The 72089-nt window shown below is 41.6% G+C and overlaps 1 protein-coding gene across 1 annotated transcript; it reads right to left on the reverse strand.

Moving 5' to 3' along the window:
* Window positions 1-8558: 8558 nt before the first annotated feature.
* On the reverse strand, window positions 8559-32461 carry apln (apelin). Its single transcript, XM_022214568.2, has 3 exons — window positions 32111-32461; window positions 17000-17172; window positions 8559-12771 (listed from the first exon to the last, which is right to left on the reverse strand). Exons 1-2 carry the CDS (start codon window positions 32175-32177, stop codon window positions 17006-17008), a joined length of 234 nt encoding a protein of 77 aa, XP_022070260.1. The 5' UTR covers window positions 32178-32461; the 3' UTR covers window positions 8559-12771; window positions 17000-17005.
* Window positions 32462-72089: the final 39628 nt, after the last annotated feature.

The following is a 72089-nucleotide window of genomic DNA, read 5'->3' on the forward strand; positions in this document are numbered from 1 at the left end:
AGTGGTGCAGCCAGTGGGCATCTGACAGTGATTTGCTGATCCTGTGCAATTGCATGATGGCTCTCATCCTCTACGGCCACAGGGTCTGAGGAACCAGCCAATCACTGACCATCAGCACTCTGCTGTTGGCAATTATAGGTCAGCGTGTGTCACGACATCATTGTCTTCCCGTTGAATGGCTCAGTACCAGCGAACACTGCAATCAGTTCTGTTTTTCTCATTGTCATTTAAAGTGGAGCAGAAATCCAGTTCATTCCAACAACATGACCACTGTTTGCAGAATTATTGTCGTTGGAGTTGTTTTGGAAAAACATTTCCGCACAGACAAAATCACACATTCTTTTAGCTTCAAGCCTCCAGGATTGGCCATACAGATCTTCATCTTGATTAAGTTTTTTGTGGGTAAAGAGAAATATAAACTTGTAACCTGTCGCTTTATCTGAACAAAATTCTGAATATAGGTTGGATTGTAAAGTTAATACTAGCCGATATGTTTGATTTAATTTCATGCATTTTGAGGCACTGCATTAGAAGAAGGTTAGCAAAAAAAAAAAAAAGAAAATTGTAAATAATTTCACAAAAAATGTTTCTGCTCAATTGAGGTGGTTTGATTGATCAGTTTCTACTTCTTTTTTTTGTTGTTGTCATCGTCACTGGACAGCATTAATAATGACCAATGTCAGCTGACCTTTAAAGAATAACTGCAAGTTTCCTATTTGAAAACAATTCTTGACAACTTTGCTCCACTTTTCTCTTGTACATTTTACAAGTTTTGTTTGTTTCTTCTTCTTTAAATGTTTTTTACAGCTTTTTTCTGCTGTGTTTATGGCCTTTACCGCCACCTTCAGGCAACACCAGCAGTCTCATTTTCTCCCTCCACAGTAGTTAATAGAAGCAAGTCTTTGCATTTTGATTTTTCATATTTATTGGCAACATTTCAAAGTTTGTGTTAAATATCTTGTTAGTTCTAAGGATATCCACTATAATTTTACTCAGCTGAAGGTAATCAAAGCATCACCTCACAACATGTGAGTGAAAACCATGACTATACACAGTACAATAGATTTTACAGCACAATGAGTTTCATTGGCACCACCTAGTATGTGATACTGCACTTGTTTGTCTGTTAAGTCAGTACATCAACAATTATTTACCAGTAGTTTCAGGTTTTTTTTTTAATAAGAGCAGGGTGTCAACAAAGTTGACGGTTCAATCCGTGGTTCTTCCATGTGCTGAAGGGTTCTTGTGCAAATCCCTGAGAAACATATAAAACGCTTTGTAGAACGTAGCTCAGGTTAAATGGTGTTAGAATAATGCAGATTGTTTACCATCATACATAAAAATGTCCGTTCTAAACACCAAAAGCAAGTTTGTGCATGTAGTTAAGGACTGCAGTTCCTATCTAAAACAAAAAAAATATGCAAGAAAAGCACAATCAAACCACACTTACTTATACTTTTGACTAATTCACAGTAACGCCATAAAAGTGCTTGTCAATGTCATTATTATTGTAAACAGATATTGTCACCAAAGTAACATGTATTAAGTTATAGCATAGTGTAACTCCATTGCTATATTCAGACTAAACTATAGTTGAACTTTTAAACCACTGATGCAAAAACCTGTCATCACGTCTCTATTAATAAATGCAGCCTCATAATATTTACATGAACATTAAATTGGTAAGAATAATTTTGACCACTTAATAGTAGATTTCTAAATACTGTCAGTAGACTCTGACAAAAGCATTCAGCGTCTCCTCTCAGCAGACTTTTGAGCCTGTTGACAGATCTGGGAAGTACCTGGAGGCCAGTGAAGTGACTTGTGTTGCTGTCCGCCTTTGAGACGATGTTTGTCTTCTTCAGTGTCCATGTGGCACAGAGTTTTGGACCGTTAACGCTTCTGTGGTCCGTTGGCAACAAAGCGACGCCTTCCTGACAGGCTCGGCCTCTTAACTGGCCCTAACTAGATAATAACACGGAACGGATCACTGATCAGCAGCAAATTGTTTCTTTAAATGCTTTGGGTAAAGGGGGGAGAGGAGTGGGCTTGACTGACGTGACCTTCAGAGGAATTCATCTCTAGTTCAAGATGTTATCAGGTAATCTCTACCATGCACACAGCTGATAAACATGTCGTTTTAGGTGACACCCGTATGATCTGCTCAGCCACATCCCGACTGTGTGCAAACGTGTACGAGGTGTGGATGAAGATAGGGTTAACGTCCAAAAATCTCAAGGACGACTGGATGCCTTAGATTTTTGTTTAAAGCTGTTTACATCCGATGCTGTTAAAAATATAACCCGTAGGAAGGCATGAGGAAGTTTCAGCGTTACAAGCATCCAAACAATAGAAAACATTCCTGTATAAAGTCATTGCTCAGTGAAAAGTTGTAGCCTCTTTTTTCTTAACCATTGCAGCACAGCAACACAATGGCTTTGCACAGCTTTAGAATGTCACATAAATTCCTTCAGGGTTTCTTGTTTGCCACCTCAAAATGACTGTAAAGATTTCACTGGTGTTCCCATACCTTTGCACGGACACCTTCATGCTCGTGTGGCCGTTAAGAGAGAAAGACAGTGAGACCAGAGCCAATGTTTCTCTTGCAAAGGGAAAGGAAATGTCCTCTTGGCCCCAAAAGGAGAACACTTGAGGGCTTAAGGAAGCCAACAGTTTATACCCCAAGTCTATCCATCATCAATGTGTAATGTTCTAATGATGGGAAAGTTATGACCCTGATTATATTAGCCTATGGAATGGTGCACTCGCTTTGTTCCCGGCTTGTGAGCTAAAGCTAATGTGGCTAAGCTGCGCAGCATATAGAATAATCCCGGGGGAAATCTTGGCTCATTGACAAGAGACTGAAGTTAAAAGAAAGGTGCAAATTCACTGCAAACCTTTGTCGTGTTTTCCTATTGAGGTTTTAAAGGAGCAGGGAAAGTTAAAAATGACAGTAAATCCCAAACACGTGTACAGTGGAGAGGAAACTCTTGGCAGCTCATGCAGCCACTAGTTCCGTTCACTATATGTCACCCCCATCCTAGTTTTGCATTTCTCTGCCAGCTGCCCCCCAGCCCTGTGTTTGTGCTCGCTTTGTTTTTATGACCACTTCAGTGATCCGTCGCGCTGCAGAGCTGCTGGTGTTAACACAGCTGAGGTGCATTACACAGACTGTTGTTCCTGCCTCTTACCTGGCTCCAGGCTCTGTTCCAGCGCAGGAAGTTTCTTCACAAGTAGATGCAGAAGTGTGCAGGGACTTTCACATGAACAGGGGTTTTAACCACAACACAATGTTGCCACAGTGACACGTGTGTCCTGTAGCTGCAGCTTGTTGGTCTATTGAAGAGAAATGCCATTTTAGTGTTTTAAAAAGTCGATTGGTTTTACTAAACTAACAGAATGACCAAGAATCAGGTAGCACTGCATGTTATTTACTTGTCAGGTACAGCTGATAGACAGCAGCTAAGCACTAGTCAGTGGTAGCTGATAGTAAATAATAGTCCCATAGTTATACTTTAGAGCACATCGCTTCAGTATCTTAATCACCTTAAGAGGGTTCTCTGGAGATTCAGAGCTGAGAAGCAGCCTGTGCTTCCAGTCTGTAAAATAATAACATTTGCTAACATAACATGAACTCAGCTGCTAAACGGAAGATTTAGAGCTGTATGGAGATTCATTTTGGTCATTTCTGTCTTCTGTTCTCTGTTTTTCTATGTCTTCTATGCTAGAAAAATAAACATCTTTGGGGTTTTGACTGTTAGCTGAGAAAATACAAGAGACTTTGACTTCCCTTTAGATCTCTGACCTTGTGGTAAATGGATTAATTGAGAATAATTGGTAATTGGTTTGGAATAATCATTAGATACAGCGCTGACTAAAATACTGGTTAAATCTTTGTCAATGCGAAGGCATTTATTGAAAAAAGAGGGTTCTTTCTGGTTGTGCTCTTCTTCATTGACACTATCTTGGAATTTCCAAATAATTCTCATATTTTTAAAAAATATTTGTAGCAGTTGACTGGTTTGTAGTTTTCACCGCGTTGTTTTTTATCTGCCGTGGAAATAGTTTGAAAAGTATACTCCCAGAAAATGTTGGCACAGCGCTGCACACACACCCTTTGAATCATCTACTTATTGCTTCATAACGACAGACTAACATTTATTAAAATAATAAAAATGTAATCAGAACTTTTGTAACACCTGCTTGTTACATGTGTGCTCAATTTGCAATCACAGCCTGCAGACTCTATAATTTGAGTCCGCCGAGTCCAGGTGGTTGAGCGACGGCAGTGAGCTGGGTAATATCCATCAGTGTGGGTTTGTCAGCGGTTCTGTGGGCTTTGTTGGTGGTACTGAGGGAGAGCCAACTGCAATAAAGGTTTTTATGATGTGGCAGAAGTTGATTCTGGGACTCTGTGCCAAGAGCAATCCAGATGTTACTCAAACAGTGTGTTGCAGCGGTAACGTACGGCGTGAACATTCGACGGGACGGCTCAGAACATCACATATTTCCGATGTGTAAGTTTCACTGTTTTTCTTCTCACTTTAGCTGAGAGGATGTTGTTGACAATTTTAAGAACCTCCTGAGAGTTTGCAGCAATGTCTGACACTCATTATCCACAGTGCCTCACTCATCATGCTGACAGTTTTTCTTTCTTTTATTTTAAGCACACAGTATCTAATGTCTAATATCTAATGTGTTACTGAGCCTCCCTCTCCCAGCAGTGATCTGGTGGCTGGCAGGCAGTGACACACATTTCAGCACTGGAGCCACTCTTATAGATGGACCTTGAACTCTTTAAAGGGACGTCTGGCCTCTCAGTAATGCCCCACCGGCAGCCCTTGCTGCCCGGCTACAAACTGTAACTCTATAGCCTCATTGTCACGCTCCATATCCTCCCGATGACCCCGAGCCCAATTATACAGCTGACCCAGGCTTGATGATATAACCTTGGGCGTCTTTTGGGGTCTGCTGGGACTCAGAGCTGCACCTCTTGTCTGTCATGGCGTGTCAGCTCTGTGCGTTAACCAGACACTTCCCTGAGTGGTCCCAGTGGGGGTTATGGAGGAAGAGTGGCTCCCATGCAAGGCCCAGTGCATTTCACCACGTATACCTCACTGAGGCTCTTTTAAAAGATAAACAATGCAGCAGCAGAGTGTGTATGAGGTTGTCATATATGTAATTGAGTAGCTCATGTAAAATGTTCCCATAAAAATTAAGCATGCATGTCATATATAATCGCTAAAGGTAAACACAGCAATCTGTACATATTTAACCTTCTGAACCCTAAAACCCACTGAAAGTATGTTCTCTTTAAAAAAACAAAACAAAACAAAACAACAAAGCTGCATGATTTATCAGACCTAGAAACTGTAGCAACAGAGAGAAACACTGGATGTTCAACTTTACGAGGATCTTGAACTAACCATATGTGATGTCTGGTCTATTAGAAACTCAACCAAGAAGCTTAAAATCACTTCATCCTACATGTGTTGCTTAGAAATTCACCAAAAATAAAGCATTTCCAATTTCTGTAAAAAAAAAAAACATAAACAAAAATCTAGAGCTTCTTGGTGCAACTGTGAAGCCATTAATGACTCAGCTTTGACCAATAGTTGTATTACAAAAATTCTAGGGCTTTATAGTTGAACTGGATTGAACTTCAGGCTGTGTTAGCATAGAAAAATGTCAGCAGAAATCAGTTAGTATCAATAGTGTGAAGAGTAACCATTTCCCCCCAGTATTAGTAAGACATGGGGACACTTGGCAAAATTGTATAGGTGTTTCCAGTTTTTGTCTTTTTTTGTGTAAAACTGAATAATCAGAGAAATGTAAGTTTTGTATTTATTTTTTATGCCTTTTCCTAAATATAACTGCACTGAAGACATTCTTCAGTTCTCTCTCCATTTAGCCATGGTTGTGCTATGTCTACAGAGGTGCAGAATTTTTTATTGCAGTGAAAAATGATCCGAGAAGTGAATAAAAATGTGACAGCAAAAATGCCCAAACACTGCTTGGGGTTTAGAAGGTTAATAAAAAACTTTCTTTTAACAGTAAGGCTCCCAAAAAAAACCCTCCAGAGGTTAAAATGTTTGGACCTTGTGCATGAACTGCTGAATTTGTGATTCTGATGGTCCAGCGTTGTTGGCTGGAGGATCCTACTTTGTATGTAGATGTGACGTGTATGCACACTGAATCTCATTGCATTCAGACATATCCGCAGTCTGCATGCATGCTCAGCAGCTGTGATGCATTAATGTGCAGCATGCTTAGTATGCACTATAAACTCTGGAAAGGCTTCCTGTCACTGTTGAAGTGTTCCTTAATGGATGAAGAGTTGATTTACATTTCCAAAGGCCGACTGCAGCGAATGAATTTCTACACAAGATTCAACTGAAGGTAAAGGTTAACAGTCACAGCTGTCAGCTAAACATGTTGCAGTTTTTGCCTTTATACAGTTTTCAGACCGGTTTTAGCTACACCAAGCAAAATACACAAACAACTGGACTAAAAAATGGTGTCAATTCTCATCAGGACTTCTGCTAAATCCCCAGAAGGCTTTTTGACATCGGAACATCTCTTGAATTATACAACTGTGAGTAATCTTGTTGAGGTTCAGGTTGTGTCACTCCCTGCTCTGAACAGAGGGGTTGACAACTGTTTCTGCCAAGACCAGTTTTACTATTAACTGTAAATTTTACTTCATTGTAGTGGTAATACTTTGTATCTGTTGGTTAGCATCTTGACAGAGAGCAATGAGCTACAAAGCAAATAAGAAAAGCACTCAGAGCACGCAGTACTCCACCAAGGCTGTTCAGTTGTTGTATAACTTTCGACTGATAAGTCTCAATAAGACTGCAGGAGTGCATTTGTAGTTGAATCGCGATCATGTGATTGTCAGCAGGCAGCCTACGTAGTGTTCACTTGTCATAGTTACAGTGACGCCATGCCGTTATCTTGCAATGACACAGAAATCTTTAAAAAATACGTGGATCCAGACTAGAAGCCACATCACTGCCAAAATCTAATCAGGTGGTCCTTGTGTCATTTCTGACCTTTCTTGAAAATATCATCCGAATCCATTATTCCTTTTTTGAGTAATGTTGCACACGGACAGACAGATTCACAGATTAACAGACAAACATACGTTGATCGTCACATAACTCTGCTACATTCCTTGATGGGGTAAGAAACATGCATTTTATGGCTCTGTGGATTATAAAGTTGGTTGATGGTCAGTCAGTGGACCAACAACCTTTATCTAGACTGACATATCTTCACTGAATTCACATATTGAATGGATTAATGTGAAATTTTGTACAGATCCTGGTAGATGAACTTGTCCTCTGAGTTTTCCTCTAGCACCACAGAAGGTTGACATTTTAGTTTTTCTGTGAAATGTCTGCACAACAATTTAACCATTTTCAGATGTGGGATTATAATATTGCAGCTTCACTGATCTGTTAAAGTGACGACATTCTGTCATTCAGACATAAATAACTTTTACGTAAATGTAATCCATGATTTCAGTCAGACATACCCACCACAGTGATGAAGAGAGCCATGAAATGTGCCATGTTTGCCATACATGAGAGATTAGACTATACATCAAGCATTAGAATAGCATGTGTAACAATGTGCTATTGATTCTTGTGGGTGAATTAGATTAGATTAGATTAGTATCATTACTGTAACCTTTTTATGCAAAAGAGAACTTTATGTAAAATTGTCTGGAGTACTCATTTAGATGTGAAGCCAGTACATACAACTGTCATCAAGAGAAAGGACTACGTGTCTGAAGGGGCCTTTGGAATGATTTCCATTAACTTTGAGAAAATATTCATGATATCCAGAGCATGAATCCTGATGACTGCAATTTTATCCAGCAGTAATAGCAACACCCAACATTTAAGTATCCTTTAAAATATCCTCACTTCTATGACACTGTTTGACTGGAAAAATTGTACAAATGTTTCCTAAAGAATAAATCTTAAAATTGTTGGTGACCCACCGACTGTTCCTTCAACACAGCTATGAGTTTGAAATTTGTTGTTTTTATTGAAATGTCTCTGTAAGATTGATTGCAGTGAAATGTGGTACAGATATTCATGCCCCTTCCGGATATACCATAATAACTTTGGTGATTTTTTTTAACCATTATCAGCACCACCATCAAATCTATGCAGTAATTAGCAAATGTTAGCATGCAGCCAGTCACAGCCACCGTGATAAATATCAACTTGTCAACATGGTCACAGACATTAGCATTTAGCTTTGAGGACCACCGTGTCATGGCGCATGGCTCTTTCTCCTATCGAATGCCAAAAAAAGACAGAACACAATTTTTTCTTAAAATAAGATTTTTAATATTACTTATTATCATAAAGATATATTTACACACTTTACAGAAATAGAAAATAAAAACACAAAGCTACGCATGAAAGGAAAAAATAAAATAAGTACTCCAAGAGCTAAAGCTTATCTTTTATAAATTAGAAACCAAAAGTTCAAATATGTACACAGTATTTCAACCATTTCTGATACACTTGTTTTATTTATTATTTATTTATGTCATTTATTTTTGCCCAGTTCAACATCAAAACAGAGACAGGGACTGTACATTTGGCCTGGTGAGTAATATGAGCACACACCATAAACAGAATATAAGTTTCAGGAGTAATACATTGTCTTTCAGATGGGATCTGCTTGAGACCTAGTAACACTGTTGCGATGGCGTGTAAGCCTACAGACTGCATTTCTCCTACTATTGTTCTGAATGTAGCTGATCTCGGACACAGCGGTTACAGAGATGGAGAATGTGTCGCAATCAAGACAGGAGGGGCCTGTGCTATTCTGGGTGTAGGAAGTCTCATTTTGAGGCTCTAAGATAATGACAGATCATCGTCATTTCCCACGGGAGATAAAATCTAGTTATCCTTTGGATTGCCCAGCCAGTGGAAAAGTGTGAATGCATTGTATTGAATGTCAGCCACTTGATCCTGCAGACACCCACTCTGAAGGCCAACATGATACAGTTTGATGGGCTTAAAGATTCACAAGGTAAAATCATGGAATGTGTTGCAACTCTATTTCCATTTTCACAATGAGTGAAATGTTTGGTTCAGTGTCCAAGGAAACTCATCTGGTAGAGAACTGAGTATAGAATGACAATAGGATTAAACTTAAAAAATAAAAACCTTGTGTTTTCTGTGATCTTTTTGTGCGGGGGGTTGTGTCTATATCTATTAGGAAACGGAGATCAATGGCTAAGCTAATATTTCAAAACCTGCTGCTTGCTTGTTCTCGTCTCCACCAGTAACACACATCTATCTCTCTGCTAATCCCCACTTCTTACACACTCCCAGCCAAATGCATTTGGACAAAAAGAATTAAACACAGAGGGGGCAAGGTCTCAGAACAAACATTTTTTTCTACCAGGAAAACATGCTAACAAGTGCATAGGAACATTACTCAGGCCTTGTGATGGTCACAGAGAAGAGGAACTGGGGAGGAAACATTGAGGGGATAGGAATCGTTTCTCTTGTGTAAGCCTTGCTGGAAAAGACCATTAAGGAAAATGGTTTTGCTCCCCGAGCATAATGTATTGGTTTACCATTTCAGTTTGAGCCTGGACGCGCTTGTCCTTCCACACCACAAGGCCCATTAACCTGATGTGCAGGGGAGGGCTGTGGGCTATGATCTACAAGAAAAGAATGCCTGAAAGCTTTCACGTGTCCACGACATATTGTGCTGCAGACTACTTTTCTATTTTGTTACATCCACAAAAGATACAGCTTTTCACACTGTATTCAAAAAGTAAGCTTTGGACAACCAGCTAGACAAGAATCAGACAAAAAAAATTGTCACAATACACTGGAAAACCATTCCATACCAAGAGACTCTTGTTTTCAGGGTGTATTTTTCCAGCAGCATAATGGAATTGCAAAAAGTGCAGCCTTGCGAACCCATACAGAGAAGTCTCGGAGCAAAGCCACGTCTATTTGTTGGGAGTAGTTGACACCGGAGGCTTTGGATCAGTGGGATATTTGGTTTTTGATTTTTTTGGATTCAACTGATAACCAGACCAAGATTAGAAAGGGTACTTTACATAAACATTGGTTTGCTCTGGTCTCTGAAAGGGCAGCATGGCTGGTGCAGATGGTGAGGATACATTCATGAAGAACAGTGCGGATACAGACGTTGCTCGGCTCCGTAACAATAACTTCTGAGATGGGGAAATATTGATTTGAACCCCTTGTCATGACCCAGTCTACTTCCAGCATCCCAACTCCTGCGGCTTTGAACTTTCATCCCCAGCTCATATCTTCCTACTATCTTCCCCAATAATACATGAGACATCCTGAGCAAAGCTGTCTCACTCCCAAGGAGCATTAATGAAATCTACATCTCTGTCTGAGAGGGTATGAAAAAATAATGGTGGAACTGAAATTATTACTCTTCACAGTGCCCTAGGATTTAATACATTTTTAATCAAGGTGAGCTTGGCTGGGTGGATTACCACTGTGATTTTAGATGCTCTCTTAATAAAAGCTTCTCATGCTGCGACTGAGAAGACTGCATTTTATTATAATATTTGCATGAGACATGGCGAGAGGGAAAAAAAAGGGTTGGAAAACTAGGTTAACCAGTTGCCAGTTGTTTATGTGGTCAAAACTGCCTTGAAATGAAGGAGTTTGCTGATTGAATTGCAGCGGATTGAAATCACCTAACATAGAAACGAAAAAAAAACACACAATTAGGAAGTTGCTCTGCACACCTAATACACAACAGACGATTGCAAGGTGGCTGCTCTACAGGTCACAGTCCTAATATGTTACATGGTTACACACTGAATCAGCAGGGGTTTGGAGATTGCAAAGGGGGAAGGGTGTGGTTTCAGTTTAAGCCAATTTAACAATGAGCTCAGACTAAGTGGCCCCGTCCAGCCTTGGGGAGATCCATCTGAGAAAGATTAACTCTGGGATTTAATGAGCGTAATGATCAAAGCCACGACCACCTGTGCTGTGGAAGGGCAGACTAGAAAGGCAACTGTACCCAACATAACGTAGGGAAAGGAACGTGACTAGAAATGACTGAATGTGGATAACTCATGGCTATATTGGTGTATACATAGAGGGAGAGTAAAGATACAGTATACGAAAATATGCTCATATAAGTTTTAAATGTACTGTATGTTCATGTTTTGTTAAATGCACAAAATAGACTGCTCTAGTACAAGCTTCTATCACAGCACCCTGAGAAAAAAGAAAACTATAACACAGAAATAAACATAAACAGTAATATATTCCAGTATGATGGAAAGGCATAGCATTTCGTCAGTGAAAGATATCGGTCAGAGGGCCAAACCAGCCATATGCTGAATATTAAAACAGCCAGAGCACTAGTGGTAGGCTGATCATGGTGGCATATTAACTGAGCTGATGTTTGCTTTGAAACTTTTTTCCTCTTTTTTTCTCTTTTTCCTTTATGGTCTAATTGAACGTGTCCTCCTCGCTAACGTTGTCTCACGTGGGATTTCTGTTTGCAGAAATTTAGAATGCATAATGTGTCAGTGTATCAAGACTTCAAACAAGAGGTAATGTGTTTCTCCCTAACCTTTCATTCCTTCGTTCCTGGCAGCATTGTGGAGAAGGTTATTATTTGGCACTTCATTAAAAGGCACGGCGACCTGTCGGTGGAGCAGACCGCCGCTGCCAGTTAACAGTCGTGTAGAGCAGCTGCGCAGGGCAGCGGTGTGGTGAGAAGGCTGGGGATTGGGGACAGGATTGGGATTTGGGGTCAAAGGACTCATCCAAGGTGGGACATGTTACAGTAACCTTGAGCACGTCAGTAAACCCCCACCCCCACCCCCAAGGTGTTAATGAGTTCAGAAACACCAGAATAGCTTTGGATTAAAGAATCTCCTCAATGAAGGAAATATTCTGTCACTTAAATCGATTGTTTTGACAACATGTGCTCTCTTTCAGTCCAGCTTTACTTTGCATGTGGACGCACTGTCATTAGGAGGTACGAAGCACCATTAATAACGATAATTACGCAATGATTAGAATGTCATTTAGATGTGACGCTTATGCTCGTCCATTTTCAGCACAAAACCTTTTATCCTTTTTGCAGCAGACGTCCAGAATATCATACGTGAACCTAAGGTTTGCTTATGTCAACTGTTAAAACTGATGAAACTGCATGATCAGCGCCCTCGCCCTCTAGGAAAGCCGTTAAGTAGCTACACAGCAAAGAAATCAGCGGCTGCAGTAACCTTGGATCTGAGACATGGAAAAACCACATCGCGGCGAAGTGACAGATGCTTTAAGACTCAGATTGTTTTGACCGGGCTCCCTCTCCACCACATGTCATGCAAAGTGTGTGAGACACTCAGGGAGATCGCTATGATTGGGCTCTATTAAGCAAATAATAGGAAAACTGGAGAAAAAAAAAACACTTGGGAGAAGACAGAGATAGATAAGTAGTGAGGGAGTAAGAGAAAGAGAGAGAGAGAGAGACAGAGAAATAGAGTCTGATAGCTCGGGCTCAACACCCCCCACCCCCCTTCCCTGCCCCCGATTCCTCCTAGAGCTGAGGGTGAGCGGCTTGTCCTGATTTTTTTTGTGGACAGAGTTGCTTGAAGAACCAGCAGGTGCTATGGACATCACTCTTCAGGCTGGGCAAGCGTAGGCCCTTCATTGCAAGGCCCCCCAAGGCAAAGGAAGAGCATAGAAATCAGAACCTGGGGGAGGGCGCTCAAAGCAGTGCCTGCAAGAAAAAGCAAAAAGAACACAGAGAGCATCATTAGTGTGTGTTGGTTTCTTTTTCCCTCAGAAATTATTCAGGCAAGGCTTCATCTGTTTTTATGTATTGTAATAAATATGATCCCAACGTTTTACATAGGTATATATAAAAGTATTTATAACACAAATCAATCAATAAAAGGAATTATTTTGTTTTGAAAGGATAAGTCACTGTGAATAAAGTTAAATGCTGTGGTAACTGTTGAACTGATTTATTTTTTTCTCGTTTTCATCTATAAAGACACAGTTATACCTCCCCTGTTTCACAATAGTCAATGCTTACCACATGAAATAACAACAGATTAGACTGGCTTTTATAGGAAAAAAATATATTATCCAAAAAGTAAGGTGTCCTCTTTTGTTTTAGCACAGACAGGTCTGGCAGAAAATATAATCTTTTGTTTTTTCTTGCTACAATGCAGCATATTTACTCGGTCTGGCTTTAGTTGGAAGCATTGCATGAAGACAGTTCCCTGCTGCAGATTCCATATTTCTATGTAACCGTCAAGAATTTTTGAAGCAAACTTTTAAAATGTTACAAAAAATGTAAATGAAATGGAATAAGAAAATGTAAGTTGTTTCCAATAATTGATTTAGAGTGAATAAACTCGGCTGTGTCGTGTCATCAGAAGGTGGCACTATAAACGGTGTTACACGTAGCTTTAATAAACTCTTTTTATTAAGACTTACAGACTGTTTCAAGCAAGTATAGAAACTTTATTGGCAAAACTGGGTAAGTGTTTTAGAATTTTGATGATGTGACACTTTAAAATAAACAAAAATACAATCCAGCTCAAGAAGTATTTGTAGGCTACCTCGGACAACAGTTGTTTGACATCTCTTTCTTTGTCTTTTTCCATTGTTCATGTAGCAAATACCACACAGAACCTTGTCTGTGTTAGTTGTCTCATCTATATTATCAGAGCTGAACTCCAAATGTTCCCAAACACAGTCCCATATCCCCATCTTTCTCAGCTCATCTGTCAGCCTGCTCTGCATCACAACTAATCTCTGGCGGCACTTGTGCATTACTATATGTTATAAGAGCAAAAGGGGACAGAAAAAGGAGCATATGTTCTAGACAGCTTTGGAGATCATCATTGTGGTATCCTTTAATACTGTGTTCCTGCCAGAGTCTTATGCAGACCTTTCAATTTCCTCTCCAATAAGCGTGGCCCTTCAGGCAGTTTCTACTCAAGCTGTCTCTATGTTATACCCTATGTTATCTTGCACTTGAACAACTGAAAGAAAAGGCAACCCTAGACATGTTCCAACCAGATTTCACGGTCTTTGATTGGAAAGTGCAGCAGGCAAGCAGGGAGTAAGAAAAACAATTGTATATCTCACGGTGGAACACAAGCCCAACATTATACAGTGCTCGGCTCAGGGCACTGGATCACTTCTTGACAATGACGAAATCTTTTATCTTCCCAAGTCTTTTATCTTCCTCTGAAGATTCAGACAACAGGGTTCACTCGTTGATAAGAGCCTGCTCTTGTTTCAAGATGGCATTTTTCTGTGGTCGTGTAATGCTTCCAGAACTGATGTATGGTAAATCTAATCTCCACTGAGTTGTGTTGTTGTTTGTTGTTGTCCTTTGTGCTTTTGGGTCCCACGGTATGATCTCATTGCAGCAGCCCCCTTGAAGTCATACTACATCACATCATGAGTGTATGAGAGGAGATGCAGACCTGCTCCACGTTGTTTTGATGAGAAGCTCTTTAAAAGACTCATTCACTGAGCTTTCTCACACTCAGGGCCACTAGAGGCTTCCCCAAATTGCCTCTGGCTTTAAATCTGTAATATCCTGCCGTCTTTTAGACTGTCACTGACATGGCTTATATCCAAGAGTTGTAATAGCAATGGTTTGATCTGAGCCTCCTCAGATGCTCAAAGAGGATGACCCAGGTCTCCATCTTTCTTCTCGGAGTTGCTCACATCTGGAACGTGTAATGATGAAAAGTCCGTTTCCCTCAGGTGCCATAGAGAATAAAAGATGAGCTGCTTTTGACACTGAAATGGGGTGATATCGCTAAATAGCATAGAGCTTTAAGATGGACAACGTCAAAGCAATTATTGTTCTTAATCTTTATATAAACATTGTAGTAATTATGTCGAGGCCAATGATGACATCTCCACACACAGTCAGCCGGTGCTCCAGCCCTCTACTGGATGTGTCCATTGAACTCTAGCTTTGATGAAGCAAACTGCAACTCCAGCTGCTTCCAGAGGTGGTTTTCCCATCATCAGCACAAACTGAAGAAGAAAGCAGGGCACATGAGGAAGTACTGAGCCTTTCAAGCTGATTTGTTGGAAGAACGACTTCTGGGAAGGATTGGTGCTAGATGTTGGTCCTTGTGAAGACTTAATATCTTCAGTCAGTCTGTGAACATGCACAGTCCAGGTTTATAGTTCAGGCTGTCTTTGGATCATTTACTAGGTGAAAGTTGGTACCACTATCACTGAAATGCTGTCAATGGACAGCCAGATTCCCAGTATGGTCCAGTTGGGGTAAATTGGCACGGTAAGTGGAGAGAAACCCTTCAGTGAGGTGAACTATGAACTTACCAAGACTGAGGGGAGCCAAAGAGGGAAGTGAACAGAAAAGGGAAATCTTCAACACGTTGTGGTTTGAGTGGTGTTTGTGGAGACAGCATTGTGACTCAGTGAGCCGTTCACTTTTATAGAGCTTCACAACTTCCTGAAGCTCCCCTTTTTATTCTGGCACTCAACACAAGCTCTGACGACTCAACTCGTGGACAGGATTCTCACATTTTATTGGCAAAGTGAGCCAAGTTGTAAGACCCACGTTGTTCTTCAAGTGCAGACTCCCCTGGCTTGGTTCTTGCTCATTGTTTTCACCTTTGTTGTGAGCCTCAAGAGCCTCGTATTCAAAGCAGGAAGGCATTTAAAAGAGGTCTAACCCAGTCCAGAAACATACAATAAACAATAATCGACCATAATTCACTCTACATTGTAAAACCTGTCCTGCTGATTTTGAGAACTGAACTTCCAAACTTCTATGGCTTTGATCCCTTTTCCTTAAAACTGATTAACCATGCCCTGACACTCTGTGGCTACAGCCTCCTCTCGCTACAGATTTAATTTATGGCAGACCTCTGCAGGTCAGTGTTGTATAGTCGGCACCTCCTGCAGAGATATTGTGTCTTATTGGGTTTCTCTGTCTCCTACAGCGTCTGGAAGAGACATGTGGATGTTCCGCTGCTACCTTCTATTGACAGTGACATGGTGACATTAGGGAGTTTAAACCTGTATATTCTGTAAATGTGATCATGTTATTTAATTGGCTGCAGCGTATTTTAGTTTCTCAATGAAGCTTTATCTGTTTTTATTGGAATACTGAGAATTTATTTAGGTTCAGAATAGAAAACCAAACTGTGAAAAGGTGATAAGTAAAATATTATCTCTGATTCTGGATGAAAGCATTTTCACACAAAGTCTTGTTTTACTTGACAGCAAGTTAAACATTCCCTCGCAAGAAAATCGACGCCGGCCAAGAAATCGAACTCTACAAGGTATTATCTTTGGAAAAAGGGGCTTTAATTGAGTTAATCAGGAGGAGAGTAAAGATTTATTCCAGCTGAATTAACTCAAAGGTTAGGTTTCTAAGTGTAACTGTCTACCGTCTGAGAAAATAAATGACGTATTCTTGAAAACAACCTTTGTCGAGTTAGGCATGCAAGCTGGTAGGCTAAGTCCAGTAATCTGCTAAGATATGCACTTTTTTTTTAGCGCCAACAATAACATCCTTGTGTAGGAGTTTAGTCTGGCTGCAATCGTTTTTTACCAGAATTTCTAGTGTTCCTGTAAGAGTTAAAGTTTCTCACTCCTCATCAAAAACGCCCAAACTGATTCTGCCAACAAAGTATTCAGGACTTTTTCTCTCAGAAATTCCTCTATCAAGTTGTGTTTCCTCACCAGTCAGCAGTTATGATTTAATATATCGGTAAGTGCTTTTGCTCGTGTTCTCTTGAGAAATGTGCAGCTCTGACTTCATAGGATATTGGTCCAATGGGCAAACACAGCAGAGACAGACATTCATTTCACTGCAATCCTCGGAGGGCAGAAGCCTTTTACTGCATGACCATGACTGTTTTACTACAAATTTGCTGGAACATTTTGTCAACAAAACCCAATGAGGGTCTTTTCTCCCCTGACTGTGAGAAACTTACCTTGCTCTAGAACGGCATGGGCCCCTTGTGGGAAAGACGGGGCCGAGGGCGTCTTCTCTTCCAGCCAGCTGGTCTGTGGGTCTGACTGCCCCTCGCTGGGTTTTGCTGGACCATTTTTCTCACTGTGGCCCCCTCTTCCAGCTCTCTGCCATGCTCCGTGGAGGCCATGGGACCTGGAAGACACAAAGAGGAGAGGCCCATTAGACACCTTAAAAGAGTGTAATCTTCAGGAGATGGTGTTTCACAACCTCTTCTCACCCGGGGTATCACATTTTGATTATGAGCCAAGTCCATCAGTGCTTGAGGAAAGTATGTTGCAAGATCCGAAGAGGGATCACACTGGTAATGGATGGGGAAACGAGAGACATGTATAGATAAGTGTGTGTGGGCCTGTCGAAGCCCACCCAGCATTGTAGTTTATCAAGTTGGGCCAAGGCAAAGCCCAAAAGATACATGCAGTCCTGGCAGAAGCGAGAAACTCAAACCCTCGTGTCTCATGTCTCCGTCACTCTCCCTCTCTCTCCAAACACCACACAGCTCCAAACCTGATGGAGGTGCATCCTGTTGCTCTGTTTGATCCGAGCTTAGTGATGAGTTTAATAGGAGTGTGTCCTGCAGAGAGTGTGTGAATATGTGTGTGTTTGAGAGTGATCCCAGATGTTTTCAGTCATCTCTCAATAAGTGTGGCCTGATCCCCTTAAGCCCCTCTTTTCCAAATGGCTTGGTCCACCCCAAGTGCCTCTCTGACCTTTTAACCTTTCGCAAACTGACAGACCTCCTCGTGGAGATGTTTTTTTTCTCCGAATGTTTTGCAGCATATCTTTACTTGTAATAGGATATTTACCATGGGTGATCTTTCACACGACACTCAGCTCTCAAATCCAGTAAAAATCGGAGTATTCGCAACAGCGCACATGAGATTAAAGGTATATTCCAGTGATTTATTAATTCAGTTCTGGAAAGTTCAGAGGATTTGCAAAAAAACAGAGTTAAAAAAATCTAAATTGAATCTAATTGAAGGTCAAGATATTGTGACCTTTTAGTCCACAGACTCCAAAAACACTGGGTCCCACGGTCCTCATAAGACAACTCACTCGTGTCTGTGACCCTCTTTGCTGCCAAAATAACCACTTCGTTCAAACTCCACACCTACAGTTCATAATATCAGCTTCAATATAGTCCCAACTCCAAGCCAGCGAACCCTGAAGACATCACCGGGGGATTTTTTGAACTTTAGAAAGACTCTTAACCCCTTAGTCCCTACAGCCCCCGCTGGCGGGGGCTGTAGGGACTAAGAGTAGGTGCCTCAAAAACAGGGCTCAGGGACTAAGGGGTTAAACAGCACACCTTCTTATTTTATTAAAATCCTATTTTCAGGAAACCTCTCTGCTTACAAGACAAAGATTCCTTCAGAGCCAAACCGGCAACTTTGGTCCTTTCTTTGGGGTATCACCCATCAAGCAGCTGATTGACATTATTCACACGAGGTCATGACATTCCTGTTTACTCTCACCACACAAACTGGTACCATTTTTAGAATTCCCCAGGGAGTGACCTTCCTTTGCTTTACGAGAACTTTGGTGAGGACGCAGCTTAGGATAAGTCACCCAGTCGACTGCAGAGGCTTGTAAAAGCAGAAAGTCTACTGAGGACAGCAGTTGAGCAGCTTAGAGGAGCCGTGATGATGCTGGGTTAATGCTTCCTAAGATTCTTTTCATGAGTTAGTGTGTTTAGTTGAGGCAGAGCTGTGATATTAAATGCTGTTATGTGAACAAGGCACAGCTGCGACCCTAAAAAATGTCACCCGATTGAAAAACTTTAAAAGAGTGTCTGCTGCATTCAGAACTTTCAAGTTTTCTCGAATAGCTAAGATCAATTTGTTGAATAGAGGGCAACTTTATTCAAGAGCAGAATTCAAAACACCATTAGAAGAAAGCCAAGGTCTCTCTGCAGCTTTTTTTAAATTAATGACCTTCAGCTGTTGCTTCATGAGGGCATTTTTAAAAGAACAACTTCCACTGAAAAGGAGGCAACTGAGAAGGGTTTCTAGCTTTCAGGTTGAAGTAATGGTGAACTGCGTGAGTGATCTAGACAGCTTGTTGAATGTTTTCAGTGTATATCCCCTGAAACGCCAGACATCTCAAGTTCCATTTCCACACTAATCTTCTTCCGCAAGCACATTACACAGTATATTTGTGGGCTAACAGTGGGCTAATTCATTTGCAGCAGGGAAAATCTTGGTTGCATATTTCCGCATCTAAAGCACATCTTTGCCCCTAGAAGCACTAATCTGCGCATTATCCTTTTGTTATTGTTCCAGATACACAGTGAATGAGGGACGTTCTAACATTCTGAAGGCATTCAGCTCATTTCTTTCAAATCCAGGGGCTTGAATGTTAATACTCTCTGTGTTAGAGTAGATTTCGAGGCTAACACAAGTATTATAGGGAGGTTCTGTTCCACCACTTTCGCCCCTGAAACACCCTCTGATGCAGAACACACAGAAACACAAGTATGTAGTCTTAACAATATTATGTGTCAGTGCTTGAAATTAAGTAGACTGTACCATAATTTATCTGACAGGAAGAAGATGTTTTCACTGATTCGAATCGTCACAATTAGAGCTGGATATTAACTGTTTTGTACATACTCTATAAAAAGAGCTTGTGGGTGAATTTAAAGACCCCTACTGTGAAAATCAAGTTTTTTTCTTTGTTAACAAACCAAAGGAACCAATCCTGACAGTTTACAGGTTTGTGGATCAATATTTCTATCTAGAATGAGTTTGAACAATGCATGGGTGAATTACTCCAAATTTACATTTTGCCACTGTGTAGTTCAGAGTAGTTTTACAGTGTTTGATCACAGTTGTAGGTGAGCTGGTGTGCTGAGCTGCAGCGAATGGATATGGGTGGATGCAGAGAGACGTGGGAAACTTTCTAGATCTGCACATTCTGAAGGAAGCAGCAGTGTAGAGTTACATCTGGACCATTTTAAGACAGGAAGAGATTATTTTCATGGAAAAAAAATCTAAATATGTAACTTTGATACACAGATATGAGTTTATAAGGGTTACATCAACAACCTCGGCCGGCTTTTTGGCCTCTGCACAACCGCCTGATGGCTCCATGTAGTGAGCGAGATTGAAAGTTGCATAAATTGTTGGATGTAACCCTCCAATCTCAACTCAGCAAAGCAATTTGGCTAACGCTTACTGACACCTTGTAAGTCTCACGGTGATACTTGCAGTAAATACAGTCCTACACAACGGCCAACTGCAGCTGATGCTTGAGTGATAGGTCAGTTTAACAAGTGCCGCAAACACACACAAAAAGTCACACTTAGTCAGCGTGCATGCATACACACACTGCAGTGCAAGAGGGTAAAGTAATTGTACCTCGGCTCACACAACTCATCTGCCGTTGCTCTCTGGGTGGCTCAGCCTGTCATAACGCTGGTCCATAATGAGACAATTTAGATGTCTCCTGCCATGGCAAGCTGTCAGCCACTACTCGGCACTAGGGCTTGAAGGGAGAACATCTCGTGATTCTCCTGACAAATCTCAACCCATCCAATCTGGCTACAGGATAGAAAAGTGTAATGAAAGCTGCTAAAAATAAGCCGGGCCCCAGTGATAACACTGGCAGTATAGATTAACTCTTTCAGCCTGTAGGGAAAGCATCTCACTGTGACAGATACAACATACATCAACAGCTAGCCTTGTGTCTCAACCCATCCATGGTGTAATACGTACAGGAGGAAAGTGGCAGCATCTGTTGCTCCTGGATAAGATCTTTTGATTGTTTCCATGGCAGATTTATCATTGGATAATGCACATTTCATCTCCATAAACAAAGATATCTCGGCTATCTTATTGCTCTGAAATTGGATCCAGTCTCTATAGTATCACATTTCGTCTTTTCCCATGAGGGATTTCCGTGTTTGTGTTCAGCTGGTAAAACAGTAAAACAGCAGGACCACATATGTCTCATGCTAGTAGGCGTCTTATCTCTACTTCAGATGACCTTGGAGCCCCCAGTTTTGCCCTCTTTCCACTAAATCTCAACATTTCTTCCCTCGCATGGTAATTCCCTAATTTAAAGTTTCATAAAGGAGGAATTTCAGGAATGTCTCGTTGCTGCTCCTGCTGCTTGTGTAGGAAGAGTAGGTAGAGGAGGATTGGTAGAAATGGTCAAGAGGAGAAGATCGTAGTTGACAGTGTCACAAACTGGCCAAGCTCCAGACTAATGATGAATATCTGCTCTGCTGCTCCCTGTTTCCCCGCCCCAGTTTCTCCACCTCCTAAGGTGATATCTGTTATGTTGTCTTTTTCAAATGGCCGGCTCTCTGTCTTGTTATGGCCCAGCGGGAATTGTAATGCTGACAGTTTATCCCTGTTGATTCTGCAACAGTCCATCAGTGGAGCCTGGAGAGATATACATCTTCCTGTACTTGTCCATCCAGTCAGAGGAGACAAGAGAAATGGCTGTCCTCTGGTTTAATGCCAAGTTCATCAGCTGCCCTCATGGCTGGCAAGAGCAAACTATGTATATATCAAAGCGCTGTGTCAATGCAGGCACGCAGCAAGGCAAATGGGCCAGTACTGCTTATTAATAGTTGTAAAGCTGATTTGTGTGCATCGACTGCCAAAACGACCACATAACAAATGTCTGCACTTGTAAATGCAGCCACAGCATAATGCCTTTTCTGCCACTAGGACGTAAGAGATTAAACTCCAGCAGCCTGTGAGTCTAAGTACAGCAACAAGTACACAGGGCCGCATTCATCACAAACTGTTGCATCAAATGTAAACATGCACAGTGAAGAATGGCACGAAAATTTAATCCTAGCTGTGTTTAATTTCTTTGTCACCGCAAATTGATTTGCCGTTCTCTTATCTGTTTGTTACTCTTCTTGCTCATCACTCACAGTCACACTGATTATGAATCAATTGTGTGCAGTCTCATAGATGCATTTTCACAGTTGGCTGGGCTTTCAAATTTAATCTCTCCTCTCTTGTTTTTTTACTGTCCGACACCACTTATCGACACCTCTGCGTCTTGCTCGCTGCAGTTTGTATGGATGTGTCTTGAGGTGTAAACAAAGAGCCGGAAGAATGGCTCTCTGGCTCCATTAGATTCTACTTTGTCGCAGGACAGCAAAACATCTGAAATGACAAAAGCTGGAAAATGGATTTTTGAAGTCCATCTGCCATGAAGGCAATGTCAGCTGGTCCACTATTGGAATATGCCAACAACCATGGACATATTTTTATGAACTACTGTACCCATAAATGCTCTATAACTACTTTATGATTGCCCTTTTAAGGATGAACTGTAATAATTTTGGTCATCAGTAATTTTCCATGTACCATCATTATCAGGTTAAATACTTTAATTTATGACCAAGTACCTGCAAAATGAAGGACATTTCCATCAGTCATCAGCTGTATATCATGTTAAAGTCTCTCTATAGTCATCTCTGCAAATCAAATGGACATGTTTAGAAGGTTTATCCATAAAAAATAATCCCTTCTTGCATATCTACTACAAATACAAATATGCAACTATCGCAACTGTCCAAAATCAGCATAGTTGCAGCCTCTCCCTTCACTTAACTGTCCCCATACATGGAAGCTCGAGCACACTAGCTCACCTTTTAACTCTGCTCACATGCTATAAACTTACTGAACTTACTGAACTACACAACGGCAAGATGTGATATTAGAGTAATTCAGTCATACCTGTTCAAACTGGAAATTAACAGGACTGGATCCTTTGGTTTGTTACATATGAGACTCCATCTTTTTGAAACTGTCTTCTGTACAGTGTACATTTCCAAGCTGGAAATGGTCAATCATAACTTGAACCGCTTATTTCACTCACGATGCGTCCTCTAGCTAATAAAAAACATCAGGTAAGCATGTTATCAGGATAAGAAACTTGATCATTAGAGGGGTCTTTAAGGGCTAATTAGCAAGTGTTAGAACGCTGACAGGGTAAAGTAAGATAATGACCATGGTAAACATTATGCCTGCTGAATAGCAGCAGGTTAGCATTGTCATTGTGAGCATGTGAGAATGCTGATGGTAGGATTTTGCTCAAAGCACCGCTGTGTCAAAGTACAGCCTCAGTGAACCGCAGCTTTGTCTTGTTTCTACCATTGTTATAATTTCCTCCCTGTTGCAGCATGAAATAAGAGACACGGTTTAAGCTCTTGTCCTCTTTCATAATTACCGATGAAATGAACTCATCCGTCACACTGGTAATATAACATTGTTTATCACAGTGTGAAGGTAATAAATCCTTATTCCTTTACAGGATCTTCTGGTTTAATAGTAGATTGGATTTTTACTACAAAAACTACCATTACAGTGTTTCCTAGTATGCATAGTCATATAGAGACAATATCATTATTTGTTGTCCATATGTAAGATAACTGTAGCTTATTATGTGTATGTACAATCCTTATGGGTAACAGAACAATATTTTGTGTTAGTGGGAGAGAGGAAGAATAAATACCCTGGTGTGTGTAGCCATGGTTATTACCATGACGTTGAGGAGCAGGCCTGCTGTCTCCATCGTGTGCCTCCCTCCTTCATTCACTAAAAGGAGAGGAGTAGCTTTAGCTAATGAATCCCTGCAATAGCATGCCATTACCACAGACATACTAAACCACACAGCCAGACATGTCATGGGCAGAGATGCTCCCACTGCATAAGCACATTAGGGATCAGTGTTATTAAGCCCAAGGATGAAATGTGTAATTGTGCCAGATACAAGCCAAACATTCTTTTAACCTAGAATAAGCCCCGGCGCTGCTACAGCATCGTACAATGGAATTTGCTAGCTGCCTGACAGCCTCCTCACACATTCATCCTGCACATATGGATCGGGCCCCTAACGAAGGAGGCTGTCCTCTCGCAATCCAACGTTTAGTGTCGGAAATGCTGCTTATTGCAAGCATACCAGTAAGTCTGGGCCTTGGCAGAAACTGGTACCAATGCTTGCCGACTTTCAGGCCACGTTACCATGGCAGCCACCATGAAAGGCGCTCAGTTTGGAACAAAAGAATGACATTGTCAGCTGAATTCGACCAGTGTTCTCATTTTACAAATTCTCACTGCTCAGAGTCTGAATCCATAATCAGCCTCTGACTGTGGTCCGTGATGTTTGAGCTCCTCTATGGGCCATCGCACTTGGCCTCTGAGTGTCCCTCTCATGGGGGTTGGAGGGTGGTTTGTTTTGGTCATGAGCACTTTCTTTTATTTCTGTCGGGGACTGTTTGATATGCAGCATTGTTGCACAGTGATAATGCTCGGCTTGTGGCTGAGCTGAAGGCTGGCTTTGTCTACACAAACTCCAGTGAGGAAACCAAAGTGCATAAAAAGTTGCTCCTATTACTGCTGCTTTTAAAACTTAACCCCTTGTCCTCCCACTCTGAGAGTTACCCCCCACTCTCGCTGAAGGTTCAGATCTAATTAAAAACAAACTGTGCAGCCCTCTGGCTTCTGGCTTTCTGCAGATGTCCCTTTGAGTGAGTCAGTCGCCTGTGAAGTGCGGTGCTATATATGCTCCTGAATTAGAGAGTGTATGAAATGATGAGGTGTGAGACTGCGTACTCTGCTATGATCAGAGCGCTGCGAGTTCAAAGGGCCGGCAGCAGCATTGAGCCAGCTAATGAAGCCACTGACTCCCCTCACCACTTGACTGCCTGTTGGTTTATTCACAATCCCACTCTAACTGAAGAGGTGAATTTGTGGCTACAAGGTTACTGCAGGTTGTAACTTACTGAACACGATCAGTTAGAGAAGCAAACATAGAATAACTCCGAGGGGAGATTTCTCTTCACAACTTTCCACTCGTTGTGCTGAGGGTGGGAGCAGGAGAGATGCTGGTGTGGCTGTTTCCGTTGTCAGCAGCGGGGTAAATCTCTGCGCATGGCAGGTACAGTAGGTAGGTAAGGATACCAACCGTTGCCCTAATCTCCAGAGATTGCATGTCAAGGGCAAAGGGATCCTCCAACCCATCCGTTTCCATGGGCACACTAATCAGATGTGAAACACAGCCCTCCCTCTCTGTGTCATCACTCCCCCCCTCATGCTGTGAACCTGCGTGCCTTCTCCCATTTGAGATGTGGGAGAATGAGAGAAACAGAAAGAGGGAGAGAAACATCACTGCGCAGGGTTCACTGCAGCTTTTAAAAGCCTGAGGAGGACCATCGCTTCTCCCCATAGGATATACAGCACCTATTAAAGGAAAACAGCACCAACATTGCATCAGACAGTGTTACCTCCTAACCATGCTATGGAACACAAGCAATACCTCAGAAACTTAAAGCTCAACCGGCTAGATTAACACTCACCAAGGCAGTTTGTCTCCAATTGCTATTTGAGATACTGATTTGTGTAGACATGTGGCAAATCAGGCGTACAATTACCTAATTGATCCTTACTGCAATAAACTTTGCTCCACTGTTTCATTACAACACACAAAATCCTTAAAATATGTAAAACTGTAATCCTAATGACCAAATCAACACAATGCACTGATTTATTGCACAGCACTTGCCTGTAACAAGCTCTTTAGTAGGTAATACTGCTGCTACAGAGATTTTGTAGCATAAATATACCGTAGCTCATGGAATAAAATACATAGAATATTAGTAATAGGTGATGCAGCTATTTCTTTAATAAAAGGGGGGCGTAATTCTTGCCGTTTTGCTTTAATCTGCTGCCCTTCTTTGGACATCTACTGAAAAGTGTCTCCTAAAAATAGCTTTATTATGATACATACTGAGCATGTGGTGCACAGAAAAAAGCACCTTTGGGGCAATGTCAACGCAGTGAAACTTTACAAGCAGTTTCGTCACACACATTTAGTGAAGAAATAAAAATTGTGAGGATTTTTACTGACAGGTTCAGCTGCACAGTGCTGCAGTGAGGCTGAAGTTCAGTGTTTATTGGCCCTCTGCGCTCACAAGGCTTCCATCAGCTGCTAGGTAAAACTGTTTGCCTGATGTGGATGCATGTTTATGAATTCCATATATTGTTTTACTCTTCTATTTTGACAAACATCTGCTCATGTTCAGAGGCTCTGAGCGCAGGCGGCCTCTCCTGCTCAGTGAATGAGACAGAGGGACACAGCGAGGGGCCCCGTCCAAGTCCAGGAAACGGTATGTGGGAAAATCCATGCTATTAGCCAGTGGCAGATCATTCGATTGACCAGCATTTAAGTGCACGTGTGAAATAGCTCCCAGGGAAAATAACATTTGTGATCAAAGACAGAGTGATTGTGATGAATAATGCATGAGTTTCATAAATGAATGATTTCTGTGTTGTCACAGAAGGGACCGGTTGTGTGGAAGATGGAGGAGATTGTACGTTTCCCATTTCCAAGCGTTAATTTAAGGCAAGAACAATAAGGTACATGACAGTTTGGATCCACATGAGGTGTACCACAACATCCTATAATTCTCTGAGAATAACGGAGACATGCACATCCTGTTGCCTGAGGCTCTGAGTTTAGGCAGATCCCAGCGGGGGTCTGTCACTAAATGAACCCAAAATCTACTAAGTCCCATTACACTTCCATCGCCCCAATCCACGCTGCCATCCTCACAGCACTGAAATCCCTTGTCTGACTTGGAACAGCCTAACAACAGCCAGCTGTGCCAGCACTTTCAGCCATATATGAAATCCCACTGATCCATGATGGCGCCTGTAGAGGCTTGACGTTAAATGGCGACAATACCCTAAACCATATTTATTCGATTCTCCAGAGTATTTCAACTTTGACTTCTCCAGACCTTCTGAACTACTAAAGTTTGTATTTCTACCACAAATGACATCGCTAAAGCATACACAGAAGCATACTTTCCCATTATGGGCTGCTACAAATTGAGTATGAAAGTAATTAAAGCACCTGCATTCCTAAAGGCCACAATATTTATTCTGTGGTCTAGCAGCCCCGTTAATAAAAATGTCCGCTTCAGATCGTGATCAGAAATCTGATCTGCCGGTACAACCGCTATAAATGTAACACTTAATGCTCAAAAAGAGAGTCATAAATCACTTTAATATTGAACACTGGTGGAAAACGCAGCAGTTTTTCAAAAAAAATATCTGTCTCTAATTAGTTGTAAGGAGCGCCCCGGCCCTGAGGATAGGGTCTGGTGATCACATGAGGTCTGGTAACACAGGACCCCCTCCACAGCACCCTCACCCAACCTAAAGGGTTGTTGCCCTCAAAACTCAGAGGGAGGTCCAGGCTGCAGTTCAAATACACATCAGGAAAGAACGCATTGTAGGCTGAATAGACGTCTTCTTTTCAGACAAGAAGTGTCATTATTATCCACATGTGAATTGTAAAGATGGACTTCAATCACCAGCTGGGAGTTTTCAGATGTAGCTGTGACTTCCTTCACACAAACTCTCAGATCACAAATAGCCTCTTTTCCTGTCCACTCTTTTATTTTCTATCCCTTCGACCGACTTTTTCTCCCCCTTTGCTTTTTTTTTCTTGCTTTCGCTGGATTTGCCCTCAAGGGAAGATCTAAGTGAGTAGATTTATTCATTCAAAGGGTCTGAATTACATTATAGCAGCACAGCAGTCACATATGCCAAAGTCTTCAACAGCTGAGATCTCTGGCGGAGCGTTAGCCCAAAGGTTAGCCTATATCCCTACCAAATGAGTTATGATTTTTCACTAAATCTCTCCTCAACTCCCAATCCAGAGCAATTATTTGTGAGTGCCATTCACCAGCTCATGTTGGTGATATTATACAGATGTGAAGTGGTTTATCACAGAGACTCTTTCTAAAAATCTCCTCACTGACGCCTCCAGCACTGAGTTGCATATCTGAACCTTCACATGGTTGGGTGATCTGGGATAAATTTTCATATTGTGGTCTGTATAACTTTATAACATGGTAATAATATGGTTCGACTGAAAAAATAACTTCACAGCAACGTATGTTTTGTACTTCAGTACGTTAAGGAAAAACAGTATTACCTTAAAACAGTCCAGCACTGACCGCAATAGGGCATCAAAAAAAGATTATTTCCCCTGTTGATTATTTTCTCAGTGAAGCAATTCATTGTTTGGTCTATAAAGTGTCAGAAAATTCTGTGAGAAGAGTCAATCAGTGTTTCCCAAGCCCAGGATGACATTTTCAAATGTCTGATTTGTCCACAACCCAAAGATATTCAGTTTACGGTCACAGAGGAGTAAAGGAGCCAGAAAATATTTCCAACTAGTAAGTTTTATCAAGGATTACTCAAAATGAATAACCAAATTAGTTGGTGATTGATTCACCAGCTGATAACTAATTAATTATTTGATTGAGCATTGCTTTCTGGACCACAGTGCTGCAATTATGTAATGCCAACAACTATAGATCTGTAGATGTTGTCAACAAGTAAGTCTAGAGCTAAACAAACAGACACTGTATAGCTCCTTTTAAGTTAGCTAAACTGATTACATCAGTGTTGATGTTGATTATTGTTTAGATTTACTTCTGCATTTCTTTTTTAAGTGAAAAATGGTGTCGCTGTCAGAAAATTCTTGATGTAATTCCCTCCTGGCTGCTCTAATAACAGCCAGGAGGTGAATGCAGAATAATACATCCAGAAATATGAAAGGCCTGGCCACCACAGCATAAATAATACGGCTAAATATCTGACAGAGGAGAAATGTATGTCATCGTATGTCATGAGCTGTCAAACAGTCTCTCCTAAACCAAACCAATATGAATGTATAATGTGTGGATCATAAAAACGTAGATGTGGTTCAAGTATGTAAGCCAACAGAGGATAAACAGGAGACAAAATCAACAAGCGGAAAACAAGTCATTCTTTACTCACATTCCAAACTCAACTCTTGAACTGTTTAGTGTCTCTGTGTGTGTTTATGTCTGCAGGTCGCTGGCTCTATTCCCTCGTAATGCCGCATCAAGAGGAATTCCAGGTTCTTCATGAAACGGATTTGGTCGGACCCTGTGGGTGTGTATGTGTGTGACTGATATAAACCCAGCTGGCCCTCACAAGCTCCTGTGCCTCAAAAAAAAAAAAAAACCTCTGTGATTCTCCGTAATCCTGTAATAACCTTTCTACTGCTCCCCCTTTGACACAACTGTTTGCCCACTGTTATTATGTTATCCCTGGACATCTGGAAAAGTTTAGCTGCTTTCTTTTCTCCACAGCCACCATAATCATGTCCACCGGCACAAACACCTTCTTTACATTAAAAAACAGGGGGATTATGATTTAAAGCTTCCTGGTTATGGTTGGTTTTACATCTATAGATGTTGTTTAACAAAATAATCAGACCTAACTAGGCGTTTTTTATGCCTCTGAGTGCCTTAATGAGTGGCTGCAGGTATTGCTGCCCTCCTTTTGGCTCTACTTTGACCCGTAACACTTGGTTGAGCATCTGAGAGGGGCTGGCGAGAGTACAGTATGTATGCATGCTGGTGCCACAGAGCAGACAGCCCCAACAATACATCAAAGTTTAATATGGAATAATAGCACTGCTGACAGCTCTCATAAAATCGCCCCCTTCCCAAAGCAGACGATTTCTCTGCCAGATAATGGCTCTGATCTGGGCCTCGTGCCCCACTCACGCTCACCACAGCCTCACCTGTTCAACCCCGGCTGCACAGTTGCACCTGTGTGTGCGTGTGCGTGGGTGAGTGTGTGCGTCTGAGCCAGCTGCTATTGTTTTTACCGTGAGGATTGGCAGGGTGTTTCCATGGCGGAGAGAAACAAAGCTTTGATATCTTCTAAGAGGCTGTGACAGACATAAGAACGTTCTGAGAATAAGAACTGTTTATATCCGAGTCTGAAGATTTACACAGAGGGAGGAAGAGTGATCGGCCTCTGGATGAATTATGGATACCACATGTCTAAAGCTGGACTCCACTCTTGAGCCAGAGTGCTTTTCAAGGATGGGTAATTGAAGTGTGCTGCTAAAGGATGCTAATATTACATGGAGAAGGCCACAGCAGCTCTTTTAGTGTGTTGAATGAATATTGTGAGCAGCATTAGGTTGTTGAGGTGAATTGCCTGTTGCATGAGGAGTTCTTGCTAAAATGCATCTGCACCCGTAACTACAACCAAGGCTCACACTTCCCCACCCTGTATCAGTCAGATTCAGCTCTATATTCATAGCTTCCTGCACACACACACACACACACACACACACACACACACACACACACACACACACACACACACACACACACACACACACACACACACACACACACATGCTCTCTCTCTGTGCATCTCTTCTTTCTCAGACACACATGTACACACACAGATGCCTGAGAGAGAGAAAGCCCACTGAACTGGAAAAGCGTTTGTCTCAAGATGAAAGGCTTCACACCCACTGCCTACATGCAGAGCCTCTTCCGACACCTTCCCGCGACAGCGCATACTGTAGCAGAGGCTTGTGCTACGCAGACACACTCCAGCTAGCATCCCTCCCCACACCCATCAACGCCGCAACACACTTGCATCCCTTCCTCTCTTTCACTCCATTTCCCTCCCTTCCTCCCTGTCAATGGAGCTCTGATACTACAGTAGCAGCCGGGGAACAGAGAGGCACATAAGCGGCATGACTTGAACGTTGAGGGGGATAAGCTCCCGTGAAAGCCCGAGGCACAGCAGCCTTGTTTTCACGGTCGCTGGTGTAGCACGGTGGGCTCTCAGGCGTGGAACATGCTTAGCCACACGCAGGGCGTGAAAAACGACACTGACCATGATGCTAGATAATTGCTTCCCATTTACTCATGTGCTGAGAGCCTCAGACAAAAATAGCATGTCGCTGTAACGAATGTGCTGGGAAGCATGGGAACTGTGAGTGCTGTGGCCACGGATCGATACACAGAGTGGACAGCATAAAGTCTACACAGCATCTTACAACCAGTCTATACAGCACCTAGCAACATATAGCCTATAGATCATCTCACAGTGCATATGCTGAGGCCTGTATCTTCCAAGATGTAGAGTATTTAGCACTTTTATTATCCTAATCTAGGTGGAATCTTATAATAAATGGTCTGTGTACAACAACATATTAGCTATACAGCATCTTACACATGTATTGAATATAAACACAACCTGTCTCTGTGTTTTTAAAGCCACTGTAGTTGGTGGGTAGATGATAATCCCAAGACTAGTCTAGACATTTACACAGGCCTTACTGTTGTTTTTTCACACCACAATGCTACCTGCATCACATCTGCAGATTGCCCACCGCTCTCCAAACTACCCCCCAGCCACATTTCTCAGAACCCATTTACTCCCACGAGCCACCAGAGAGAATATGCCCTTTCCTCGTGCAATAGTCCCAAGTCAGTGTTTTTGCTCTAAATCATAGACATTTTAGATCCACAGTGGAATAGATATCTAGTCCAACAATGGCTCCAGAGATGCAGCAGCACTTTACGGAATTTTACTGTGACAAGGCATCAAGCCCCCCCAGAGACGATCCATGCATCTGGGATCTGTGTTCCCCTCATCGATGCGTACAACAATTACAGTCCTCATTATCATCACCACAGGAGGCACGCGTTCATATGTAGGTGCCGTGTTGCCCTGCTGCACAATCACAGTCATGTAATAATAATATAGCACTTGGGTCAGATGGAATACATCAAGCCATAAATTAATCAGGTTCACTCCACCATACAGAACATGTGCCATGCATATCTTACATTTCATAACAGCCACAACAGTCACCCATACATCCAGCATATCTGTCATTCAGGAATAGCTCAACACATGAAGGTCCAGCAATAAAAACCTCTTCACATTTCATCTCCAAGTCTTGCATCAAGGTGAGGCAGGGAGGGAAGAGGATCAATCTGAGCTACAGTCAAGTTTATCATAAAAGCTATGGCAGTACAATAGCAGACAGTATCACCACTGCAGTGCAGTACTGTATACAACCAGGTGCTGATATTCCTGCCTTTTAGAGCCCACACAAGGCTAACCATGCTGGGTAACTGATCAACTACTGCTGCCTGCACAAGCCCAAGGCAAACAGAGAGAGAAATAGAAAGCAGAAGGAGACGACCAGCGACAAGCCTGGCCGCTCTTGTACTCACCAGCACTGGCAGAACACAGCAGAGACACCAAGAGCACAATCACCAGCGTCAGGATCTTCACATTCATTTCTGCACTCCCCTCTGGCTCTCCGCTAGTCACTCGCTGATATACTGTAGTGGTGTGTGTGTGTGGATGGGAGGGAGAGAGAGAGAGAGAGAGGGAGAGGGGGAGAGAGAGAGAGGGAGAGCAGCTGAGCGAGCAAGAGAGAGACTGCTCCTGTGCGTGTGTGTTAGAAGTGAGTGTGTCAATTTGTGGGAATGTGTGTGAGGCTCCCTGACTGTGCCAGTGTATTTGTCTAAATGCGTATTTGTATATCAGTGTGTGACAGCGCCACTCCAAGACTGAAGGCACGTCTTTATCTGAGCTCTCCCACGGAGGTGTGTGTGTGTGTGTGTGTGTCTTCTTTTCTTCTGTCAGAGAAACGGCAGCATGAGCCAAGTTCAGTGGAGCTGTGAATGTGCTGGAAGTCAGCTTACAGGTCTGTCTGTCGGCAAGAGTGTGTATGTGTGTGTGTGTGTGTGTGTGAGAGTCCTGTTTGCCTTGGATAAGAAGACTAGTTGGTCATGTGGCTTATGTATCATTGACTCTGTGGGTCACGGAAAAGCCCCCCCTGCCCCTCCATCATACACCATCTCCACCCCTTTTCCACCAACATGCAAGTGCACACGGCCGAGGGAGGAGAGAGGGGAGAGGGCAGGGGGAGAGGGGAGGTGAAGGGTGTGGGGTGTGGGGTGTGGGGTGTGGGGCGCATGCAGGTTTATGATAATACCCAAACAGATGCTCTTGTTGAAAAGTCTTTGAATTGCAAACAGGGCCGCTTGCCAGGAATCCAGGAATCAAAATACCAGCTTATGAGGGGGAAGTAGATGAAAGAAGGGAAGGTGTGAGATGAGGTTCATGCTTTCCTGCTTTTGTATCTGCGCCAGCTGTATAGACCTTTCTTCCTCACACTATTCTTTACCCACAGCGGCACTGGCAGCCCCGTCTCGCTAAAGGTATGGCTTAAATCATTCGCGCCGTTTGAAGTTAGTGTCCGTGACACTGGGAGTAACTGCAGGAAAAAACCTATCAGGCTCTGTCTGATTCCATCGCCCGCTCTGTTTGTTTCACTGCCCCTGAAGTCATTTGTTTTATTTCGTTACACAGATTATATTCTTTCCATGAACAAAAGCTGCCAGTAAACCACCACCCTGCATGGCTATAAAATAAGTCAACTTATTATTTTTTTCATTTGTTTATCAGACAATAAACAGGAAAGGTTGCATTTCTTGCAGTGAATTGTGAGAACTCGACGCGAGCACTAGAAGCACAACAACTTTCCTTATCGCGTTTAGCCATAGAGCAACATCAAGGCGACAACTTTCTACATCTCCTCCTGGGAATAAAATTGATCGGAAGGGACCATAAATTTTGTATGTTTTACATAATGCAGACAGAATATGTAAAAGAAACATTGAACCCCACCCAGTTACAACATTGCATTCTCCGCCTGACAAGAAGGACTGAGATCTGGTCCAACAACTCTCAGTAGAGCTAATATAAGTGAAGAAACGTAGGGAAAATACATGCTATTGATGAAAGAAAATGCTCAAACCACTAATAAAGTTGATAAATATATGCTCCTTGGTGAAATACTGTTTACATGGGGTCATTTTACTCTGGGCCCATAGATGTGAGTCCCCAAAGGGCTGCAGTGACAAATGATGGATGGACTGCCTTTGGTCACAACCTCCAGACACAACCCCCCCAACCATAGTCTTCCACACAAACCTTTTCTATGTGTTGTCACTAAACAGTCACTTTAGCGGTGTAGACCTGAGAAGAGGGGCCCTGTGACCCTCGGCTCTGCAGCTCCAGCTTCACACAGCTCGACCATTGTCTCCCAAAGGCTCCGGGTCCCAGAGGGCAACATGTCTGTGCCACCCACTTAAGACCCAACAACAAGAGCACCTTCCATTTTTACATGCAGCACTTGAAGCCTTCACTCCATGAGAAGCAATCCTCTCACCTCAGGGGTGGCCAAGCCCCCCGGGGGCTAAAGATGCTTATCCAAGCCTGTCCTTTTTTTTAGCTGAAAGATAATTCGCCCAAGTGCTTTTAAAAGAATCTGTTCACGGCATTTTCTCAGAGGTGCTCAGTGATCACTGGCAGAAAGCGCGGGCAATTCTTTCCAATTGAACATAATGAGAGATACTGGGGAATTATAGCGCCATTACAACCCCACTTAGTAGTTAGGAGTAGTTAGGAGTAATTCAAAATTCAATTTAATACAACATTCAGGAATAGTTTCAATGCTGTGTGGGATCACTGCCTGCAGAGTTATTTCAAATTAACAGTTAATGTGGGTATCAAAACTGAAACCGAATGTGCCGAATCCAGGTGCTGCCCGGGATAATTTATGACGGTGGATTTACTGGTCATTAAAATGTGCTATGGATATAGATGAGAATGTGTGAGACATTGTAAAGTTGGCAGTACGGGCTCAAACATTTGCACTCTATTAGCTTTAATTGTCTTAGCTTGAAGCAAAGCCTGTAATGAAAATGTAACAGATGGTGTTTCCTCCGAGTGTATCAGTGGACTGTGTGCCATGACGTGAGTGTAAGCCAGTGGAGGATTGCCTTTTTACATCCAGGGATGTAGAGCGAAACCTGGCAACATGACACAGGCAGCAGCGGCAGTCAGAGGGCAGCAATACAGCCACATGTGTCTCAACACAGGAAGCAGTTGGCTGTTTACAGGAAGCGCTGGATGAAGGAATGCCGTGGTTGTCTGTATTCGGTCACTGATGACGACTTTTCCTGATTCCTGAGTTTTCAATAACAGGCAGACATTCCTAAGATAAGTGTAAGACACATGATGGAAAAGGTATCCAAGCATTTCCTGTGAGCCACGTTTTCTTTCTAAATGCACGCCAACGTGTTCGGCAGGATTTGTCAACAGGTGGCCTCTCAGCTGCGGCTAAATTAATCAGCTGATCTCAGATAAAGATTTGTCGCATTATTTACCGTGTTCACAATTAATGTGCTTCCTGTTTATCATCCGCTTCTATATAAAGCTCCAGATTTCTAAAATGCTAATTAAGTGTGCGGATGTTTGTTTGTATTGTTGTTTGGATGATTGAATTAATAGTGGCGCGCCGCTTGTGTTGTTGTTGTTGTTGTTGTGCCAAAGTGCGCTCAACACTTCCGCGTCCGCTTCCGTTCCCGCAGCATTTATCTGATGCACCTTTATTAAAATGGAGAACAAATCAAAGCTCCATCACGATAAGAGTCGCAGCCATCAGCACCTGAATGCAGCATGTCAACGTGAGATCAGGTTGGGGCTGCTAATTAAAGCTTCTTCGGAGAACATTGACATCTTCATTAAGACGTTTCAAAGTCGAGACGAGAGAATCTAAAGCTCTGTTTTGCTCGTCTGAAGCTTTAAACAAACCTATCCCCAGGCGGCGTGTGCTTCATATCACGAAATGTCAAGAATCAGAGGCTTGGTGGATTAACTTATCTGCCTTTAATCGTGACATTATCAGCAGCACTGCAAATTCAGCTGAGAAATGTTCTGGGCTCGCTAAAGCTCCCTGGTAGATAGGGCAGCAATTTTCTGCCAGTCTGTGCTTCTCATTCTGTTGTATCGCCTCAGAACAACCACACACATACACACATTTTCTGTAATTTCATACTTGCATGAATTGAGTTCCTAGCAATCATTAAAAGACTATAAAGAAGTCCCATTGCCCTGAAATGCAGCAGTTAACAATTATCTTAAATAGTTTCTGCTAAACACTTTTTTTCCATGCAGATAACACAGTGAATTATTAGGTTGCTGCCTTTTTGGGAGGAAATTATGACAGACAGGAGGTCTGTTTATCACTAAATGTGGACACCAGCTGGGATTTATCTCCTCTAATGTTGGTCAGGCTCTGAACTCACTCATGAACTGAGAATAATCACAAACCCTTGACATCAGAGCCAGAAAGGAAAGTAATTTACACAACAGTAATCATATAAATACAAATTAACTTCTCATCTTCTTCCTCCTCTCCTTTCTTCTTTGACAGATTTCTTCCTCAGTTGTGTAATTTTCAATCCAAACTAGTCAAATAGCAATTATTACATTTTCCTCATGAGCTTCCAAATCGTTTTCACTGCTGCTCTTTCGCTGAACTGACCGGACAAATTATCCCCCGGGAACAAAATGCTGGTGTTGCGTGACTCTCAGACAGTTATCTTCATAATCAGTCCAGTATGGCTCATCAGTCTTAGAAAACAAAGTGGCCTACAGATCAGAGCAAGATACACAGTGAGATGACAATTTACTGTAGACGCCTATGGATAGAAAAAAAAGCTACTTTTTAATTCCAGGTCACACATTTCATCGGCAGCTTTATTAATCATAGTTTCCCTGTCAGGTGACTTCCATCTCCGTGGATTTGCAGGCTTGGAGGGCAGATTTTTATCCTGTGATGTTGCACCTGCAGGACAAAAAAAAATCTACTCACATCACAGAGCAGTTCTCCAAATCGTGAAGCGGTCTGAAATTATAAAATAAATTTGTCACCGTGGTTTTGTAGCAACGCCAGGATCGAGCTCAAAGCACGTACAAAATACGATTCACACCCTCATCGCCCTGTCAAGCACAGATTCTCCACAGATACTGTAAAACAACAAACAAGAGAGGCCTTTTGAATCCGTCTGCACTCTAATCAGTAATAAAAATCTGTTGTGGGTTTTTTTTCTCCGACTGGCAGGTGATAGCAGCCCTTCTGACATCACCCTCACTGCTCTCTGTTTCACTGCGAGCACTGAATGCCTCTACAATACTCTGAAACTTCCTTAAGTTTGACTCCTCACCTTTAACTCTTCTGTACATCTTTGCTGTCGATGTGTACTGGCATGTGCAGCAGAAAGGGGAATGAGTGGCGGCGTGCCAGAGTTTTACACGCTCCCTTGCACTTAAAAATACCAATCTTCTGGCTCTTGAGTGCACTATTCTTCAGGAGTGTTTTTTTCCCCAGCATGTAGACGCTATAGTGATCATCCACCACTCCTTCATTGTAGCAGAGGATCAAACAGAGTCAAAACAACCTTAAAGAAGGGATGGTTAACTGCTCTCTTCCTCTCTAATATTGTTGCAGTTATCAGAAGTCGAATCTGTCTGAACAGCGGCATGCAGTTTAGAAATGGCCGATTTGTTTCTTATGGACACTAGGTTTTTTTATTTTGAAGTGCTTTGGACTGAGCATGCCATGGCTTGGTCCCACTGACACGCAACGAGACCGAGAAATGGGACTTGACAGATGAGAGATAAGGAAATGTTTTCTGGGGGAGAAGACAGACTCTGAAAACAGACATGAGGTGTCTTTAAACGCTCACAAAGACTGAGTCTGTGCTGCAAAGTGAAGGAGCTAAAGATCAACTTGTGCCGGAACTCAGCTCACTGAACCTTTCATTAAACTCATTTCCGCCGTCTTGATACAAGTTGTGGGATGTTTTAAGGAGCAAGTAAAGTGCAGCTTTTTTAAAAGTTCACTGTGGCTATAAAGACGCTATTTTTACTTGTAAGACAAGAACCTGAACCTGAGTTTTCATTTTTAATAAAGAAAACCACCGTAGGTTATTGATATTCTATATTTTTGTTGCTTCCAATGAATTTCATGGACAGGTCCACACTTCGCAGCACATTTGTTCACATCTTGATGCTTTCTAACTTCTCGATTTGTTGATGACTTAGAGCCTCAGGCCTTTGGGTTCCAACTGAAGATACACATCTTTAAAAACAATCACAGTTCTTTACTCTCCTTCACTCTGCAAAATAATTTTTTTTAAAATTATTCTTAGTTTTAGACAAAAGCGGAGATCTACAGCAAGCTTTGGCTACAAAAGAATAGTCATAGAATAGTTTTCTTGCAGTAGATTTGATGGGTTTGGTCTTTACATAGAATTAGCTAGAAAAATTAATCACTGAACTCCAGCATTTAAAATTGCAAAAATCCGGTCATTCCAAATGCGATTTTAGGCTATTAGCAGGAAGCTAATGCTTGTGCACTGAGTACAAACTTCATTTAAGACAGACACATATGAGTGAGTCATATATCATTTAAATAAAGTATGTGAACTTACTGTACTAAGTTTTTTGAAGATTTTCTGACTTTTTATTCAACAAAATGGTCCTGAGAACAAATTGTGAAGATGGCATAAATTGACCAAGACAGAGAAACTAGAAAGAAGGTAAAGATAGCTTTTGGTACTTAACAGCAGCAGAGCAGTTAGCTGCAATGACTGACCAGCCTTCCTGTGTGAGGAATCACCAATATGGGTAGACCAATATTAGTTTGTCCCAGGGCTGATAGCAATATCATTTATTGTTAATTTAAGGAGACCAGCAACTGATTTCTGGAACTGATAGACATTTACATTATAAATAAAGATCTGTACAATGATGCAGTTATTGGCGGTGTCACTTTACAGCAAGAAGCTTCTGGATTCAAACCTGCAGGTCTGCTGGATCCTTTCTGTGTGGAATTTGTACGTTCTCACCGTATTTGTGTAATTTTTTCTCCAGATCCTCCAGCTTCTTCCCACAGTCCAAAGACACAAATGGTAGACTGACTGATTGTAATTCAACCGTATGTGTTAGGTCTCATCCTGAGTTGAGTTGTCCAGGACTCAGATTCAGCTGGGGTGGACTCCAGCTCTCCCCCTGACCCTCTGCAGGATAAAGTAGGTGTAACTAATGGATGGATGGATAAAAATGTTGGCGTCAAAATCTGACATTACATGAACTCCAACACAAAATGTAATTGTAATGCCTTTGTTTGATTATGTTTTACATGTGGTTACTTAAAATAGCCTTTCCAACATTTCTGTTTCAGTGTTAATAGGCTATTATGTGTAATCAATAACCAATCAGAGAAGCTGTGGGCGGGACATTACTCAGGACTACAGAGTGACTACAGACAAAGAGAGGAGGCTGTATCTGAGACAAAGAAACACATTTTTTAAATCAATTTACTTAATTGGGAATCAGTCAAAATTGACAACAAAACCAATAACAAGAAAAATGCTGAATGTCACATTGAAAATTAGCCAGACTGATTATTGATTGATCCCTAATCAAGCTTCTAAAATGACATATTTAGCAAAATATACAGATGAATTCCACTGTGCCACTTTCTGACCGTTGTTCTTTCATGCATTAAGACACAGAATTAATTTTACATGCGGAGAAGACAGCTATTCCATGTTCATATGGGAATTTGTAGCTAATGCATGCAAAGCTTAATTATTCATATCATTAGTATAATAGGTCTAGATATGCATAATGGTGATTATGGATGGACATTAAGCAGCTGGAAGTCCTCTTGTTCTACCCGTGATTGATTTTCTTAAAGACGTACTGCTTCTAAATGCTGCCAGACTCTGATGTAGAACTGTAAATAGATTGTGGAAAAACAACTTTAATATGAATCTGAACAAGTACAGAAAAGTGAGGGTTACAAAGAACAAAGTGGGGGAACTCTGGCAATGTTTTGAAGTCATTGTTCTTTGCTCTCTTATCTATCAGTAAAATTTCCCTTTGATGTCTTGTCACCTTCCCCTATTATGAATTCTCTTTGCTCTTTCCGGGAAGAAAAAACCCCCACAACCCTTCATTTAAAGATTTTCCTTTTTATTTTTTTTTTCTGATATGTGCAATCAGAGTAAATTATTCATGGTCGCAGAGGCTGTAAAGTTAAAGCAGATCTTGTGACTACTTCCCCAGCTGCTATTGTTATGAACAAAAAGGGTAAGAAAAGGCAACTTCATTAATGACACATTATGTTTTATGGCGGAGCTGGAACTTCAAGTGTCCTGAGCAGAATTTGTTTCTGTTTTATGTGAGCCACCCCGGTCCCCACCTGCCTCCAGTTGGGGTAGATGAAGGGCATTTCTCGACATGAGCTTAGCGAACCATTAAAGAGGCTTTTATACATACCTCAATGAAATGCAGATGGTGAGCACCTGACAGTTGAGTGAAAGCTCATATCCCTCAAATTCTTTTCTCTATTATTTGGTTTGCTTACTTGACAAATAGTGGGACACTTTATTTATGGGTGGCATCGAAAATTAGATTGGAAAAGTCAAAGAGTTACTAATGCGTCTCTGCCAACAAAGTCAACTCGCCATTCTGAATGAAAAGAAATATGGGAGTTTCTTTGTGCTGCGGCTATTTTAAAGAAGTTAAATACGACTGTGAAAAGACTTTAAAAGAAGAAAAGAGACAGGAAAGACAAACGAAAAGGGAAATGGAGCCAGCGAAGGATATGCTGTCCTTTGTACTTTTGGCACGTTGGCAGCGCTTGATGAATGGACGTCTCTGAAGGAACCGCGTCTCTTCACGGGGAACGCCTGACCTCTCTCAGTTACGTAGCAACTCCACTTTAGGTATTAGGAATTGTATTTCACATCATTTTTATCTAGTAATGCACAAAGCCATAAATCTAAAGCAGACGTGTGTTTCATTAAAGAAGAAGGATAACACTTTTTTAAGTCTTTAAACTCTGTGGCTCATGTTTGGAGTCAATTGAACAGTTCCTGTGGTTTGGTTTCACGAACTGCCAGACATTGTTTTTCTGGCATTAGATCTGATAGGGTCCAACAAATGGCTAATGCCTCAGTATAAACTCTCTCCATCAACACAAAAAAACCCCGACACACATAACCACTCTAACATATCAACACTGGGAGGCTGGAGTCTTTCACACCAGAGCCAAGCCTTTTAGCACTGTGATGTCAACACATAGCTGCATACAATCAACACATTTTCACCATCACAAATCTCTATAATGTTTGTTGATGCTTTATTCTCAGAAGAAGAGAAGACATCTAAAACGCAGTTTGCAATTTACTGATTTTCATACTTTGGTGCCAAGGGAGCTATTACGAGAAAATGTTAGCAGCACATTTTCACCCTGCACACAGATAAAAAAAACACACACATACACACACACCAACATGCAGCTTTAAATTCCTTTTATCGTTGTGTAACAATCAAGGTCTCAACTCCAAGTAGTTTAAACTAAAAAGTCTGAAGGAAAAGTTAAGATATGAAAGAGTGGAGAGAAAAGGAAATTAGGAGGTGCAATGCTCTTTACAGCATCATAAAGTTGCTTAGTCATACTTATTAGACAGCTACAATAAGATCATGAGAGTCATCCAGCTCTTTGATGTTATAAAGTTATGAGTGTGGCACTGATGACCAGGCTGGTATGTTGCGGATGTGGCTGTACTGTGTGTTGGCGCATGTTTCTCCTGCTTCAGCTTTCAGCTGTTGGAGACATTTAACATTCCTGTCAAACCATTACAGCACACGACGAACTCTGCAGATGAACCCAAAGACACGAACCCCGTCGGGCTCACAGTCATTTAGTCTGGCAGAACTGAGGAGCGAGCGTTATATAATTAAATGTTGTATAATCAATGTGAAGTCAGATTATATTTGTAAAGATTTATTGCCCTCCTGAAGCAGGAGCTTTGTATTGCAATGCACGCTGTCTGTGGTGATTGTAAGTGTTTGGCTTGTAGGGGGGATACACCGTAAAACAGCACAGTGCATTATGCATGTTGTTGAAAGTAGTTGCTGTCTAGTTAAACTTGGAATTAAACTTTTTCATTATGGAGCTGCAATGTACCTGCAGTGGCTACGTACATATAGGAGGTGAAGGAGTTGTTGCCTTAAAGCTGCTGTCCGGAGTTTCCGTTTGTTTTCAATCTATGTATCATTTTTTAACAAAGCTTAAATGTGTTAGTCTAGTTCGATACTATAATATAAAGTTAGAATAACGCGATATGAAAATTTATTCCTGAGCTCCGCCTTCCTCTCATAGACCCCCATGTTATTCCAAAAAGCGCCGGTTGCTGCCGACCAATCAAGTTCGAGCTTCAGCTTTGTCATGCTGTCAATCAACGGTTACGTGCACAGCAAGCAAGCCCATGCAGAGGTGGGCGAGCTACGCACTACGCAACCGCGCGCACATTTGTTTTGCTTGTGGAGGAGACAGCATCAGGGCTCAGCAACTTCCAGAAAAGTTACCAATCCCACGGCTTGTCAGGCCAAGAGACTGCAGGACGTTTTTTGGCTCGGGGTGCTCGCGTCGCTCCCCGACCACGGCCCTCCATAGCCCGCCTGACGGCTTCGTTTAGATGCCGTGGTCGGGATGCTCGCCTCGCTCCCCGACCACGGCCCTCCATAGCCCGCCTGACGGCTTCGTTTAGATGCCGTGGTCGGGATGCTCGCCTCGCTCCCCGACCACGGCCTCCATAGCCCGCCTGACGGCTTCGTTTAGATGCCTGACCTCTGGAGGAAGATGTTGGGGTGTCTGGGACATACTGTTCGTCAGAGGAGTCATGCAATTCTGAACTCTGGATAGAAATAAATAAACAATGTAACACATATACACGCGTAAATGCACTAAGTTTGATAAACAACGTCATTGAGAGGGATACACGAGTGTAATCACATATTGAAACTTTACTCGTTCGTCCTAGCAGATTCATGTTATTTTGGTATTAGGACAAGTTAGACTCAATACAGCATTCTAACGTAATTCCTTTATTATTTACTAAATGTACTAAATGTAGAAGAGGGGAAAACAGCAAAACAGGCGAGATGCTGCAGCACTCCGGGCACTTCTCTCATGTACTGCGCGCGTGCACAAATAAAGGGGCGAAATCAGAGGGAGGGAGGGTGGGACCAACAGTGTTCTGGGAGACGCTGCGATTCAAACTCCGGACAGCAGCTTTAAGACCATAAACAGGCTTGAAAGGCATAATATGCAACATTTCATAAAAATATCTAATGTTTTATGTCCGATTATATTTCTAACAATGTCTAAATCCTGGAAACTCAATCATTTTCACCAATTCTATAACATCTGCTTTACTAATTGTACCTAGACAAACACAGTAAACACCAATAATACTGTTGTTTTTGCACTTTTCGGTTCATTATAGCTCCTTAGTACAAAAGTACAAATTCAGGTTTAACTGGGTATCATAGATTGCTCACTAAAGATGCATCAGGATTATTTCAGTAGGATGCTTTGGACCACACATAGCAGCACTGGGCGACATGACATTAGCTCCAGTGGAGTATGGATCATTGATCTAATGGTAATTTACCATTCATTGTTATGTTTATTAGTGTTGCTTGCAGCTATTTCATTAAAATGACTAGAATACTTGTCACTGAAGGTAATGCAAATAAAACCTGAACACACAACTTTGCCTACAAACATGACGTCTGCCTGAGTCACGTCAAATATATTTTCATGGACAATGATGCTGAAGACAACAACTCCCATAAGCCCACGCTACTTTACAACATCATGAAACTATGTATGTTGTGATTGTTTTCACTGAGGGCCCCCAGAAATTACGTACTGTGTGTTCAAATGCAGTTGTTTGTTCTTCTTTTAGAGAAATATATTTAAATATTAAACACCTGCCTAACATTGTACAGGTTCAGGACAGGAACGTAGTACCTCTCAGGGTGTCCTGGTAGGTTTGTTACTTGGAAGTTGGTATCAGATGCTTTGGTTGGGAAGTTGGGAAGCAGTTAAAGACTTTTGGCTCTTTGTTATGTTCCTCAAGCCATTCCTGAGCAACTCTTGGATTGTTGCGGGGTATACTTTGCTGCTACCATCAGAAAGCATCATGGCCATGGGAGTGAACACTTGGTCCACAACAATGCACATGTCAAAGTAACATCTACATGAAGCACAGCAGAATACAGGATCGTAACAAGATGATCACTGTTTATTATTTTTATGTTCTTTCAATGCTGACATGATAGTATGTCTAAGGTACATCAGAGGCTCCTATGTACAGTCATTGTGTCAAATCTGCCCAGTCTTAGACAACTGGTTTTCATTTTCACAGGCAAGACCGAGTGAAAATCTGAACAGGAGAGCCACCAGATGCATTCTGCCAGAGCAAAACAACCATGAGCTTTCAGATTCTTCTGGTTTCAGGACAACGTCCCCCAACCAGTATAGTGTAATCTGCAGTACACCACAACTCTTTTTAGTCAGGCTTCACAAACTCTGTTTACACATTCATTCAAGGAAAAAATCTGGTATTTGGGAATTTGTAGCTCTGATGAATGGAAGCAAAGACGTTTGTTTGCTTATTGCACTGCATTTTCTGTCAGCACTTCTCTTGTAAAAGGCAAACAAATCGAACCAAACCAAACAGTCCTGAAAAGACTGAAATAATTGCAATATAATCCCCTCATGTTTGCCTGCATTCTGTTACTTTTTTCTTTTGGAGAGCTGTTTGTGACTTCAGGCCTCTGCAGCTGAACGGTTCAGTATCTGCATGTCTGGATTTCGGCAGCAGCACCAAAGCTCTCTGACGTCTCTGCCTGAACAATCAGAGGTGGTGATGAGGCAGCTCAGTACCCACCAAAAAACAGCAGATGATGCTTGGTGAGTCGAGGTGTCCAACATGGCAGCACATTCCTCTCTGATCGCCCCTCAAGCTGGTTTAAATGAGAGCAGGCGGCTGAAGCATTTTGCCTCGCTCGCCCTGGTGTGTTTGTGATCAAATGAGTGGTCAGGCACCTCAGCGCTCACTCATTATCTGGACGCTGAGCCTGCGCTGCGCTGTGGGAGGCTCTTCAGCTCAGATAAGCCTGGTATGCTCTGTGCTTGGTGTCGCTTTAAAGCAGCGCAATGAAAATGATGCTGCTGGTGTTTGAAAACCTTGTTATGAGTTTTGATGATGCTGGTGCAACTATGCATGAAAAGTCAGTGCGTTCCACCTCGTGGGAATGATCTTCAGCTTCGAGTTCTTTCTAATAAGCAAAGATTAACCTTAAAGAGAACCAGCTTTGTGAACAAAAGAATGAAAGACATCATTTTAAGATTTCTGGAGAAACATCCTTGTCCGATAGCATTCAAGTGTTTGCAATAAGCTCTATTTTCTGGTTTTGCGATGCATTTTCAACCCATAAAAAGCCATTTTCACACTCTGCCTCCCTTGGCAGCAGTTGCAGTGTGCCTCTGTGGGTTGCTGGAATGGTTTGTTTGTTGCACATGAAAGAAATGGGTCTGAGCTGTTTTCTGCAGATGTTTATTCACCGTGGCACTGCTTCAGAAAAAGTCGCAGAGAGACCGCTTTCCCTGTGGTTGGCAGCTTGTCAATTAATTGATTTATTTGGTGTGGGACGATTGCACGCATCACATATTTGGAGCAATCAAATCAGCAATTATGTGGTTTCAAATTCCATGTTCGGGTCCAGCTGTGACAAACTCAGCTATCCTCAGACAAGTCTGGCTTGATTTAATGTCTGATAACAAAGGCAGATTGCTTGGCGTCATGACTTAAGATAATACAAAACAGTAATTTGGTGACAGAAATACACACTGGCATTAAAATATTGCTTAGTCTTTACACAATAATTATTTCATCAGTTTCATCGGATCATGCAAAATAATACCATTACTGAGCATCTTTGGCAATCAAATTAAAACTCTGATGACAGAAATCTTATGCCTTTTAGTTTTCCAGTTAGGGAAAAGGAAAGTACAGCAGCTGTCCTGGCCTCCACAGTCATCAGACTGTATTTATATAGCGCTTTACTATACCTGAAAGATACTCAAAGCGCTTTACATTATACGTCACATTCACACACTGATGGCGGAAGCATGAGCTCTCTGGGCCAAGGATCGAGCCGGTGACCCTCCGATTGCAAGACGGCCACTCTACCCACACTGCCCACCGCCACCCATGGACTTAAACCCATTCAAGATAGTTTGGGATGAAATGGATTGTAGAGTGAAGGCAAATAGGGCCAACAAGAGTTCAGCATCTCTGGAAACTCCTTCAAGACTGTTGGAGAACCATTTCAGGTGACTACCTCAAGAAGGTCATTGAGAGAATCCCAAGAGTGTACAAAGCAGAAATCAAAGCAAAGGGTGACTATTTTGAAGAATTTAAAAAATACAAAACATGTTTTGACTTTTTTTACTACATAATTCCATATGTGTTCATTCATAGTTTTGATGCCTTCAGTGAGAATGTACAATGTTAATAGTCACGAAAATAAAGAAAAACCATTAAATGAGAAGGTGTGGCCAAACTTTTAGATGGTAGTGTATGTTCCCACACTTAAGCTCACTTAGACAATAAATGATTGATGATCAGCTGCATCCCTCCTTTTCGTAAGTCTGTGTTTACTGGCGAGAAGATGGAGACTTTAACATATGATTTTAAAGATACTCTGTTGGTTTTAAACACTGTTATGGAGCAATGTTTTGATCCTGAAACATTTTGAAGCTACTGCACAAAAATGTAAATGCAGTGTTTTCTTTACAACAGAAGGGGCTTCATTAAACAACCAAGTATGCACTATATTGGAAATGATATTGGGCTGATTGAGAGTGGAATCAAAGACCGGTGTTACCAAGTCAGTAATGAGTGTGTCTGCCATTTTGCATCATGTACTGTCACACATCTGAAACAAATAGCTAATGAGGTTGTCAGTGCTGTAAAATATTTATCACTCTTCAATCCTAAGGAGCTTGGTGAGGTTGGCAAACACTTCAGGGAACATAATCACATTATCCAACATGACCATCCATAGCAGGCCACAGATGGGACTGGATTGCATGTCTGAAGAGTCATGGTAGGACTGGATATCTTCTTAGTTTCCCTTATGAAAAGACACAATCTGATGACACAACGACAAGCATCTTCTTGATGAAACATCAAGTGATGGTGGTGAATTAACTGAATAACCGTGGGCTTTGTTTCGTCTTGAAATGCAGACATGCTCCTTGTCCATGCCATATCTCCGCCCATACTATCACTCCTCCACCACCATGGGCCGCTCTCCATACGACGTTGACACCCACACAGTCTGCCATCTGCTCTGTACAGCTGAAAATGAGATTTATCAGTGAAAAACACTGCCCTCCATCATGTTAGTGTCCAACAAGCGTGAGTCGCTGCCCACTGGAGCTGATGACGCACATCTGCTGTTAGATTACGTCCTTGATGGGGATGATGAGAGCTAACATTCACTGGCTGAGCAGACCAACAACTTCATCAGTAGTCTTGATTGTAAGTGATTGCAGACGATGAGGATGAGCTGGATGTGGCGATCCTGGGCTCAGTGGTGACACTTGCTCTGTGGTCACTTGGCAGATTGTCTAAAATGATTCCTTAGACATCAAATGTTGGTGTTTTGGACATTTAGGTGTCTGCCTATCACCCTAACTGATTTTCCTGCGTCCAGCATCCCAAAAGTATGTCTCCTGTCATCTGTAGCATTGTGCCACCTAAATTAAGCTGCATTTTATGGCTTTTATAGTCACTGGTCAAAGGACTGTGCACTGTTCCCACAATCGGATCACAATCCTTTAAAGCCACTTGAATAGCTCAACAGCTTTTTGTGCAGATAGAAATTAAAGTTTATATTTTTACTCAGTGTACACTTTCCATCAGTTTCTAGTGATCTTCACTCCAGCTTCAGTGATCGTAGAACACATTTCCTACACCCTTCCATAAATTACAGTTAAATTTGAACTCACATCCATCACAGTTGATAGAAACCAAAGCTGAGGCTTCCCTGGTGTCTAATTCAAAACCCTCTGCTGCTTTAATGCTCAGGCAGGTACGGCATCGCATGCAACAGCCCAAGGGCAAACAATGATGGGGGTGGGTGGACAAAACTTTGGTGTGGGCCATCTGTGTACTATTTAGCTCAGTCCCAGCAGTCATGGCTGCTTAATTCAAAAACTGTCAGAGAGTGTCATTAGGTGCAGCCATTTAAAAGCTTCAGATTTCATTAGCCACAGGAAGGGCCACATTACCCTCAGGATTAATGTCAGGTTTTGCGGTTCAATGCTACCACAGTGGACTGCATTAATGCGACTGGGCTGACCCTCTTGTTTAAATACTCCCCAACTCATTAAGCATTATGTAGACCAAGAGTAGCACTTAAGGAGCTCGTGAATTATGGACATTTTGTACAGGCAGCATTCTTTTTTACACCTCAAAAATCTGAAGGATCGCCCACCACTTCCTGCACAGGCTAAGACTCAATCACAGAGCTCTAAATCTTCAGCGGAGGGGAGTTACAGTATCTGCCATTCCACAGCCAAATGTTTTGTTGATACTCTTTAAGGCAGCATTGCTCCCAGTGTTGCATCACCGTGGCTGTTTCATAACAAGTTGTGCTCCACAGTGTCTTGATGATGCAGGGTGGGCGGTGTGTGTTGTAGAGGTGACGCCATAGCGAACATGCCAGGATCCGTCCTGTCAGGAAGCCTGAGCCACGAGCTCGCTATCTAGAGGAAGACATAGGGAGCTGAGTCACATCATAGGGAAGCGTCCAGAAAATGATAACTCACCCAGGATGAGCCGAGTCATCACTCTTCCTGTTTTAATTAGGCAACATGGCCCCATCAGCAGCAGTGACTACAGACGGGGAGTTGCGATAGTTGGACAGTGAAAGCATCTTGAATTTCAGCAGCTCGGTTATATTTTATGGCAGCAGGTTTGGATGTTAAATTTAAGATCCATCGCTCAACAACAATCATGAAACTGTCAGTGCTGGTAAAGCAAACAAGGCTTAATCGAGAAGTGTGCAGTGCTCTCTGCAGTTTTGCTACATCATGTTGACATCCTTCCAAGGCCAAAGGCTGTGAATGTAATGCACTCTGTCCTCCTGAGGGGCGGCGGTACTGTTTGTTGGGGGGGTTCACGGAGCCTCTGCGTTTCATCACGTACTCATTCATCACAATGTCACCCAAGAGCCTGCGTGTCAGGACTCTCAGCATGCTTACCAGGTGTGAGACGGGTCTGAATTTTGGGGGCTCTTAATCAGGAAATGATGGCAACCAGCCGTGATTCATGGTGTGGTCTGGTTGTCAGACTATATATGTTGAGCTGCAGAAGCAGCATCATGAGGTTGAAAATTATACTCCCACTCCTGAGAGCTGTACCTGCACCGCTGGGATCAGTTTCCTCTGCATAGCGGAGACCTGATCTCACTTTCCAGAGTTTTGACAGACCTCGAGAGGCAGAACAATATAAATGTTTTAAAGGCAGTTTGGACTCCATTCCCTTTCATCTTTTTTCCTTCACACGAAAACCTGCAGACTGTTTTCTGTGTCAGCCAGAGGGGGTTAGACCTTTGTGGAGGAGCAGCAGTGCTGCCATACTGCTGACTTGGCAGTGAATCCATTTTTTGCAATTAATACTTTGTTTATGCTCTCACTTCGGTGCCCAGTGGGTTCTGAAGTAAGCACATAATCCTTAAAGTGGGAAGGGGGCATCACCATTTAATGCCCTTTATTACTCAAGCGCAGCTCAGTCAATATCCCCTGTCACAGCAGAGGATGTCAGACAAATATGCAGTTCTTGTCAGACCTTAAAGCATTCCAGACTCATCTTACTGTCAGCTAGACCACTGAAACTAACAGGATGTTTAGCTCATTTCGTTCCATCACACTTCATGTAGTAATGGTGTAAAACGTGGGTTTTATTTGCTGTCATCAACATGCACATCTGAAGCCAAAGATTTCATGCTTTCTGAATAACTGTCATTCAGAAACAGCTTGCTGTCTCTTTGGGTTTTCCAGACATAGCCTCACTGCTTTTGGTATTTTCAGTAACATTGTGTTGATGCATGTTCTTGTCAATAAAACAGCACAACAGATTCAGATTCAGATTCAGAAAACTTTATTTATCCCCTTAGGGGCAATTCATTTGCAGCATACCAGCTTTCCAAACACTTCTGTAACTGGGAGGATTTGGTATGGTTAGACGTTATATTACTAGACTTGTGTTGACTGCTCCTCTTTGTGACTTTACTCTCAATCTCATATCCAAATATGCCAGTAGAAAGTTTTTCACGATATAATTTTGAATTTGGAGTTAAGTTTGGAAGACGATAAAACAATTTAAAGACTATGGTGAAGCATTACTTTTAACAAATGTTGGTTTGACAGGTCTTTTTAAAAAAATAAAATTTTATGCAGAATTTGGGATACATTTCAGACTGTGTTGATGAGGCCACACTTCTTACATATATTTTTGCTACATATTGTGTATTACTTAGCATCCAGCTGCTCTGATTATTTACTACAAAGTGAACAAACAATCAGTTGATTCACCTGCTCAAGCAAAATGAAATCCTAATTCCTGTCTTATATTTCATGTATATAGTATATTGTGATGCTTTATATTACAGCTTGCAGTTTACAGCAAATAGTTCTCCAGAATTTAGACTGTCATCTTTTTTGTACCAGTGCAGGGCTCCAGATTGTGACTGACTGTAGGTCCCAGTGTCCCATATTTCTGTAACAGGGACAGTACACGGTCGACTAAAGTGTACCTATTGTGTAGATAAATACAGGCATTTATAACTGACATTGTTAGTTATCTGCAACCCAGTCCCCCAGAAATTATACTTCTATACAACTAACAGCAGCCTGGTTTATATTTTGAAAAGAATATAATTTTGTTTAAAAACAAACCTATTTTCTAACAAAAGGTAAGGCTGTGATGCGATAGGAAAGAGAACAAAGTCTCCACAAGGAGGAAGGAGGTACAAGTCAGCAACAGGGCTTTTATAAAGAAGACCATAATACATGTCCTGTGTGGGTCCATTGTTGCTAGCCTTAAGTTTAGTTTACTTTCACTGGTTGTTTTCTTTTGCCAGGGGCGGATCCAGATTAATTTTAGTGGGGGGGGCACAGGGGGGTACAACAGATATTTTGGGGGGCGGGGGGATGGCACCAAAAAGCTGTAAGAAAAAATTACAAAGTACTTTTCATGTCTTTTTTTGGCTCTTTAACCCAACAGGAAAGCTGTATATGACCTATTCATTTTGGATTATGAACATTCAAATTATGATGGACTTGTTTCCTTGTTTATGTGAATTGCAGCATCATCAGCTGCAGCATCTGCCTGTTATGTAAAACTAGTACGCTCAACAACAGTATCCTGAGGGCAATTAAGTGACAAATATTGTAGAAGAACAGCACTTTATACAACCCTGTCAATTTCCACTTCTCAGAATGTTTACTGACAATTGTCACACCTAAAATAAGAAATAATATTCTGTACTTTTAGCAACTAGTTTTCAGCTGTAAACCAGAAACATCACGGGGTTCTGTATACTAATCAGTCTAAATCAAAATGAGTACTACCCAATACACCGTGAACAACAACAATCTGTACCCTTGATTAGGCACTGGTGGTGATCTACCACCAGTGCCAGTTTCTCTTAAGCTTAGAAAGCCTTTAATATTTCGTTTAAATATAAAAGTGTGCAGATGGTGTACCTATATGCTAAAACATGGCAGGAAAGCTTCATTGCTTCAGTGTTGCTCATCCACCACTCAAAGAATCCTACAGGTTTTGGTTTGGAACTCCAGACTGTTGAAAGAAACATAAACAAAAGAGGAATGTCTTCCTATAAGGAACACCATGTCTTTATCTGCAAATGATTGTGCTCCATTCTTCCATGTGCTATAAATGTCTATAACTGCTGATAGACTGGGAAAAGACCGTGTTGTGAATAGAAAGGACCTTGACCCACTTTAAACAACAAAGCGGTGCCATGGGAAATGAGTGAAGGATAATTTTAAATAGAGGTGAGATGAAAGAAATACACCCAAAAACAAACAATGCTGACAATTTCTTACTTTTGCTTATATGAAGGCGTTACCAACTGTACTGTTAACTAAAGTGGAAAAATCATCATGATGACTATACTTAAGTGTGAAGAGCTTATTGAGTTTTCCCTCGGAAGCCTCCCCAGTGCATCATTTGGAGCCGTGCTGTAGGCAGTCACTGCAGAGACTCCAATTACTGACCAAGTCCCACTTGGCTGGCTTCTAACTGTGACCAGCAAATTAGAAGGAGAGAAGAGGGGGAGAGAGAAAGAGCATTTAAAAAGGCAGGACGGAAGTTTTTGGTTGCAGTGCGATACTGGCCTACAGGAAGCCAAAAAAGACAAACGTCAAGCAGAGTTTAACAAGTGCAGTGCCTGAGCAGAGAGGGAGAGAGATAGGCAGCTCTTTGTTCACGACTAGGACACGCTCCAAACGCCTGCTTCATAGGATGTTCTTCAATAATCCAGCAGTGAGCAGCTGATGTATGACCTGCATTAATGTTCTGACCGAACTTCCTGAACAGAATCTTTAGCTATCAATGAAACCAAATGGAGAGTGAGTAAAATAAAATCTAACAAAAATGTATGCCGTTTACTGGAAAGCATTTGAGTGCTAAGTAACACCTGTGGCATTAAATCAAACTTAAATTTACCATCATGCTTAAATAAATCTGATTCGAAGCTAATGATTGAGAGCACAAACTCATTCTGAAAATATTTACTGAGATAATAAATCGAATAAAAAAGAAAGGTAAATTTCTGGACTTGGACTTGTTTTTGCAATAACAGGAGTCGCCCCCTGCTGGCTGTTAGGAGAATGCAGATTTAAAGCACTTCAGAAAAGTTTTCCAGACCTGGAGGCTGCATATGTCATTTATACACAGCCTAAACTCAACACAACTATTCTGGTTATTGAAATCTATAAGCATAGAAGCATTATTTTGCAAATACTTCCTTATTTTCAGTGAGCACAAGCATTTAACTGGAGTGGACAGTATGATTCTCTCCCTTACTCTGTCAGTAACTCTGCATTTCACTACATCGACTACAGGGAGCTCAGGTTTTGGTTATTTTCCATCACTACATGTGGATCCATGAGTGTAAAACAAAAACAGGACTGATTCTGAAGAAGCAGCCAAAGACTCATCAGGTTTTGTAATGAAACTGGTCAGGATGACTCGCTAGCTTTCTCTTTCTGAGTAAAACTTACGAGTACAAGCCACTCAGCCTGGTTACAACTTTGTCCCAGTGGCAAATCGATCTGTAACTAGAGATTATTTTCATCTGTTAATTATCTTCACCATTCATTGATGAGTTGTCTGGTGTATGATCAGTGTTTTCCGAAGCCTAAAATCACAACCTCAAATATGTTGTTTAAAAGCCGCAAAGAAAACAGAAAATATTCAAATTTGAGAACCTGCAATCTGAGAATTTAGATTTTTTTTCTTTAAGAAAAATAAAGTGAAACGGATAAATCAACCAGCTGCAGGGTCTGTTTTATTCTTCTGAACATGGAGATTATGTTTGTAAAACCTTCCTAAATCTGAGAAAAGTAATGTTTTTAGGACACTGTCACGATGTCAAGTCAGTGCTCATGGACACCATAAAATTTTTTCAATTTTAATTTTAAACCGTTTTATCTCCTCTTAAAAATATGCGTACAAAAGCTGCAATATCATTTTTATTCTCTCACACACAAACAGTGAGTAAAGTGTCATAGTGCAGTGCAGCCTGCTGTTGCAACAACTGCAGGAGGTCAGTGTAGGATTTCACTCACTGGCTACGTGCAGATTAGAGCATGGTATGGTGCTGGGCCAGAAGTGAGGAGTCTGTGAGATAATACTTCCCGTCTGTTAAAACACCTCATATGTTTGCAACATGTAGGAGGCACCATGTTCTAGTAAGGTATTAAGCCACAGTTCTGATGAAAAATGGAATGAAGTAGTGATTCAGTTGCTGCAAACAAAACCAATTATCCTGAGTTTCACGGGCCAAGAGCAGCTGCCTGTTGTAAATGAAAGCAGAGGACCGTCATCTTTTTTTTGTGTCGCCGAACACTTTCAAGGGATCCCAGGCTCTTTCAGTCCATAACTTATTTCTGTTCTTCTACTGTTTTGACGTGATATCGTGTTTCCCAAGACAGGAGCTTGTATGCTCGGGAGTGGGGATGGATAAGAGCGGATGTGCCACGTTTGACATTGAAGTAAGATTACTCTGTTCCCTCCAAGCAGACACACATTAAACAAGTAGAAGATCAGGGAAGCAGAAAGGCAGATGAGAAGTAGATGTGCGTGTGTGCACTTCCACATGGGGCTTAAGAGGTAGAGAGGACAGCTGGTTCACTCGTCTACACTGCTGTGTCTTTTAAAATCCCCAGAGACAGATTGTTTCTGCTGGAGAGCTGATGTGTTCTGTACAATAACTGGTTAAAAATGGACAGCAGAGTTTTCTGGTGTAGCTCAGGGCCTCGTCTATTTTTGTATCGTAATGGTGTAATTAACAATGCGATATTAGCCTGGAGATGTTAATCATTACTGAGTGGATTTCAGCTGGGGATGGACATTGTATTTTAATGTGGTTGGAAACATACAATCTGGCTGCTAGTGATTATCCAATCACTACACCGCACCCCCTCAGTTACTGTCAGACTTTTGGTTCCTGCCTGGCACGTCCACTGATCAGCCACAACATTAAAACCACCGACAGTTTAAGTGAGTAACACTGATCGTCTCCTCAGAAGACAATGTTCTGCTGGGAAGCCTTTGGTCCTGGGACCCACCTAAAGATTGCTCAACACCAAGCACAACCCACATGGCAACAACAACCCCTCATCCACCACACCACAATAACTGCTCAGAAACAGCTCAAGGAACATGATAAACAGCCTAAGGCACTGGCCTAGCCTCCAGACTCCCTAGATCCTAATCTGATTGACCAAAATATGCCCGATCCATGGAGGCCCCACACTACAACCCACAGCTTTTAAAGGATCTACTACCAGTGTCCTGGTGCCACATACCAACGGATTACCAATGTGTCACAGTTGTTTGGATTGGTTTTAAAGGGACTGACATGATTTTACGCCAGTGGATTTAATGTTGTGGTGTATCGGTGCGTTATTTATGCAAATAATAGGACCTTATTTCAAACACAAAGACAAAAACCAGCAGATTTCTCAGATGAGATAAAGATGAAGGCTAAAGAGCAGGAGAGAGCTGCTGACATTTTTCTTCACTTTCAAGTGCAAGTGCTATTTAGAAAGAGCGCTGACATACACGGTACAAAAAAAATCTATGAAATAAATAATGAAAATCTAACAGCAAGGGTGCTGGAAAAATAATTTAAATCACAGAGGAATACTGAAAAGTTCGGAAAAAAAAAACGGCGAAAACAGCAGATATCTGTAAAATAGTCACATTTTACCTGACTTAAATACAGTAAAACAGTGTAATTTTACATTCATATGTTGTAAAAGAACAAATTATTATTTGTATTAACAAATTTTTGATATGGATGCTATTTTCAATTATAGCCTGATTTTTTAAAGTTAACATGTACATTAATACTTTTTTTCCTGTACTTTTAATACATATTACATCTATTTTAACCAAACAGAAAACTATAAATATGAACTAGTTTTTTAAAAAGTACAGTTAAAACGATTTGTAGTGTTGTTAGCCAAATACATATTCATTGGCTTTAGGAAATCCCTCTGGGCTTGGTTTCTGCTGTAGTTAGCCGGACACTTAAGGATTACTGCCTGTGTTACTTTACAATCCATAACACTTACTGTATTTTTACTGTCTGAAGCTTTTTATAAAAAGGCAGACATCGTAATTTTTATCACATGCTGTTAGATCAACTGTACCTTTAAGAGGGCAACTGCAATGATCTACAAACACAATAATAACTGTTTCGTCTTCTAAATGTTTAGCTCTTAAGAAGCTTTAATTGCCTGATTTATTATAACAGGTAAAGTTTCATGTAAGAGAAAACATGCAGTGAGTGCGAGCGTTTCTTTGGAAAGGATGACATACTTTCTCCCGTTCAGATTGGATTTCTTGGCTTGCTTATCTCTCGTCTATATGTACTTTGCACGACACAAGAGCTGCAGTTTTTCACTCCCACATGATTTGGTGACACTTTGATGAATCTTTTGTCATCTTGCAGTATATGTTTCACTTTCCCTAAAAGGTCCGAAGGGGTGTTTACTTTTTCTGTTGCAGAGAGTTCTGCAATTCCCATGTTTTTTTTGTTTTTTGTTTTTTTTCAGGGGAATGATAAGTTAAGGTAGACCATTTCTGCTTTTATGAGGTTAAAGGAGATGTTTTCCTGTATGTCTGTAGCTCGGATGTTAAATCCCTGCTTTTTGCCGAATATGTGTGGAGAATTTACTGTGTGCATTTAGAAAAATCTCTCCTGGGTTTGTAGCATATTCAGTGACTGATTCGAGGAGACACAGCAGGTAAAGCGGATGAGTTTTTACTGACCTGTTGAGGTTACCACTCTGTCTGTTGTCAGTGTACCTCTCCCAGTGATGAAAACATCCCATTGGCTCCTCACGCATGGCCAACTCAGACCCATCACAACAAGTCTGTCTCTCTGGGCCTGTCAGACACTGACTGTGTGTGTGAGTGTTTGTGTGTGTGTGTGAGATGGCGTGGCAGACCAGGGAGTGATGGACTAGAAGCGACACATGACCCCTGAAGCAGCCGAGGATTAATGGCCTCAATAGTCAGGCTGCACTAGGAGGATGTGGACGGGTAATGAGGACTTCCACCAGCCACAGTGCATCCATCCATCTGCTCTTTCCGCATCCACGCGCTCCTGCAGCTGCAGCGTCCAGATGTGGAAAAAGAGACACAGATTTCCTGCTGCAGAAGCGGAGAAGATTCCTCCTTAAAGTCATTCTCGACTTTAAACTCGCCTGATGGTTTGTGCAGAGGGAGCACGTGGGAGTCGAGGGCAGCGTTGGTGGTCTGGGCGGCGATGGCTTTCAGGTGACGTCGGCGTCGGTGGTGGTATGACAGTTTACATGGAAACTGGGGAAGAAAGACATATGAGACACAGCAGGTTCTCCAGTCAAGGTCCAGAGGAAAGTGCAACATGGAGGCTGTCATTGACATTTTGCACTATGAGTGAGTCTGAAAAGGTTCAAACACCAGCTGAGAAGTGTAAGCGGCAGCTATGAATATGAGTCACCTGCATGAGAAGACATGTTACGTTACTTTTAACACTTCAGAGGTGTTAACATACACATACATGCAAAGCAGAGGAAACTCACCAAGGAGGGATTTGACATTTGAAAACTTTGAGTGTAGTCAGAAATATTTGTGTTTATTTAAACTTGTGGAACATGATTCACCTGGCTGATGACTGGTGTGTTTTGTCTGATTTTTACTGAAAGTGGAATGAGTGGCTTTTGGAAAATCCTCCATTTTTCATATGAGTCATTGTGCCCATATTCTGTGTGCAGTATTTCATTAATCAGAAAACTCCTGGTTTTGCTTGGAAAAGATCAGCTCACCCGAATCACACAGTCATAAACGGGTTCCACATATTTTCTGACTTAGTCTCAGTGATATCTGCTCCTGTTGATTGGTTTGTTGTGTCTAGTGAGGTTTTAGGATATTAGTTTTAGAGACTTGTGGCTTCAGTCATTCATCTTTCTTGTGGTTTGTTTGAAAGGTGACATTCGCGCTTGGTAATGAAACTGCAAAATTTGTCATGATAAAATGTTAGATTTCAGTCAGTGTTGATAATCATTGTTGATTTTTACATTGATAACCCTTTTTTTTAAAAATGTCAGCAGAAAAAAGCAGCTGCTGTACAGTGAATTTAACCACTCAAGGTTCAAAGGTTCTACTTTTCATGTTAACACAACAATAAATAACATACACAAACACAAGTTTACACACATACATAAAAATAAAGAATGTCAAAGACATGAATTCACTGTGTTACGCATCATAGTGAGGGTCCCATACAATGTATTTTCTGCTGGATTATGGTTGTAAAGTATCACAAATACATTTCTAATTAACCTATGGTTGTCAATTATTTTATTGTTTTATTTTTGCTCTTTTACAGCCATTCAATTATATATTACATGGATTTCTTTAAATATAGTGAATGGGTTGCATTGTAACCCAAACCATGATATTTTTCTAAGACCAACAAAATAATTTTGATGTCTGACCTTAGCCAATCTTCTGACATGTAAAACTGAGCAGCAAAGTGGAATGTTTTTTGAAACCAAACGTTTACGGCAGTTTGCAATAGATGCATTTAAGTGCAACTATTGATAAAAATTTTCTTATTCTTAGAAGTTCCTATTACCAGTATAAATATTCATCCATCCTTTATCTATACAATGTTTAATCCTCATTGTGGGTGCTGCAGTCTATCCCAGCTGACTTAGGGTGAAATCAGAGGACAGCCTGGACAGGTCACCAGTCTATCGCAGGGCTACACAAACAATCACATTCACACCTACGGACAGTTTAGAGTCACCAATTAACCTCAGCATGTTTTTGGACTTTGAGGAAGCCTAAGTACCTGGAGAAAACCCATGCATGCAAAGGGAGAACATGTAAACTCCACGCAGAAAGATCCCAGCCGGGAAGCAAATCGGATATCTTCTAGCTGCAAGGCAACAGTGCTAACCACTGATCCACTGTGCAGCCCTACCAGTATATGTCATTTTTGCCCAGGCCTAGGAAACATGCTCATAAGATGGCTGAAGAATAATTTCACAAGTTTGGCCTTTTTTTCTGTGTTTCTGACATTTATTTCAGCTTGTTAGTTCACAAATCTGCTATTGGGAAGCTGGAGATGGAGAAAAATAAAGTCAAACAGGTCAATGAAATGTAAGTTGCCAGACAACCAGACTGATTTTGAATAAAATGCAGACTTAATTAGAACAAAGAATGGGTCAGAATTATTCTGATAAATTGGCCACATATTTATAAGCTAAATGGTTAAAAATAATAAGCTAAACAGTTAAATTCCTGACTGAAACAAAATCCAAACTGTGGTTTAGTGGCAATTTTTGGACAAAAATGATGTAATGTCTCATCATGTATAAATTGTGTTTAATGCATTTTAGGATACTTAATTAGTCCAACGAGTCATTTCCCAAATCTAACAGTGAAGCACAACACCAGTTATCTGATCTGTTCTTGGTTAGAAGCAGCCTTTGAGTTGGTCGAGCACTTGGGTTGTGATCGATGACGTTTCCAGGCCTCCATGACAACAACCTGTCACTTTGTTCTTCAAAACGCTCTGTGTTCGCCTGTTGCCACCGTGGCCTCAGACACAAATCACACGTAGGAGGCAGATGAGAGGCAGCCACAGGGCACTAAGAGGACCAGGAGGGAAAAAAACACCTGCTGTCACCGTCTTCCACTCTTGAAACCAGCGTGAGAGCACAGGGTCAAATAGCCGGGGCAGCACTGCATGTCCCAGTCCATTCGATTTTCAGATTCTCTGCTTTTCACCGAGATCAAATCACTTCCTGCCAACCAGATTAGGAGTGCTGGTGGGGGGGCGAGGAGACGGTGAGCAGGCCGATATTAAAAAAGGACTCATGCTGCTGCTGCTCAGTCTTTGAATGAGAGAACATCCAGGAAAGATTGTTCCCCGAACCTGCTCTGAAGAAAACCTGAAACTGTCCTCGTGACTTCAGTTAAAGTTGTTGTTTGCTGGTTGTGTGATGTCGCTGGTCATTTGAACACAGCATGGTCCTTACTCACCTACACACACCTTCAACATCTATAGTCACTTTAGGAAAGGCTATGCAGCATAACAGCAATTAATATACCAACGTTTAATCATCAAAATTACTAAAATGAGCTGATCTATGGTCATAATTGTCATTTTCCTTGTGTACAGTCTTTAATAACATAAAGTCAAACTGCCTGTCACAACAATTAAAGTGTACTGGTTTTACTTTTTGTAATCTGAGAGGAATAGACTGTTCACAGTTTTAATACAAGTGTCTCATCTCTTACTGATTGTTGCTTATTCTATTTTTATTTATTAATTTAGCTGTAACCAGCTTGTTTCTTTGTAAACCACTATCACAAATCCAACACATGGATTAAATGTATCATAGAAAATAATTCACCATATTATGTTCACCATATTATAAATGGGAATTGTTGTCAACTTCTCAGCTAGTGTTTTGGGCAGCTTGACTATAAGCTGAAGCTTCATGAACAAATGTCAGCCTTGCATTGCTGTAAGCAGGCTTATTTGATTTTAAATCAGTACTACAACATTATGTTCCTTTTGTAATCCTTTATCTAATCTAAAGTATTCCAGCATTTCCTATCGGTCTTAATCCAGCTATCGATTGATCCGTCTTAACTAGTTAATTGTCTAATTGTTTAAAACCAGCCAGAGAATAAGAAGAGTCCGTCTTCCTCCTCCAGAGCTCACATGGGGGCTTTGTCATTGGTCATTAATCCCATTGTCCCAAACCCAAAACAACACCCACCCAGCGGATCCGTCTGTGCCATTCAAACAACCTGGAGCAAACAGAGTCATTGTAAAATGGAAGCGTATGTTTGGCTAATGAGGCTCAGCTGTCCAGTCAGTTTCACCCATGTATATCTCCTAATCTGGTGATGGGTCTGTGAAGATAAGGGGGGATTTCAGAGGCGATACAAACAGACAGATAGCAAAGTGCATGGCGGCGGCCTGGCCCAGGATGTCAGTGTTCAGGGTGGGTGACAGTGTTATTCCCTGCCATCTGTTTCCCAGGCGGCGGTCCAGCAGCACTATGTTGAATGCACAGGCATGAGGGAGTAAGGAGCAGCCCACCATGTCACACTATTGGCATTGCAGCATTTCAGATTAACATAGCTGTGTGTGCCGGCCTCCCGTGCCTGTTTTTAGAGGCGAAATGAGTTCGTTTAGGCTACACACAGATATATAAAAAAGCTCTCTTGCACTCAGACTGCCCATCTGTCTATCGTCTGTCTGTTTTTCATGTCTGTGGCATTCTCTCAGCTCAAAGATAAAGGACTGGCACAGCCACAATTTGCTCCACATTGCAGAGCTATAAAGTTACAAAATGCGGACAGAGAATGCAGAAAATGGAGATTATTGAATTAGAACGAGTACAACTGTTTGTTTTCTCTCTGCATTTCAGATTAAAGCTGTCGGTCCTTTCGCATTTCCCATGAAAAGCCACTTCAGTTTTCTTTTATGAAGGCTGAGCGGCATCAGTGTTTGGTGACACTGCAAATGGCGTAAATGGCATATCATTTTCTGTTTGGGTATGTTACCCAAACAGCAAAGGAATGTTATGAGAGCAGTAGGGGTCTCATCGCTCAGCCTTTTATGAGAAGACCTCACAAAGGCCAGAATCACTCTTCCTCTCTGTCTCTGCTGTCACCCTCAGGAAAAGTGAGCACACCGTAAATCACATTGGCAGCTCCGTGTTCTGAAGCGACAGACTGCCTGTAGCCAGTGTCATTTTATAGCTTGTTATTTCACTCGCAGTTGCAGAGAGATGGGCTCTGAAATCATGTTGCTTTAAATGCAGATGTGTTTGCTTGAAGTGGTGAATCGGGGTTGGGATGAATGGGGGGACATATACAGGGAGACGGCCCAAAGTTCACTGGGGAACCTAAATCCAACCTTTGTCCAGAATCTGAACCTCAAGGAATTCAGCTAATTCTTTTAGTATGGAAAGTGGAGGCTTTATTGCATTCTTTAAGGATGTGAACCTGAACGTATAAGTTAACTTGCATTAACATGAGCTTTATGTACAATGAATTACTTTGTGTGAGGGCTCATGGGAGAGGTTTATAGAGAAGACTGTAGCGGGTTTCGGTTTGGCCCATTCCTGCAGAGAACGAGGCCACGTTCTGCGTGTCAAAGTACAACAAACCGATAATAATTACCTCACTTGGTGAAAAACAAGATTTTCAACTTCAGAGACCTGCCTTAGTTTTCTATTTTTGTCACGTGTGTGTAAAGTGTTTCTGTTTGATTTCAACCCAAAATGTTTAGTCACAGACACAACGTGTCATAAGTGCGTGCATGCTTGCATGCATAAGTCTGCACAAATCCCAAAACAGGCTGCTCATAAGCTCCAGAGAGAGAGAGCGGGATTATTTCTCCCTGATGCCCTTTGTTTGAAGGAAAAGGTGTTGACTGACAGCTGAGCTCCGAGACCCTACTCAGCCAGGGTTCAATGCGGATGCCTGGCTAATGAGGTCGACTACAGGGATTATAATCAGACAGGGAATATTAGAGTTCTCATGTGTCAGTCAAGACGGGAAAACCTCCCACTACTGCAGTGTCAAACCCAGATTTTCAGCTTCCGATTGGTTCATATTTACCATACAACAACACAGAGTCGTGTCACAGCGTCCCCAGGGCAGATTTAAGGCGTCTCAAGCCCCTGACAGTTAATGGAGGAAGGAGTTATGGTGGGAAATCTCACCATGGGTCCAGCTCCAAGGCCCCAGTGGACACAGAGGGCACTGCAAAACGTACAAATTTTTCTCCTGTCGGCTTTTGGCAGTAAAATGTGGTCATTTTAACCTTGCAGTCTTTAACCTCACAATAATCATTCAGCGAAAGGAAGACTACAAGCTGGGACTGAATCCCCGCATTGCAATTAAACCTATTAATGGGCATCACGTCTGATCCCCTCCAACCTCGGCAGCACTCACCTCTCGCTCTGTGCTCAGGCCGTTATAAAGAGCAAAACAGAGAAAGATTTGAGAGATGGGGGAAAAAAACATTACAAAAAAGCAGCGAGTCTCGAGAGCGATGTGACATATGGAAGCCATCACAGGCCTGGACTCCCATCTGTGTCAGCAGTCATGGCCTGCTGGCACCCACCAGTCACTGCGCAGGATGGGAATAATCCAGGAGAGAGGATCCGTGGAATTGTGATAAGAGGAGGCAGAATCCCTTGAGGACAAGATTTCAGCGTGGTGGGGAGGGGCGGGAGGGCCTTCGAGTGCAGGGTGGTATTGTGAGGTGCAAAAGCTTGCTGGCATTTGCAGAAAACAGGTGCCCCGACAGCTCAGTGGGGTTGAGCTGGGTTTAGCAGGGCTAGGTTTCTCACGTTTCTCCCTGCAAGAAATACCCAGAGCACGACTGAATCTGCAACACGACCGCTTCCTTGTTTTGCATCGGCCTGTAACAAACTCTAAATGTAAGTGACGCATTCCTTCACCATGAAATTTAAACAGTTTGTAATCTGTGCGTTTCCTGCCCTGCAGTCGCCGAGATACGTTTGATTTATTTCTGTTTGATTTTTGTTTGAACTACAGCGGCAGTTTTTTGGCAAACGTAACAAACTGGAGTAGAACTAAATGAAAGGCATAATTGGAAAAGGAAATTGGTTTCTCATCTCAATTTGCATGTTTGCATTGTTGAATTAGCCTAAAGGAATGAATTAAAAGTGTGTTATTGTAAGCCTCAGCGCTGGCTGGAGAGCTAATTTAGAAGTCTCCTGACCACATTTATTCAAGCTTCATATCCTGGTTCACCGGCGATGTAATCAGCAAGTTGAATGATATTTGCTCCCTCTAGTCATGTTCAATTTTGCTCTCCTTAAATTTGCAACATATACAAACAATCAATCAAAAGAAGATATAATTTTACAATTTCATGCATGACTGGAAAGATTTAAGTGATGGTTAATATTCAATTAAGCATCATTAAATCTGAAGCAATGCTTTGAAGGTTTTATAAATCCTCTTGACAAGACCATCTTCTTCTTCGCTACACCTCGCTAACCGGCAAGTTTTTTTGTCAGTGAAAAATTTATTGTAGAGTGGTAAATTTTTTATCACCCCATTTCAGAGGACCCCTGATGGTAGGCTGTGGAGCTGTATCAATCTGAGGGGGAATGCCCTTTAGCATTTTCATGGCATGCATCCTGGCACACACTCAAACACACTCTGAATTTACACACTTCACAAGATTCGAGGAGGACCAGCATCTTGTTTACCACAGAAATGAGCGAGCCACATACTTTCAAGCCACAGAATAAATGCAACATGTGATCTTGTGTGACAGTGCGGTCAGGTCTCTTGGGTCCTCCACCCTGCACAGCTCGGCACTGCCCCGAGGCCACGGAGGGCAGGACCCTTCAGATTTAACACCACAGACATGAACACATGGGATTTATTAGTGAGCGAGCCCATGTGGCGGCATGCAGACAAAAGTCTTGGCCTTTGTCTTGAACAGAAAAGTTGTAACTTTGGGCCTGTTTCCTTTTATTCTTCTTTACCTGCATTTCATCTGCCTCCCTGCTGCTCATCCATCTTCAGGGGTCTTTTGGGGAACAGGGGGAGTCCTTTCAAGCTTGACTAATATGGTTCAGATAGCGTGCAGGATGACGATGGGGGAGCACCTTGATCTGGGCCATACCTTGTTTGTTGTGGCGGCTTTACTTCAGCCGATTCCACTCTCTCTGCTTCAGCGATTCAGTCAAATGAAAGAACAGCTGCCTGACCTCTTTTCAGCCTGGTTTCTTTGGTCTGGATCCTCAGGACGGAGCGTCATGTCGTGGCCGTGTCTCCGACAGGATGTAGACCTCTTCATCGCTGTGTTCAACAACTCTTGCCTCATCTTCCGGCCGCTCGCTGTAATCAAGCTTTTCTCTTATCGTCAGGAAGTATTTCTGCAGGAGGTATCTTTTGTTTGTTGTTTTTCATTATATATATTTCCTTCAGTGCAAACAGTAAGACAACAACATCCTGGGATGGGGAAGGTAGCATGCCAGTGCCATGTTCAGCTGGAGGTGACACAGCATGCTGTGGTACAGTAATGGAGTCATCCATCAACAAGCCCCATTAAAACACCTTGACAAGCCAGCTGAGGCCATTCCAGTGACCATGGTGACAGTCTAAAGGCTGATGTTTGTTCTCAAACCGCAGCTGCAGAAACACGGTGAAGAGACAACACCGCTGAAATGGAACTGTTAATGTGTTTGCTGTGTTTATTACAGTGCTGCATAAATAATAAGCAAAATAAGTAAGTGAAAGCACAAGTCACTTAGCACCTTGGTGTAGATCTGACTGATTATTACATTTATTATGTTTACATATACAGAAATTATTGCCAAGGATAAGTTAATAATTCACTGCCACTGACATGTTAGGGACAAACCACAAGTTAAACAGCTTTGCTCTCTGTGTTAACCTTTTACAGCCGACTGTGTCAGTTTCAGTTTGCAAAGAAATACTTTTTAAAAGCAGACAGAAGACTTTTTAGTGACAGGCGTGCAAAAATGATAAAGAAATAGTTTTGAATGGAGCTAGAGTTCATCATTGTGCTCTAAACAACCCCTACAACTGGAAAATAAACTTTAAAAAATCTTGTTAACACGTCTATATAGTGTTTTTAAATATGCTAGAAGACATATAATAAGCAAAAAAAAAAGAAAGCAGAGTATTTGCACCTTGAAACTGCAGTGTACTGATGACAGTCTCAAAAACACAGATTCAGAGTGCTGAGGTTTCATGTGATGCAATCATGTCAACCTTTCCGTATCATATTTCTTCAGAATCTTTTCTTGGGTTGAACATGTCTGGCTGAATTACTCAAATATTACAACTTGCCATGTTGTAGTCTAACAGTGCTTACACAGAGTCATACATGAACACGTGTGCTAAAGCTGCCATATGTGGTAGCAGAGGAGTGTAGATAGAGGCCTGGACTTCATAGATCATCACAGTATAAAGACAGTATGGGAACCCCATCTCCAAAAATTTACCATCTGTCATTCTGAATTAGGTTTGGAAACAAATAGTTCCCCATTTGTGATTCTTCCTGCCTGAAAGATCCACAGACTGGAGGAGGTAGGATGGAGAAATCAGGATCTTCACCCAATACTTTGTTCTTAGACTTCTGCGAAAAGGTTTAGCTTTCACTTGTTTCGTGACGTTTAAAACCAAAATTTAACTATGTTAAGGGCTTAGTTAAGGTTAGGTTAAGGTCAAAATGCAATTGAGAATATAATTAATTTGGTTAGGAATGCATGGAAATAAGCTTTTAAATATGTAACTTTAATACACTGAGACATACCATAGTACATAAAAAAGACATAAATGCCCAAATTATAGTCCTTGAAACTGCTTTATCTCGGTTAAAAGTGGTTGTGATGTAGTTTAAGGTTAGTAAAACAGTGGTTAAAAATGGACTTTGAGTCACACACATGAATCCAAACAGCACTGTAACAATGTCACAACAGACAAGGCAGTCATTAATTGTCCAAAGATAACATAAACCAGCTTGTTTTACAGGTCTGTTGATGGTGTTGTGTTTCCCCTGTGGACACACTAAAATTACAGTGTTTAATGCTGTTTATCCAGCACACACAGTAACATGCATGTCCTATTTCACTCCTTTTTTCAGCAAACTGAGCAACTCAAGCCCAATTGTCATTCACATTATTGCACTGGTTTGGTTCGCTATTTCCTGAAAAAATAAATTGTTGTCTCAGTTTGCTAAATTTTCAGCTTTCTGCACCAGCTACTTGTTTGCTTTGTCTCTCCTTCAATTTGCACTAGGCAGGTAGCGTACAGTACAACAATCAGCTTGTGTTTGATTGTGTTGGGAGCAGCTGCCTGTGGTTTTATATAAACTAACATTGTTGTGGTTTGAGCACGAATGACTCTACTCACAATGAGCACTGACAATCTGTCTATTTGTCTGTCAGAAAAATATATTTTGTTAAAGAACTGTCCCCACTGTCACTCCTCACATCTGATCAAAACATCTGTTTAGTGTTTATTTTGTTTTTATCACATCTGTAGCCTGCAATGTGATTGAGTACATAAACAGTTGTGTGTATTATGCAGAGAAATACATCAACAAATATTTTTAATATGAACTCACGTGTGCTGCTGGCCAAAATGTCTTTCTTCTGTCCTCATTGCTGTTCAAGAGTGTCATTGTTTGTTCCCTGCACTTTAAGCCCTCTGAGAATTCACTGGCGCGGAGATAGAGCAATTATGTGCAATTTCAGCTCTCAAGCCCGTCTTCAGCAATCACCATGGCGATATTTAAAATGTGGTTAGAGTCAGACAGGCACAGAAAGTGGCAATACAGTATGTTTCCTTTCTTGCTGACCACTCTTTGTTCTCTTGAAGTCTGACCAGTTTATAAACAAATACATCCTTCCTCAAATCCTTTTCACCGACTTAAATTATTAATTTTTTTTGTCTCACCACAATCAGTTACGACCGGATGGTGTTAAATTATTGTGTTTTCTGTTTGGGACAAACACTGAATCCCCAAAGCCCTGTAGAGGGGTGTTATTCCTTCGGCTTGGAGTTTTTATTTTTCTTATGGCCCAGCTGAAAAAGTCCCAGTGATCCCCAGTGTGTAAACTACCTGCGAGCAGTGATCAGGATCCCATTCAGAGAAGCATATCTCCTCCATCTGCGGCATGTCGACAGGCATCCTCCTGCATTCCAGTCCTTTTGTTTGCAGAGGTAGGGGAAGGACATTAATGAGTCTTCCATTCACTTAACATCCTTGGAAAGTCCACCTCGGCCTCACACCTGCTGCCTGTGCGCTGCTGGAATCTCTGCTCCATCACTGCTGAGGATGTGCTGCCTGGAAAAAATGCGGGCGGCTCAACGCCCCAAAGGTAAACCCAGCATGCATCGAGGAAACGGTGAGGAATGTCAACCTGAGCATCGCCTCCACATCCACCAGGACGGCCAAGAATGCAGCTATTGTTTAATGGAAATGGGCTCTTCATCATCGATATTGAGCACCTGTAGACTTAATATACTTTCAAGCTCCATTGTGTTGTTGGTGTCTTTGTTTTGACGGCGTTGTGCAAGCAAAGGTCAGACTGTTGTTGTGTGGCGGCAGAAGCATGATTGATGATTAATTACTTATTATTGTTTATTAACATAATGGAAAACCATGTGTTCATGAAGTCTGCCAAGAAAAACATTCAAGCTACAAATGTGATAAGTGGCTAAAGGATCAAAACACAAACAGCCATAATGACACTTCAGGCTCTCAAAAAACCAACAGCTTGTCATTTTGACACTTCTTTCTCTGTATAGATTAAACAAATAACAATGTAACGTGGTCCTTTATGAGCTTCAGAGATACCTGTAGAGGATTTTGTCATCTTTGAGCTAGTCTGACTCACTATATGTGGAGTTTGGATATCAGCCTTATCATGCATTTCACAGATTTTTTCTCCTTGCAAGCAAATGTTCCACCAAAACCACTTCTTCATCACTACTTTGCGCCGTTACTGCATCATCAGCATAGCACTAACACAACTGTAATTGGATAAAATACGGACTAACACACCAAAGCATTCATTTTCCCCCAAAAGCAGAATGATAATGAGATGCAGATAGAACCAGAACTAACACAGCATTGTGTAGTTAGCTCTGGCAATGCAGGACCACCCGAGGACAGAGCCAAACCAGCTGTTTTCAGCATTTGTGCAAAGCTAAGCAAACCGATTGCTGGATGTGGCTCCTTATTTACTGCACAGACACAAGACTGTTATTGATCCCCTCAAGAAAGAAAGTTATTGTATTTCTCAAAATTTAAAAACGATATACATGATTTCTTTAATGACAAATGAGGAAAATACACAAAAAGCTGCAAAGTAAGTGGCACAGACAGTTTGAAAGGTTTTGGGATGATGTCCTGGGAAATAAGGAACCTGAAGTTTAAATGATGGATGGATTTATTTTTTGAGCACCTGAATTAACTTGGGTTTTTTTTTAGATTTTCTTTCTGTCTGTCTACGGCCAAAGCTTCCCTTTACCTAAATCTAATCCAAACATATGCAAAGGCGGTCCAGCTCGCCATACCTGATATTGTAAATCAACAGTTCACACTCAAAGGTCTGTTTTACAGCTCTCAGTTTCATTTCACTGAATTCTAATCATTCAACCTAGCCTGGCTTTTTTGCTCAGTGAAATCTTTGAGATATGGTTTACATTTGGGTGTAAATTTAGGTTTAAGTTGTCTTCTTGTGCAACAATACAGCAGCCCCAGTGCTTCTGCAGTGCTTGTATCGCTTCCTGGAAGTCCCATTATATAATAAACACCATCCACAATAGGTCCTGCATCTCTTAACCTATGTCTAAACTGTGACCTTTTATCCTGAATTTAATGTTGGGGAAAAGGAAGAAGTCACATGGCGACAAATGAAGTAGTGTGAGTTGAGAGAGACAGTTGTGTTGTTGCAGCCAAAAAACTTGTGCGTAAACACCACACCGGGCTCACAGCACATAGAAGCATCAGGTGATCTGCGGCAAATGTTCACGGTCAGATGCCTCCAGACATTTCATTACATTTTTGATTGACAGCCATGTAAATGTTGAAGAAAGCGCTCAGCTTGCTCCTGAAGCGCTTCTAATCTGATGCAAGAATATGTGTTTTTCTGCTGTGAAAAAAGCTGTTTCTTCTTTCTCTTGGTGGTAACCACAGACCCTCCTGTCATCACTAGTGACTATCCTCAACGTAAACATCACAGCTGCTGATTTATAGAATGTGTTGCTGTCCATAAAGAAACCGCAAATGACATATGCAAAAATGATGGAGGTCATAAAAATGTGTATCCTTTGTCCTGCTACACACAATGCTGACTCACACACACAATGAACAGTCTCAAAGATTGTGGTCGCACCTTTTAAGGTTTATACTTTGACGATCTCTTCATATCTTTATCCCAAAGAGCAAAAACAACCATCCATGTTCAGATAAGTGTAGCTGTTTTACTTGTTAAGATACAGCACACTCATTTAGAGACACTTGTATGACACAATGGCGCCAGGCATAATAAATATCTATATATTTACCTTTCAAGTTATGTGTTTGTATCACAAATGAAAATGATTATTTGATTAAAAAAAAGGCTGCAGCATCTGATGTGGACAGACTCTCTAGAGGTTCTCTGAAGCTGCTAGACTTCCAAAGAACAACCAAAACCGACTGTATCAGCGGTCTCACCTGAGATAAAGATGTACAGCTTTCTGTTTCCTTCCTGCCAACTTGAGCACCTGTGACGATGAGAGCCAGACGACAGCAACTGTATTTGACTTTGATGTGTGATGGCACCTCTCCGAAGCCCCATACCACAGTTAGCAAATGTATCTGAGCTGCTGCAGCAGCTGCTACTGTACATCTGATCATCGCTGTTATGATTTATTTTGTCCTGGTGGAACTGGATCAGTCAAACATTAAAGATTCTCTACTGAAGAAGTATGGAGGATCAAATCTGGAGCTACCGGCACTTAAATCTGTCCAGAGAGTTGTTTAAGATGACAAACGTGCATGCGGCTACACCAGTGTTTAAAAATTGTGATGGGGTTTAAATGACAGTAACAGCTTTACAGACACCTGGTTCTGTGATCTAGAGATGGTTTATGTTACAAGTCCAAATAGACTCTTGAGACTCTCTCATGAAGACTTTGACAGCTCTGCAAAGCTCAGGACAAGGCTAACACCTGAACAAAGGATCTCCTGGACAGACAGACAGACAGACATATGTCACTCTGCCACATACATAAGGCAGACATAGTTGACATTTTGAGATCATGGGTTATTTAACATAAAATGTGATCACTTTCTTTCAGAACATTGCATATTTATCTTCACTTTGAACTGCTCAGTCTGTAACGTGGCCGATATGAACCGTCCGTGCAAAACGCATGTTAAGCACTGCAGGCTGTCAGGAAAATTAATGAAAGGTTAGACACACCATCAGGAAACTCTCAATGATGTTTTGCAGCAGCTCAGCGGGGTTTCAGATGCCTGCTGTTCCAGCATGTCATGCCTTTCCCTTTCCTCCATGACCCCCAAACCCAGAAGGTACCACATCGCTGTGCTGCAGGGATGGCCTGGAGGATCTCAGAGAGGCCTCTGGGAGATTTATGAGCACCATACTTTTGTTTAGTCAAAGAGTCCTGCTTATTTTTGCTTCTCTGTTAGAGACTTCAGGTTGAGATAATGAATCAACAGATGGGACTGAGGTTATAGATCCACAGAGAGCTGTTCCTCACTGGTCGCCTGCTTTCACCATTTCTTCAGTTACAGTTACAGATAAGCTTCAAATGCTCCATTTTAAATATTGTTAAAAGGCTTTTGAGACTCCAAACATAAACAAACATCATGATTTAGTACTTCAGTCTTCTTTTTTAGTAAATGAAGACCATATAAAATATAGAAATATAAAATATCTGCTTCCAACTGCATTTCCAAATACTATCTATATTCATTCATGTGAGCGTGACACCATTAGCACAAAGCTCAAAACACAACTTTGCTTCCCTAGAGCCACACAGAGTCACTATCAAAGGACATTCTTCTGCATCTTTGGTTTAAAGGCAAAAAATTTAAGCTAGCAAATTTGATAGCCAAGACCTCAAGTCTTTGCTTTTTGCTGTTTTCGCTGGTGCTTAAGCAGCAACATGTACAGATGCAGACGGTTAGTAAAGTCAGAGTGAGAACTCAAAATTCTGCCCCATGAAACAAAATGTCCTGACTTCGTTAACAGAACTTAGCACATCACTTTCACTTGTCATCAGTTATTTTGTCTATCAAAAGAAGGCATCAACAAAACTACACCTATTATGATTAGTAATTTATTACTAATATGATTGTTAACTGATTTTTTCTTGTTTTTTTTTTCTCTAGATTTGGACTCTTGGTCAAACAAAGCACAACATCAAAATACATTGCCTTTGGCTGGGGAAAATTTCAGCCACGTGTTCTTGCGATTTTCCATTATTTCACAGTCAAATGGGTTAGTTGCAGCCCTAAATACATCATAGTTTATGTACTGGGATATAAATTTACACATTGCTAAATCAATTGAAGGTACATAAACAAATACAAAACATAGAGGATTTGCTTGGTTTGAAGCCCATCATTCAAAGGCAGTCATGTGTAACCAGAAATATAATGAATCTGCAGCAGTGACAGACAATGACTCAATGCATCATTTTAGCCACTATTTTTCACTTCATCCTCTGTGATCCCATTGGTGTAGCATCAATGAAATGTAGCATGATACAATACATTCCCTGTTCCTTTCTTCCCCAGTTATATATTCAGTGTTATGCTTGGCTTGTCAGACTGTCAGAGTTTGGCAGTCTCTAAAGGCTAGAATAACATTTGTTCACAGTGATAGAGCCTGGAGATGTGGGCTGGTTTAATCACTTTAAAATGTTAGATAAGGGTACAGTGAAAGGTATAGCTCAGTAATAACACGGCTATAAATAGCATTTGCCATCAGAGCTGGGAGAAGAAGGTGTCTGAGCTAAGACGCAGCCTGGATGA

Source organism: Acanthochromis polyacanthus, chromosome 10 (assembly GCF_021347895.1).
Source record: "Acanthochromis polyacanthus isolate Apoly-LR-REF ecotype Palm Island chromosome 10, KAUST_Apoly_ChrSc, whole genome shotgun sequence".
Classification (NCBI taxonomy): Eukaryota; Metazoa; Chordata; class Actinopteri; family Pomacentridae; genus Acanthochromis; species Acanthochromis polyacanthus.

What these genes read in the sequence shown, in the direction of transcription:
- apln (XM_022214568.2), bottom strand. Translation starts at nt 32,177, where the DNA reads ATGAATGTGAAGATCCTGACGCTGGTGATTGTGCTCTTGGTGTCTCTG. An exon ending in GCTGTGTTCTGCCAGTGCTG is followed by an intron (nt 17,173 to 32,110) that starts GTGAGTACAAGA and finishes TGTGTCTTCCAG; the next exon opens with GTCCCATGGCCTCCACGGAG.